General features: G+C 33.2%; 1 protein-coding gene and 1 long non-coding RNA gene across 5 annotated transcripts; both read right to left on the reverse strand.

Moving 5' to 3' along the window:
• Positions 1 to 2,340: 2,340 nt before the first annotated feature.
• Positions 2,341 to 3,431, reverse strand: LOC131170441 (uncharacterized). Its single transcript, XR_009141190.1, has 2 exons — positions 3,110 to 3,431; positions 2,341 to 2,534 (listed from the first exon to the last, which is right to left on the reverse strand). It is a non-coding gene; the product is annotated as an uncharacterized LOC131170441 (long non-coding RNA).
• A 16,569-nt stretch (positions 3,432 to 20,000) lies between these two features.
• LOC110668795 (protein ROOT HAIR DEFECTIVE 3 homolog 2) lies at positions 20,001 to 58,287 on the reverse strand. 4 transcript variants are annotated; one of them, XM_058130108.1, is made up of 22 exons: positions 57,897 to 58,287; positions 53,749 to 53,815; positions 53,525 to 53,627; positions 51,807 to 51,877; positions 49,676 to 49,739; positions 49,531 to 49,596; positions 49,368 to 49,415; positions 49,207 to 49,269; positions 49,030 to 49,086; positions 48,088 to 48,246; positions 47,937 to 48,005; positions 47,747 to 47,838; positions 47,353 to 47,431; positions 29,091 to 29,256; positions 25,130 to 25,254; positions 24,751 to 25,013; positions 24,576 to 24,672; positions 24,321 to 24,491; positions 21,722 to 21,826; positions 21,550 to 21,644; positions 21,319 to 21,415; positions 20,001 to 20,582 (listed from the first exon to the last, which is right to left on the reverse strand). In XM_058130108.1, exons 1-22 carry the CDS (start codon positions 58,042 to 58,044, stop codon positions 20,556 to 20,558), a joined length of 2,232 nt encoding a protein of 743 aa, XP_057986091.1. In that variant the 5' UTR covers positions 58,045 to 58,287; the 3' UTR covers positions 20,001 to 20,555. The 4 variants fall into 4 exon arrangements, with proteins under 4 accessions (XP_057986091.1, XP_057986089.1, XP_057986092.1 ...); XM_058130106.1 differs by having other exon boundaries at positions 20,001 to 20,552; positions 57,897 to 58,285; XM_058130107.1 differs by lacking the exon at positions 20,001 to 20,582 and adding an exon at positions 20,611 to 21,178.
• Between the last annotated feature and the right edge of the window lie 13,802 nt (positions 58,288 to 72,089).

Consider the following 72,089-nt stretch of genomic DNA (forward strand, 5'->3'; position numbering starts at 1 on the left):
TAAAATTTTACATTGCAAACAAGGGGTAACTCATCAACGGGTAAAGGATTTAGGTAAATGAAACTAACTTGGCTATTGTCACCTTGATATTAAAGCCAAAAGGGTGGGTTTAAATCTCACCATCCTAAAAAAATGGTGTTTGGGTGTTTATTTGCTCAACAAATACATAACTCTTTTTTAATAGTTATGCTTATTAATAGTGACTCAATAACAGTACAAGCTCTTATAACAAATCCAGTAATTGCCTTTACTAATCTGCAAGCTCTTATGAAAGCATATCTATCAATTACACATAGTTAAAAAAATAAAGAAAGAAAGAAAGAAAGAAAGAAAGAAGATGATTGAACCTTGTTTGTAACACAAAAAGTATGACAAACCAAGTGATAAGTTGTTTTCATATACCGAAACAATCTATCATCACATCCTTATTTCATTGGTTAAGATTCATATTAGAACTTGGAAATGCATATACTAGATCAAACTAAGAATATCTACATCATAAATATTATGCACCGTGAAAGTGTGTAAATTATAAAAAAATAAATTAAACACACAAAATACCAATATTTATGTGGCTTAGCCTCTCCACATAAGGCGTTCATAACATGTCATCTTTCATTATCAATAATAAATCAATTAATTATAAGCACAAAGCTGTCTACTCACCAACCTAATTATACTCAAGAAAATTCTCACTACATAACTGCACATATTAAATACATTAACTAGTCCTCTCATTCTCCTTTTGGCATAACCCACTATATTTACTTTTTTAACTACTAAACTATAAAGGTGTCTTTAACTACATGGACTACCATTCCTCTTTGACTATGCCAGTCTCCACCTTAGGCCAAAACTTTTCTCCTTGCATGGGACTATAATAGGCAAGTGTCACTCTTCTCAATGGACAAAAGCGTTTTCTTCACAATGGGTAAAGTGATTCCTCAGTAGTTGGCAAAGCCCCTCAATCCATAGGCTAAAAGCTAAATAACCTTTCCACCATTCTCTTATATATAGTGCTAATTCTCTCGATTCTAATCTAATTAGGAATCTCACTTAATTTAGGAATAATACTAAAATAGGAGTTCTACATAATATAGGAAATAATCCTCCACCTATTGAGGAATATTTTTATCACTCAATCTCAAATAAGGAAAAGATATCTCTCTAAATCCCACTAGGATTTTGAGTAATAATTCTAATAATGTCATCTTAACTCAAAATCCATCAACCATTGCGTACCTCAAATTCTTAGGTGTCTTCAATAAAAAAATCTTCATGCTTGAGCTAGAACCTTTCAAATCTTTAACTCTCCAATTTTCATCTAGGACAACTTGCTTCTTTCTTAAAAATGTTTACATCATTAACTTTTTTGATTTTGGATCAAGAGCTCCATCTCAATTTCAACTTTCCACAACCTTATGTTACGTGTGCAACTTCTACATGTCACAGCAGTTTAATGTTCAACCAAACTCATAGATCATTCTCAAGCTTTGATACCAATTGTTATGCACCGTAAAAGCGTTCAAATTACAAAGAAATTAAGTAAATATAAAAAACATGAATATCTTGTGGTTTACCCTCTCCACATTCCATACTTACATATTCCCAATAATCTCCCCCTCAAGTGTGAATCTCTTCTACATTAGGCTTACAGGGCCTCTCCTCCTTAAAAGGAAGCCTTTTTCTAACTCGAGTATTTGCAGTGTCCATAAAAGCCTATTACTTTACCAAACCCACCTAAGCATGCACCTTTTAAGAGCCACGCTAAAGCCTTCACATGTACCAAGAGTTTTCACTCTATTGGTTTGCTCTTCTCTAAAAGAGAACCTTTCTCCTATATTAGGCCTACTGGAAGTCTCCCAACTCTTCCATCCATGTGTTAAGAGTACCACGGGAATCACTAATCACTGTCTACGTACTCATCTTTGCTGAACTATCGACTCTCATACTTCTTATTAAAGATCCGAGGAGCCAAAAGCGCTTAGGGAGAATCCTTTTTTATGGGCTTTATAAAAGAAGACACTCATAGGCTTGACACCACATCCAACCCAAAACCTTAATGCAATGGGTTCATAGGTCCTTTCTGTCACGACCCAACCTATGGGCCGGACCGGCACTAGGACCTGGGCCAGCTTAAAGCCCCCGAGGCCCGTAGTAAGCCTAACTATTCCTCAAATCCATAACCAGACCCACAATTTAGGCCCAATATGCAAATAAAATAATTTAAATTAAACTGTTATAATTATATTTCGGGCCAACTTAGCCCAGAAATTATCAGAAACAAAAATTTGGGGAGCCCAGCTCAACCCTGTTACCTCATTCATAACCATTTAAAACTCATAAAATTTTTTTCTTTTCATTTATTAATACGCAAACTTGAATTCATACAGTCCCTGACAGACTTAATGCTACTACTAGCACATGCGGAGTCCTAAATTACAAATTTAGAGAATAATAATACAATTAAATAATCGACGTTAAACCTGCGAGAAAGAAAACAGGTCGCTCTGTAAAATAACTCCTCCTGTGGCCTGGAAAAATATTGAACAGGAGTGAGCGTTCGACTCAGAGAGTAAAATATCAATTTTAACCATAATCTCTATAACTATCTAAAACTAATGCACCCTGTAGAGTGAAATGCAACATCAACAACATTTTCACATCATAACATCAAAAAGGTAATTTGGAGCACTCACACACCCTGTAGTATCAATCATAACATATGGGAGTGATCCTATCTGACTCTCTTAAATCCAACTTTGGTGCCGGTAATTACTCAAGCTCGGACTTCCACTTAATAACCAAATCGAGGGTCCCAGCGAATTACTCAAGCCGTGACTACCCCTCGAAGGATCGGGTCCCAGCGAATTACTCAAGCCGTGACTACCCCGTCCTATCCATAGTCCACACCACATCACACGCACGCCAACGCACGCACACTGCTCCAAATTACCACAACAACATCCATGGCACATCAACAGTTATGAATGCAATATAAATTGTGCCTAGAGTTTAACTACATAAATATATGCATATAAGTGATGCATGGGCATGCTTGAACATATAATAATATCGAAATTACAATTAAAATTAATATTCTACTCACAGACTTGACGGTGGTCACTGAGGCGGCTGGGCAGAGGAAGAAGGCTGTCCCGGCTCACCTGACAATTTTTATTACAATCATTTAATAAATTTGACTCAATACAAACAAAGAAAAAGACCAATACGTCCTAAGTCGTGCCGAAAATCCGGCAGAGTCTCCCCTATACCTAGGACCTACCCAACCTGCAAAAGGGCTCAAAACACACTTCTATATCCACAATCCATATATCCACAACTCAATCATATCACACAGCCCCTCCTGGGCCCATCAAATCAATCATTCATCACAATATGTAAAATTTCAATTTAGTCCTTATAATTGATCATTTTTGCAAAAACTACTCAAATAAGCTCTAAAAATTATAAAACTCGCTTGCGGTCCTTAGAAATATTACTAAGCTATTGCAAAAAGAATCGTAATTTTCTAAGCTACCACGAATATTTTATGGATTTTCAATCCTATTTAAGCACTAGAAAATTACGAAAAAGAAAGGTTTGGGTTTACCTTTACCGATTCCGACTTCGGGAACGCGCTCAGGATGCCTGACAATGGTGGGGTAGCCAAAACCTCGATCCAATTCGGAGACTTTTCCGGTGGTAGTGCATGCGGCGGAAATTCACAGATCCGGACAACTGTCGAATTTCCGCGAATTGAGGATACCTACACGAAGCCCAATAATAATATATAAAAAATCAGGGGTGTTACATTCTTCCCCCCTTACAGAAAATTCGTCCTCGAATTTTACACAAGGCAGAATAAAGCACATGATTATACATTGAACAGATAAGGGTACTTGCTACGCATGTTCCGTTCTAACTCCCAGGTACACTCTTCCACTGACTGACTCCTCCACAAAACCTTAACCATAGGGATCTGTTTTGATCTCAGCTGTCTCACTTGGTAGTCTACTATGGCTACAGGCTGCTCCTCAAATGTCAAGTTCTCTTTTAGCTCTACCACATCCGGCTGCAGTACATGAGAAGGATCGGGAATGTATTTCCTGAGCATGGAGATGTGAAACACGGGATGAACGTGAGAGAGGTTGGGTGGTAGCTCCAACCGGTAGGCAACTGCTCCAACTCTATCAGTAACCTCAAAAGGTCCAATATACCGAGGTGCCAACTTGCCCTTCTTTCCAAATCTCATGACTCCCTTCATTGGAGAAACCTTCAGGAATACATAGTCGCCCACTGCAAACTCCACATCCCTCCGTGCGGGAGTGCATAACTTTTACGCCTCGAAAGCTATTTTGATCGTTCCACGATTAAAGGAACTATCTACGAAGTGTCTTGCACTAGGTTTACATCATGCACCTTCGCTTCCCCATTTCTGTCCAACACGGAGAGACCTACACTTTCTTCCATATAGTGCCTCATAGGCGCCATTCCTATCTTTGGAGTGATAACTGTTGTTGTAGGCAAACTCCACCAAAGCTAGCTGATCATCCCATTGACCTCCAAAATCCAAAACACTCATGCGAAGCATGTCTTCCAGTGTTTGGATTGTCCTTTCGGACTGTCCGTCTGTCTAAGGATGGAAAGCCGTACTAAAGTTCAACTGTGTGCCAAGTGCCTCCTGCAACTTTCTCCAAAACTGAGAAGTGAACTGGGGCCCTCTGTCAGATATTATGGAAGCTGGAACTCCATGCAATCTGACTATTTCTTGAATGTAGAGTCGGGCGTACGGTGCCACAGAATATGTAGTCTTCACATGCAAGAAGTGAGCTGATTTGGTCAAGCGGTCTACAATTACCCATATCAAATCATATCCTCGCATGGTACGAGGCAACCCAGTCACAAAATCCATAGTGATCATTTCCCACTTCCATTCTGGGATAGGGAACTCTTGCAGCTTCCCTGACGGTCTCTGGTGTTCAAACTTCACCTTCTGACAAGTCAAGCACTTGGACACAAAGTCTGCTATGTCTCTCTTCATGCCATTCCACCAATAGCTATCTTTCACATCATGGTACATCTTGGTGGAATCTGGGTGGACACTGTACAGTGTGTAGTGTGCCTCTCGCATGATTTCATTCCTGAGGTTGTCCACATCGGGCACACATATCCTAGAACCTTGCACTAGGGCGCCATCATTGGCAAATCCGAACTCACCACCTTCACCTTGCTGTACTCTTTCTATGATCTTCATCAATTGTTGGTCTCTGTGCTGGGAAACTCTAACTCTGTCCCGCAAATCTGGCCTCACTGAAAAATGAGCCAACAATACCCCCTCATCTGAAAGATCTAGGATTAAACCTTGATCCATCAACTCATGTACCTCCTGAATCAACAGTCTCTTCTCTGCTGAAATGTGCGCCAAACTGCCAGAAGATTTTCTGCTTAAAGCATCTGCTACTATATTGGCCTTCCCAGGGTGGTACTGGATGGGGCAATCATAGTCTTCCAGAAGCTCCATCCATCTCCTCTGTCTCAAGTTTAAATCCCTCTGTTGGAAGATGTACTTTAAACTCTTATAGTCGGTGTATATCTCGCACACTTCACCATACAGGTAGTGTCTCCAGATTTTTAGTGCAAAGACTACAGCCGCCATTTCCAAATCATGGGTGGGATAGTTCTGCTCATGCCTCTTCAGCTGCCTTGAAGCATAAGCCACTACTTTTCCATTCCGCATCAAAACACACCCTAGGCCAACTCTGAAGGCGTCACAGTACACGGTGTATCCTTCACCGCTCATAGGTAGTGTTAACACAGGGGCAGTGGTTAGACACTCCTTATCCTCATCATTATAACTGACTCTATCGAGCTCTCTTCCTGTCCTTTGGATCTTATCAACTTCCCTTTTCCTATTTTTTGGTATTGTTGGTATCTTTTCAACCTGTTGTACTTACTAACTATATCTTTCAGAGTCTCTATCGCGTTATCATATGTCTGTGCTACTCAGATTTGGTCCTTTGACCACTCTAGCTAGTACTTCCACTAGCATTTAGATTATATTGCATCTGCAATCAATTGCCCAAACTTTCATTCTGCACTTTCTTTATCCATTGGCCTTCTGTGATTTATCTTCGCTAATTTATTACTCTAAACACTATTATAATTAGATTATACTATTGTTTTGAATAATTTGAAATTAGAAAGGAACTCAGCAAATTACAGTCATACTTTTATTGTATGATCTCTATTCTTATCCTTTAACTTACATAATACCCTTACTACCTCGAGAACTGATTCTGCAGTAATTTTATTTATTATTATTATTATTATTATTATTATTATTATTATTATTATTATTATTATTATTATTATTATTATTATTATTATTATTATTATTTTCCATGTTTACTCAATTCCAAAACTTAAGATTTCGGGCACCCAAACCCGTCATCCAATTCAAAGGATTTACATCCATCGTGATCTGATTATATATGATTCCTATAATGGAACTTGTATCCTCTCCAGGATACCCGAGCCAACTACTCTCTACCACACTCTACGGTCCATCCGGGACACTATTCCATAAGTCATCATTATCATTAATAACCTTGATCCATTACGAAAAGATAGGACTATATCCTAACTTGCTGCAACAAAGGTACTACATCTACCACCTTGCCAGAACCATGTCAAGTTAATGACTCTTTTATCATATCATAGCTCTATAAATCATCAATTCATAGTTTCGACCTTCTCTAGGTAGTAGAGTTGTACTTTATTCCATACTGATACACACAAGGTATACTATTCTCACTCTATAAGTGTCACCTTTACTTTGCAACTAGTCCGAAACCTCTGGTCTGATGGCAACTCTTGATGAAACTCTAGCTCATGCTGGGGTAACTGAGTCACTGACTCTAGTTATCACCCAACTGTGACCTTTCAATATTCTAACTCTAAACTCTTAGCCAGGAGTTCCCAACTCCTCTGCAAATATAGAACTCTGTTCTGGTATTACTGTACCAAAACAGAGACTGCCTGCAACATCCTCATCATAAGCACTACAGGGAAGTACGCAGCTCTACACAATAATCCCATGTCGGTACTGTAATCTGCAGCTTACAGAACAGATATCGAGAACATTGTATAGTTACTACGATACGTCCTGACAGACTAGGTCTCCCAATTTCTTATCTCTCTTGAATCTTCTATTATCAAAAACTTATTCTGACTGGGTCATCTACTGATGATTGCCAGCAGTGGTATCCTCATCCTTATCTAGGGCAACTGTACTTTCAGGACTTACTTTTATGTACTCGTGCCTTGCACGAAATGGGCACACTATTTAAAGCCATACAGACAGAAACATAGCATTTCTTGGAGTACGTATCCTCATGATAGACCTCACATGTCTACTAACTCTATTTCACATTTCTATGTACTCCACGAAAATCAAGACGCTAAATGAGGAACTTTTATATTTCCCGAAGTATAACGCAGAATCTAGAAACAAATAATTATAGAAAAAGACGAAACAGAATCCTATACTCCGCATGTAACATCCTAACAAGACTCCTTTTACACTCCCAAGTATATTCTTTCCCATGAATCTAGAGCCTAAGCTCTGATACCAACTTTGTCACGACCCAACCTATGGGCCGGACCGGCACTAGGACCTGGGCCAGCTTAAAGCCCCCGAGGCCCGTAGTAAGCCTAACTATTCCTCAAATCCATAACCAGACCCACAATTTAGGCCCAATATGCACATAAAATAATTTAAATTAAACTGTTATAATTATATTTCGGGCCAACTTAGCCCAGAAATTATCAGAAACAAAAATTTGGGGAGCCCAGCTCAACCCTGTTACCTCATTCATAACCATTTAAAACTCATAAAATTTTTTCTTTTCATTTATTAATACGCAAACTTGAATTCATACAGTCCCTGACAGACTTAATGCTACTACTAGCACATGCGGAGTCCTAAATTACAAATTTAGAGAATAATAATACAATTAAATAATCGACGTTAAACCTGCGAGAAAGAAAACAGGTCGCTCTGTAAAATAACTCCTCCTGTGGCCTGGAAAAATATTGAACAGGAGTGAGCGTTCGACTCAGAGAGTAAAATATCAATTTTAACCATAATCTCTATAACTATCTAAAACTAATGCACCCTGTAGAGTGAAATGCAACATCAACAACATTTTCACATCATAACATCAAAAAGGTAATTTGGAGCACTCACACACCCTGTAGTATCAATCATAACATATGGGGTGATCCCTATCTGACTCTCTTAAATCCAACTGGTGCGGTGAATTACTCAAGCTCGGACTTCCACTTAATAACCAAATCGAGGGTCCCAGCGAATTACTCAAGCCGTGACTACCCCTCGAAGGATCGGGTCCCAGCGAATTACTCAAGCCGTGACTACCCCGTCCTATCCATAGTCCACACCACATCACACGCACGCCAACGCACGCACACTGCTCCAAATTACCACAACAACATCCATGGCACATCAACAGTTATGAATGCAACATAAATCGTGCCTAGAGTTTAACTACATAAATATATGCATATAAGTGATGCATGGGCATGCTTGAACATATAATAATATCGAAATTACAATTAAAATTAATATTCTACTCACAGACTTGACGGTGGTCACCGAAGTGGCGGAGGAAGAAAGGTCATCTGCTCACTGACAATTTTATTACAATCATTTAATAAATTTGACTCAATACAAACAAAGAAAAAGACCAATACGTCCTAAGTCGTACCGAAAATCCGGCAGAGTCTCCCATATACCTAGGACCTACCCAACCTGCAAAAGGGCTCAAAACACACTTCTATATCCACAATCCATATATCCACAACTCAATCACATCACACAGCCCCTCCTGGGCCCATCAAATCAATCATTCATCACAATATGTAAAATTTCAATTTAGTCCTTATAATTGATCATTTTTGCAAAAACTGCTCAAATAAGCTCTAAAAATTATAAAACTCGCTCATGTCCTTAGAAATATTACTAAGCTATTGCAAAAAGAATCGTAATTTTCTAAGCTACCACGAATATTTTATGGATTTTCAATCCTATTTAAGCACTAGAAAATTACGAAAAAGAAAGGTTCGGGTTTACCTTTGCCGATTCCGACTTCGGGAACGCGCTCAGGATGCCTGACAATGGTGTGGTAGCCAAAACCTCGATCCAATTCGGAGACTTTTCCAGTAGGCTGATGCATGCGGCCGGAAATTCACAGATCCGGACAACTGTCGAATTTCCGCGAATTGAGGATACCTACACGAAGCCCAATAATAATATATAAAAAAATCAGGGGTGTTACACTTTCCACTTATATGTCTCTCAATCATCTCTTCTTTTTTCTAATGTGGGAATTCCACACTTGCATATTCCTAATAATAGATAATTTATGCATGCATTTTATGAGCAAAAATCCCTTTGTTCTTCGGAGAGCCTTAGCATATATATATATATATATGAGGAGCAAAAGGTTAGAAAAGACCACAACCTCATATGTGACACCTATAAGATCGTGGAAAAGCCAAGGCTAAAGACTTATCAAAAGATTATCTAGAATATGAAGCCCCAAAGGTAATGACTAACTAAAATTAACTAGTTAATTGGTGCTAAAATTGGCCTCTCTATGAACATGTTCAACCTTTACTTCCTAGTCTCTTAAAGTAGGTTATGACTTGTAAAACTGTTCAAGGACCTAGAACTATCTTTCACCAAGGACACAACACTCCAATTGTCACATTGAAGAGCAACTTTATGAAAACCTTTGCTCAAAGCTAAAATCATATTATCATACACAACCCACAACTTCATGAAAAAAGTTGAATGCCTTCCAATATTCACACTTAACACTCCACACCACCTGCCTACACTATCACACAGCAACCTCCCATATATGTTGCATCAGTGGAGGATTTATATGTTCCATTTATGTTTAAGGCCATCTAAACCATAATAGGAGACCAAGCCACTTGCACACTTTGATGAACTCATAGAAATAAATAATTCGAGTTCATAAAATGCACAACTTGAGAATACACAGTAGCTTAGGAAATAATAAACTTCACCATAGCATAAAATGGGGTAACTTCCTTTGAAATAAGAATATGTTCCTTCTATTCTAGATTGCCTAATAAGCCACACTAAACAGCATACTTCTCTAGCTAGCACCACATGAATGTAAGGTCTACATTTGTTGATTACCAAAAATCCAAAACTATAGAGCTATAATGGTGGAATGATAACCACATCTCGATAGGAGCTAGTGCCTACTCGACATAATGTAACAACCCCCGATCTGGCAGTATAATGGCTGAATTGGGAGTGTTACTTGTAATTTCACAATCTGTGATAAGGACTATATCTTAATTTCATATGAACTTTCCACACTTGTTACATAAAAATTGTCCCTTAATGTGATTTAAGCAAAATACAAACTTTATATAACATGTCATTTACTTAGATACATCTTTATCATCAAATATTTATTTATACAACTTATATTACTTATACAACTTATACAAAAGAATCATTTGTAAGTAAAGAAAGCCAACCCTAATTAAACTCTTGACAAAATACTGCTCCTCTGATGCAGACTTTAGTGATCTACTCTTTGTGAACTCTCGACTTCAGTACCTGCACGTGGTAAAAAGCTACATGCTAAGCACATAGCTTAGTGGTGCATGTCTAGCTTAAGATGAATAATTAATGGTCATCTGTAACTACACATACTGTAGGTATTTAACAACTAATTAAAATAATTTTAAGTAAATAAAAATTCATAATAATTTTATAGAGATAAAGAAAACATTTCATTGTTAAAAATAAAACATTTCATTGTTAACTCTTTAATTGAATTTCACTAATCTTGCTCATGAAATGTGCACATGGCAACAAGTTATCTATTAACAAAAGTAAAATCTAATTTATAAACAAAAGAGCAACTCATTTGACTTGAAAGCTTGTCATTTCATTATTTCTGTTTAATGGCCTAATTCCTCCCTGGTATAACTTTCCTTATTCTGGATACTGGGATTTTAATGCAACACCTTCTTTCAAATATCGTCTTACATTTTCTCTTTTCTACTACAACATCTTCTTACGGATGTTGTCTTACGTGTTCTTTTTACCATAGTAACACCTTCTTTCAGGTGTCGTCTTACGTGCCTTTTTTAGAATCAATACATGTATTGCGACACCGTCTTTCAAATGCCGTCTTTACATGCTCATAGATATAGATTCATTTTAGTTTGCAGATCTGCTAGCTTATCTCCCTATTTGGCGTACCAAACTATCCGATTCTATTTTCAATCTAGGTAGAATCCTGGGCCTCAATAGTCTTATAACATGATATTAGGTAATTTAAACATTCTTACACCCATAAAGGATTAACACTCATCATGTTCACTTCATTTGTCATTATCATATACTTGTTTACATATTCATAATAAGGAAGGATTGACATTCATCATTTTAACACCAATTGGGATCATCATATAATCAATTTCATATTCAAAATAAGGACAACCATTTTCACATAGCATTTAGAATCAATCTTGTTAATTCCCCATAAGGCAGATTCCCAAACTCATTTTGCAATCATAATTAGACTTAGAGAAAGAGATTTTCAAGACTAGTTCCCTTCATAAAACATGTCAATTTATGTCTTAACTTTCATTAGAAATTAATTTGATCCAATTTAGACGTGTTGAAATTCATTTATACCCCTTTATGTGCAAACTATTCAAGAAGGCATATTACCATTTCAGGGGAACACCTATTTGATACCTTGTTTTTTTATCAACTACTTGGATACTCTAAAGACAGAATTAGCTCTTATGGTCTTCATCTAATTTATAGGTTAGGGTCTTAACTTTCATTTGCATAGGAACCAACCCATTCCAAGATCTAGATCGCAAGTTATGCTCTAATTTCTAAATACTATCTAGTTTTTACATAACCAGTTCTGGTTACAAACAGAATTCATAGTTCCTATTCATAAGCTAATTTGACCATTCTAAAGACAGATTCCATTAAAGTAGTCTTCATAAAATATCTTTCTACATGTTTGAAGTTGTCAACATTTCAAGAATCACTTAATTTGGAAGTCTACATCATGAGTTATAGCTAAATTACCACTACTGTTCCCGAATGCATTTTCCTGGAAATTTCAGGTTTCCAGATTTCCAATTCAAGTTTGCACTCAACATTCAAGCAGTTTACACCCACAATTTGTATAGGGTCTCCAAAGTAAAATTTTAGGCCTATGTCTTAAGTTTCCAAATCATCTTGTAACACCTCAATTGGAGATATACGAAGGGAGATATGCCTTGTTTATTACATGAAGTTCACAGGGCTGAATTGCTGAATTCCAGGAAAATCCAGATTTGCAATACCGATTTGCACTAAAGTTTCAACCACTTTACCCTTAAAATTAAGTCCAAGTATAGAAATTGTAGGTCTATGTCTTAAAAAAAATTTTGGTTTAAATTACATCTCAATTAGAGCTCTATAACTCAACTTATAGCCAAATTAGTATAGACTGCTCACCGGATTCACTAATCCTGGCAGTCACCATACAATGATTCATAAAGTAACAATTTGTATAATAAGCTTAAACAAGCACTTACCACAACTTAGTTCTAGCAAATTACTCCCTATTACAACCACTTTTCATTAAAAACTCCAAGACTAATTCAGTGTATGGATCTTGGTCAGCCACACCAACAATTCTGTCTCACCCTTGGTTTGCCTTTAGCTCGCTCAATCTTCACTTTCCTTCATCATTTCCACCAAAATTCCAATCAATCCTCAACTCAAATTTAATAGGTACAAGACTTAAGAAGAGATTAGTATTCTTACCTTGAATTTGAAGTTCACTCTAGTTGTTTTCCTCTTTGAAATTTCATATTCCTCCCTCTTGAATTCAACTCACCAATCTTGAATTCTTTCTTCACTTTCACTTTGATTTTATGGCTTGTTCTTCATTTCCTTCAATTTTATCATAAAATAGCATCTTAGATTCATGAATTAGGGTTTATATTGGAGCTTGGATGAAAAAAAATGGAGAAGAAGAGTGAAAGAGAGGTTTGGCTGAAGTAGGAAGAAGAAGACACAAAATTTGTGTCAATCCAAGTGCTCTAGATATTTATCCTCTTTTAACATGTGTCACTTTGCCATTTGTCCACACTTCCATCTATTTAATTAGTGATTAATTAACATAATTAATCACACTTAATGATCTTAATTAAACTCAATTAGATGCTAAGGTAGAAAATTTCAATTTTTCCCCCCAAACTTCATTAACTTTGCAACGAAGTCCATAGGTGTCTTTTATAAACATTTACTTTAACCCCTCATTTAATCTAATTTACATACCATATTTAATATTTAAATTTCTTACTGAAATATACTAAATACGGTCTGTAAATTTGGGGCATTACACATAATGCACAAAAAAGCAATCCCTCATAACTTAAATGGTCATCATAACATTCCCATGTAGCACTTGCGCATAATAGAGACCCCTATGTGACATCTAACATGCTCTGAGTTGGTGAGAAGTTTACTATTAGCCAAAGAAAAAGACAGATATGTTGGTATCAATCCTAGTGCCAAACAACTTTCCATAGAAACACAAGAGCTAACTAGGTATTATTAGTTAGAAAATCATATGTAGATTTGTTCGAAAAAATACATGTAGTAGTCCCATGCTAATATCTCATCCTTCCCCTGAGAAGTAGATGGAAGGGGGAATAACTACTATAGTCCACAAAATATTTTGTGGTAAGAACATCTCAAAATCCCTCCTAGTGCAACTTCCATTCACTTGAACAAAATGCATTACACATAAGTCTAGTAAATGAGAAGGCACCTAACTTATGGCAATGATCACAAGAGAACTAATACTATGAAGCTAAGGATACAACGAATATTTAACCAAATGACCATCACCAACATCCCATGAAATATCTTAATAAACTTTATCTCACATATCTTAAATTCCTTGCTATATCACTGAACCAAAGTCTATTATAGAATTGATCTCGCATAACCAGCTCCCTAAATTTATACTTGGATTGAAATACTTAAACCTAAAGAGCCTACTAATTAGAAACTAATCCCATCCAAGTTTCATGGAAAAAGCTTTGTTAAGATAATGCAACTCCCTAAAACCTAATACTCCACTACTTTTAGGTTATTGAACCTTAGTCCATGAAATAAGGGAGGGTTTCTTTTTTTACTCCAATTAGCCCAAATAAAACTTCTACAGGCTCACACCACTCCCACATAGATACTCTTAAGGATATTAGTAGTTTGCATAACATAGATAAGCATAGAAGTGAGGACAAAGTGAGCTAAAATAGCCCTTCCTACCAAAGATAGATGATTCACATTCTAGCCAACCAAGTGCTTTTGCTCATTCTCCAAGATATAATAATAAGTATTATTTTGAATTCTAGAATGAAGTAAGGGAACACCAAGATAGTTGCCCAAATATGAAGTAAATAGAAAACCTAAATTGTTACTTAAAAACCTTTGATCCCGAGAGCTAACATTCTTAAAGGAAAAGACATTTGTTTTGGTGGCACTAACTTATTGGCATGAGCATTTGTAGAAATCTACCAAAACATTTTTAATCACATCAACCCAGATATAGAAGAAGCTTTTACAAAAAGCGCTAGTTCATTTGTGAAAAAAAAGAGTAGGTTTCATAATGCTCAAATGGATGGGCTTCCGACGCCCATGAAACACTATAGATGAAATTACATTCCCTAACCTCTCCATACACAAGACAAATAAATAAGGAAATAATGATCACTTTGACGAAGATTCCTAAAAGGAAGACAAGGATCACTCATCCCACCATTCCATAAAATTTGCATGGAACTAGAGGTCATACACTCCATAATAATTTGAATAAAGGAAGATGGAAACCTAAGTCCATAAGAGAATCAAATTAAAAATTCCACCACACTCTTTCATTCCAAGTCAACCTTAGTAGCCATGTAACCCTTACCAATCTTTGTACTCATGGATAGCATCACTTCCTAAGCAATCATTATATTATTAGTAATATGCATCTACTTGACTCAAAACTAGTTTAAGTAAGGCTAACAATTGAGGGTAGAATAGATTTTAGACGATTAACCAAAACTTTTATAATAATCTTATAAATCATCATGCATAACCTTATTGGTAGAAACTATGAGATGTAATTTGGATTATCAACCTCAGGAATTAGGTTTAGAAGAGTGCAATTCATGGCACTATCCATTTTAAACACTCTCCTAACTTCAACACAAACAACACTAGATGCCTAAGACCATTGCCTTTGGTAAAACCCAACCTGCAAACTATCTACCTATTGAGCCTTCCATGGCTTCATGTCAAACAAAGCCCTTTAAATTTCCTTGATTGAAGGCAAATAGTTTAATATATTTAACAAGTCCCATAGGGAAGAAGGTACCATTCAACCTAAAGGATACCCTAGAGAATCAATAGAATCCTTTCTATATAATGAACTAAAGAACTCCATTACCATTCCTTGTAGAGCATCCAAGTCATTAATCCACTCCCCTAAATGCCCTCTTGACCATCTCAATACAATTTCACTTTCTTCTCTCTTCATTGTTTTGAATGAAAATAACAAGCATTTCTATCACCCTATAAGATCCAATAACTCCTAGTTTTTTGAAATCAAATAAGCTCCTTCTAAAGAACAATGGCCTCCAAATCCCATTATAACTTACTCTCAAGACCTTTTAATCGACAATCAGGATTCCATTTAGGAAGCACTTTTTACAATAAAACATAGTGCCAAAAACTTGCTTATTATATTCCTACAGCCAATTTACCAAAGTACCTACAATACTCATAAATAAAGCAACCAACATGCAAATATTGGATTCACGAACAATCTAGGCTACTAAGAAACGAAAAGGATGATGGTATACCTTTAAAATATGAGAATAACGCAAACAAATTAAAAGTGGCCTATGATCTGAATGGATCTTAGGTAAATGCAGCATTCACGCTTTTAGAAATTTAAGCCACCATGATGTATTCCCTAAAGCTCAATCCAACCTCTCCTATAGACATCCTTCAGACCATGTAACCTTGGGGCTTTTAAAGCCAAGATCACGTAAGGAGGAATTCAAGAGACGTGACTTAAATAAACGATGAATTCCTAGTCGATTAAGAGAGCCATCCCTCCTTTCTAAAGACTCAAGCAAAGCATTGAAATCTCTTGCATCAATCCATGGACCCATGATCAACTTGTAAAGATGCCTTAGCTCATTCACAAAAGGGCTCTCTTAGAAGCAATCAAATGTCCATAAAGAGCCGTAAAGTCGATCAGGTAGGAAGTAGAAGCCATTATCATCATGTGAACAAATTGGCTATGATTTTCTATAGCCTCCACTGAACAATAACAATTCCATAGAAGCTTCCATATTGTCAGAATAAGGAAGACCAGTAGTAGTAATAGTCTTATTTACATGGACTCCACTAAACCTATGCTCTAAAAGAATTAGAATTGTAGGCTTGTAAGTTTGGACAAATAACTTCATGGTACAGATAAATTCTTACTTGCAGCACCCTGACAATTCCATACTAACAATAACATAAAGAACACAAACTCTAACAGAAGCAACAACTCAATCTTTTAATATGGATCAATATCATTCGACTCTTTAGCGTCAAACATATCCCCATCATTAAAATACTCAATATTCATTAGCATAAATGCCAATATATATCTAGCTCTATGATTTTCTCCTAAAAGGGTTGCACAAAGAGCTAAGGTATGATAATCCAGCTTCAACAAGGCCATATCATCTTTGTGGCATTGAGAACCTTAACGTATTAAGACAAATATTCAAGAAAAGAGGAACTAAAACATGTAATGGAACATTTACAATCAATAACCCAACAAAAAAAAAAAAGTAGAAAATCTTCTTCTTAAATAATTTCATTTGACCAAATGGCCTCTTGGATTCATAATTCATATTTGAGAAAAGATAACACACAATTCTTGCCCAAAATCCAATTTCAAGCTGCTTGCACCCAATTACTCAAATTGAATTTGTATAAACATAACAAATAAAACATATATAAGCCATGGCAATTAATATCAAGATGTGCAATATTGGATCAAGGAACAAAAAAGAGCATGCTACCTTTATTTTGTCAACTCCTACAAAAAGTTTTATCTTATTCAATAACAATTTCAAAGGAGGAGACTTTAGTAGGCAACAAAGATTATAGTTGGAAATGAGGGGGTATGTCAAGGTTGTCAAGGTTTTATAAATTACCAAAAGAATAACATAACACTGATTCAATATTCACTGTTTACAACTTTATGATTATGAAATCACCCTAAATAGTCCAAATATGGACTTATAAGTTATTGGTGTTTTATGCTATAATACCCATTATCCCTAAAAGAGTTGTAAATCCAATCCCATTTCTCACTTACCCAGATCCCAAAAGCACTTTTTCCCATTCTTTGAATTCAATCTATTAAAACTTATTTTTGACATCAAAATACTGAAATCACATGATTACTCAAGGATTTGCTCAATTTCAAGGTTTGCTCCAATAGCTTTTTGCAAAGTAAGGTATTCATTTTATCTTTTTAGTTTATGTTAGTAATTATTTGTTTTGAAAATTTTCTTATTTCATTTTTGGCATCTACATTTTCCTCCCTATTTATATACATATCATTTTGATTTTAAGATTCAAGGTTGTTGGGTGAGGTACATTTTGCTCTTTTGAAATTGATAATCAAAGATATTGAAGATGTTGCTAAGACACCCTCTTTTGGATAGGGCACAAATCAATATTGTGCTGTTAATCCTAAAGGTTTCAATTAATTGTAACTGGTTAACGTGGCGGTTGTGATATTGAGCCATATTGTATTCTATTAGCAAAATTAGTTAAATCAATAGTAAAACAACAATTTACTAAAATATGCATCATAATCTTGTAGATCAAAACAACCTATGGGTCGAGATCTATTTTTAACTAATGAGCTTTAAGTCAATAACTAAAATTGTATTCATTGAGATTGCGAGGTTTTAAGTTTATTTTTAGTTGAAGCCAAATGAATTTGAAAAAAAAAAGGGCATATCTTCAACTCTTTTAAGTGCACAAGAGAATACTTAAAGTAGCATTTGCATTCACATTGAGAAAATTAGACCAAATGCAAGCATGTTTCCATTAGTATGATCATCATTGAGTTGAATCATGTCCTAATGCTACTGGTGAAAACAATGCTGAAACAAATTCATCTTGCAACCATCTTTGTACACAAAAATAGAAGAACACTTGTTGGGCCTTCATTAAAGTCCTTTCTTTAAAACACATGTTTCAACAAAAATGTTTCTCATGTGGAAAAAGGCGAGCAACCGAGACCTACTTTTAGAATTGTCTCACACAGACCAAATTTGCTATAAAAGCAAAGTTGAAAGCTCTGAAGTCATATAATCCTAATCCCCATATTTCTTTGATGAACATAGCTTTCTCTTTGCTCAGCCAATGTATTCCATCAAAGTTAACAATTAATTATGGCCTACAAATCTACACAAAATCTTAATAAAAATTGAAAAGAGCTCATTGCACAATTATTGTTATTAATATTATTATTAGAGAAGGAAGGAAAAGTAAAACCAACGCTTAAATAAGTCACTCGAAAGACTAAATGATTTTCTTGAAATCTTGTTTTAGCTTGAGCGCAATTCAACTTAGAGTTGTCAAAGCAAGCCTGAAGCGATGGAAATTCGGGTAATTATTATGGTCCATCCCTAAACTTCGCTCCGTGTTTCACTTTCGTCCCTTAGCTTTAATTTATTACTAAAAAATTTCTGAATTTTAATTTTATTTCACAAAAATCCTCTATCCTGCTATAGTAAGTTTCCAGATTAAAAAAAACAATGAAATTATCTTTTTACCTCCATTCCTCTTACACTCACAATATATCGGCTAATTCAATCACTGTTTAAATATTTCACAAAAATACCAATGCTATCATAATAATCTACTTTCTGAAAAGGATGATAATTTATCTTTCGTTGGAAAATGTTGAAACTTCATTTATAGACATTACAAATTAGCTTAGAGGGATTTTTTTTTAATTTGAAAATTTATTATTACATATTAAAGAGATTTTTTTGTGAAATAAAATTGAAATTTAGAAATTTTTTTAGTAACAAATTAAAATCAAGAGATATAAGTGAAACATAAAACAAAATTCAGAAACAAACTATAAAAATTACCTATGAAAATTCAAGACTACATCCTACAAGGTGATATACTATTACTACAACTGCAAGCCCTTTTCAACACTCAAGTCAAAAAGTCAAAATATAAGAAAATGAGATAATTATCCGATTAATACTATAATAAGTGACCATTATTATTAGATAACTTACAATATATTAACATAAATTAATTATATATTCTAAGATTTATATTATATATAAATAGATTTTAATTATTTTTAGTATAAAATCTTTATTAAAAATTTCAATAGATAAAAATAATAAAAATAAAATTTAAAATAATTAATAAAAAATTTAAAACATTTTACTATTTTTATATATTAAAATTAAAAGAGAATATATAAAATAAAAAGTATAACTAAGAGTTTGTCAAGTAGCTAACACGTGACACGTTTTCTTTCATAATAATATTATGTGACATTTAAATTATAAATTATTTAATACTTATCCTATTAATATTATAATAAATTATTATTATTATAAAATAATTTATAATATATTAACATATATTAATTAATGAGATCTTTATTAAAAAACTTTAAAAGTAGTAAAAATAAAATTTAAAATAATTAATAAGAAAATTTAAAACATTTCATTATTATTGCATATTAAAATTAAAAAAATATATATATATATATATATATATATATATATATATATATATATATATAAATTAAAATTATTAATAGCCCCATACTTCTAACACAAAGAATTCCTTAATTACACATAAATGCAAGCCGAGACTGAAACTTATTTATCACATAAGCCTGTAGAAGAGTACAGACTTCTCAGTCTAAGCCTGTCGAAGAGTACAGACTTCTCAGTCTTCCCCTCACCCCGCATTAACTTTCTATCTGCAGACAAAAAAGAAAAGCACTGCCCAAGCAATTTCCTAGCTTGAATACATATTTTATACAATTCCGTTCCTATGAAGAAAATTTTCCCTACGGAATTTTTTCACTTCTCCTGTGTGTCAAGTTTGGACTTGAGATTTCAACACCATCATCCGATGATGAAACATTGGAGGATACAGAAGACTCGGGTATCGCACTTGATATTGGATTTCGCTGAGTTTCATTCTTGAAACTGTGAGAAACCAGTGAATGTGTTCTTGGAGCTTCAGAAGCTGGATGCCCTTGAGCCTCTTCAGCAAGTCGCCTTAGAAGATTCATAAGGGTAGGAAGGAACCTTGAAGAAATGGAAAGTATCCCAGCCAACTGTTAAAACAAAGAAATAAGACACTGTATCTGCGAATAGAAAAAGAGAAATTGATCATCAAAGACCTTAAATAAGAGTACAACTTCAACAGCATTTTCACTATCATATGAAACTCTGGTATCCATTTCTGTCCTCGCAACCAGAGTTAAATTACAAACTCACTTTCAGATTACAAGCCGTTTGCCTCATAATAATCATACAAAAGTGTCAGCAGTATGCTAAATGGCCTGAAACATTTAACTGACAACTAATTTGCAATACTGGAATTTGGTTGGGATCAACGCTTTTTAAACCGGACCAACCACTGACCAGGTCAATACTTCAATTAGTTCAACTGGTTCAATTTTTTTTTAAAGAATTATTAGTTGCTTTTAAAGTAAAAATTGAAAACAAAATCAAACTTGACAGAATGTCGTTCCAGTTCCTGGTTTAACCAGTTCAATTGTTTGGTCCAGTCCTGCTTTTAGAACACTTGCTGGAACATGGGTCAGCATTCAAATTGAGAAAAGGTGGTGTTATACATTTAAACATACAAGGAGCAACAAATTAAGGAAAAACTTGTGCTTGCTCCTATGAGATGTGTGCAATGATCCACATAGTATAAGAGCACATTTGACAGGACTTGCTGCAACAAAATACAATGCAATGAAATGTATATTCAATCGAGTAATAAATGACAATTTTATTCCATTGTAGTCTGCTAAAACAGTTGAATTTAGTATTTGAGAAAACAATAATATGCATTCGAAAGCCAAACTTTCTTACAGTGCCATTACGGAACTCTCCTGCGATGTCCATTTGTACCCATAAGGCCTTTGAAAGTAAAAAAACAATGAACAGAATCATGAGGTAAAGAGGATTCCTGATTCAATAAAAGACATGTAATCAATTGGATATCCCGACTGGATGAAAAACAAGGACATGAAATAAAATACAGATTTTCTTTTAATTGCAATGAGGACTTAGGAGTTGAGACTTTCAGTCAGCAGTAGTTACTTTAATAGAAGCATGAATTCATTAAAGCCTAGGACAATCATCGCTACAATTGCCCATGCAGGGGGTAACCAGTTGTTGCTTCGTTTATTAGCCTCCTGTCAAAAATACAAGAATCATTTGTCAGAGATGAGGATAATGTAGATATGATGATATAAAGATTAAAATAATATACCTGAACTGAAATTGCTTGAGCAACTGCATACTCAGTTTCTGTTTTAAACTGCCTCCATAATGACTTGCACTGAACTGGAGTAATTAGTGTATCTTTTGGAGAAACCTGCATTATTTTGGATTTTGATGAGAAATCAGTTTTTGTTGTTGTTGTTATTATTATTAGGCTTAAATATAAAAATAATCCAAACCTTGTCGCGAAATTGTATTTTGATCGAATAGATTCAATTTTCTTAATTTAGGGCAAATAGTTTAAATTAGTTGCAATTTTATCGAACAAGTGAAATTGGTTTGGGGAAGTGTGCCAATGCTGACATGGCAGGCCACCAGGCATAATTTAATGTTAAATGGTGGACCTTACATAACTTATAATTTATAACAACTAAATTTTAATCCCAAATTAGTTAGGGACGTAAATTAAAAAAAAAAAAAAAAAAAAAAAAAGGAGGAGAAAGGGAACTCATTTGATTTACTTAACATTGATAATCTTGGTTAACCAAATTTAAAGAAGCCTATCTTAATTAGCTTTTTGTTTAATTTATATGTCAAGTGGAACCCACCATTTAACATTAAATTATAACATGTGGCCTGCCACATCAACATTGACAACCCTCCAAAATCAACTTTATCCTTGGATAAAATTGAAACTAATTTGAAAATTTTGATCTAAATCATCAAAATTAAAACAATTGGATTGGATGAAGATGCAATTTTAGAAAAAGGTTTGGATTTTTTTTGGCTATTATTATTAAAGAAAAAAAATTATTCTAAAGTAAGCGGATATATATATATATGGGCAGCTAGCTTGTCCACTATTAGGGTAAGTTAGTAAGATGTCCTTTTTTTTTTCATTTCCATTAGTTTCCCATTTTTTTTGCTGGGCTTAAAAAGAAAATTAGGGAAAAACAAGTAATTTAAACAACTAACAATCAACGAGGTTATTCAATGCCCAAACATTCTCTCTTATTAATAATATGATCATAAATACATATTCTCTTTACTATCGATCGATTTATTAATAATTTTTTTAAATCAAAAATTTTCTTTGCGATCAATTTATTAATAATTTTTTAAAATCAAAAATTTTCTTTCCTAAGTTTTATTGAATTTAACAATTTTTAAATGTAATAAACTTAAAATTTGCATCTCCTAATTTGAACCAGTTTCAATCTAAAATTTTGGGACTGGTAACGGCTGTCACTAGCCATTACTTAAAGGATAACAGACATTACTATAAAGCAGAGAACCTGCTTTTTCTTTTGTTCTGCAGAGATAGCTTCACATCCATATTTTGTCTAGTTTCTTAGTCTGCACTTCTCTAAAGACTCTTTATCTCAAATTTTGCATCTCTACAAATCCTAAAGTTTTTCATCTTCATTTCTTGAGCTAAGAATCATCAAATAAACTATACAAAGTGAAGGTTTATTTGAAGGAGATCAATTAATCTACACTTCTGATGGTGATATATCCCAATCAAAGGGCAAAGGTATTGAATACGGAGAGTGTTCTATTGATTCATATAAATATGGATATGGTTATGGTTATAGTGCAAATACGATGGACGGAGACTCAACTGAAGCTACTTATACTAGTGATTAACAATATGCACAACATGAATGGGCACATTCAGATCCATATCCATATAATCACCCTCCTATATTTTTCAGATTTCTCTTCATCAAAGTTATCATTTTCCCAACCCATTCAGGATCCTACTACAACAAGCCACACTCCACATGCCAATTTTAGTTATCCATTTGATATGGATTCTTTCTTTAGCTTAATCCATCACAGTATCAATATCAAGTTAATGATTAAAGCTCTCAAAATCAAAATCAAGAGCCCTCCAGACACTCTTTTTGGTGGTAATAAGAATAGTTCTTTACTATATACTTAGTTACTTTAGTTTTAAATTCATTAATGCAAATGATGTCTAAGAATGAAGGATTCAATATCCATATTTGATGTATCTATGCTTATTATTTAGTTGTATATTTTTGTTTTAATTATATTTTTAAATATTTATTCATTTCATGAACTTTGCAATTTTTTGCAAAAAACTTGCATAATGATAGGCTGTTATTACGTTACGAGGATTACAAACCTGTTTTCGTAACCTGCAAATGTGACTGCAGTTTAAATCCATAAGCTGTACATAAATCTAATTGGCTTATTCATTTTATTTCAATTTTAGAATTTATTTTATATTTTATTTTTAAAATGTTAATAATTACTATTTTAATTTAAAAATCAAATCCATTATACTCAAATGACTATTGATCCACCTAATTTTAAGAACAATGACTCATGCCTAATGGTCAGCATTTAAAAATATTAAATTCTATAAAATTTGGGAATGGAAATATTTAAATTAAAAAATAATAATAATTTGATTAATATGAGAGAATAAGTATATACAATCATATTATTAATATGGAGAATGTATGCACATTTAATAATCCCATTGATTGTTAGTTTTCTAAATTACTTATTTATCAACAAAAATAGAGGGCCATTAGTGGACAAGTCAGCAACTCCCTACGTTTGTTAGTGTGTGTGTGTACATATATACATATAACTTAACATTCAATAACCATTACCTGTTGCCATGTGCTTGATGCAAGGGGATCTGAAGTAGCTCCAACACTTCTATCTTGAGAAGATGAAACAGCAACAGACCCATCCATTAGAGAGGAAAAAAGTACATTCTCAATTTTGTCTGGCTTCTCATCCAAGCGTATGGCTGCCATGACCGACAGAAGTTTCAAAGACTGCAACAAGATAATTTCAAGACATTCAGATATTGCAAAAGTATCAAAAGCAATTGCCCTTCCTTAAAAATCCTAGTGGTTTACCGCAGAGCGTGCATCCTTTGTAATTGTTCTTATGTCTTCTTTTCCAGTCCAAACCCTTGGCATTGAATCATTGTCGTGATTGAAAACTGCTGAGAACCTGAAATATGCTCCAGGAAATTAACTAAGAAAGTACTATAGAAAGAAAAAAAACAAATCAAACAATTATTTTCTCTACCTATCCTTCATGCGAATCAGAACTTTCCCTGCTTCTTCTCTTGCTTTTCTCTCTACTACATTTCTTGCATAATCCCTCATATTTTGTACCATTGTGTCAATTGTAGACCTATCCAACTCAAAACTAGCAAAATCAGCTAACAATCCTGATACAGCAACCTCTGTCTCACGTTTAAGAAGTCCTCTTATTGAAACCCATGTGTCTCTCCCACCAGCTTCAAATAGAGATTCTACAGGTTCAGTAAGTGCGTCAGCGAGTTGTTTCTGCAAATCAGTAATGAATTAATATCTGGTTATTTGTTTGTGTGCAGTGAAGAACAGTAAAACAGTACTCTCAGCGGACAGAAACCATGGATCACAACACCAACCTAGCAATTTACCTCATATTTTTTTATCATTTCTGACAACTTCAAATTGCATACAGATGAGGCATGTGTCTCAATATCACGGCGAAGCTTCTCCCTCACTTTTGAAGCATCCCATTTAGCCAGTCTTATGGAAGCATCTGAGAGCAAGACATAGAAGGTCACTTGCCACGTTGAGGCAAAATGAATAAGCAGACAACATATCTTTGCTGTTTTTGCAAAAGAAAAGAAAAAGTACATCACATAAGGATCAGCTATAGTTACAAAAGCGTGAATAAGCTGCAATAGCAGTCCATATGGCCTGTTACATTTTTATTATTTTTTAATCTCCTTCTAATAAAAAATGGGTGACCCAGTGCACAAACATCACACGCTTGTTTTCTAATTCAATGCAGAGCTAAAAGAGTAATCTATTACTCTATAAAAAGAGTACATGGCCCTTGCACTATTCACAACTTGAAATTTTTGAATTTCCTATGATACCCTTAAATAATTTTGTAATTTCCTATTATGTTTTGTCTTTATTCATTTAATTTATACTTCATTGAAATCTTACAATACCAATATGATTCATTTTATCACAGATTACCATTTTTAACAACTTTTGTCACAAGGTTAATCAAACATTTGTATACTATTGGGTTTTTGTTATGCTAATAATTCCTTTATTAATTAACTTAAAAATAATTACACTTTTACACAAATTGTTATCTATCCATATCTACATCTATACTATATAAAAAGAGTACATGGCCCATGCACTATTGCACTATTCACGAGTGCAATTTTCTAAAATGTCAATGATATTTCATTATTCCTCACTTATTTTGTTCTTATTAATTTCCTCTCATTTAACTAAAGCCTTGTCTCTTTTTTAATAGTTTGACTTACAATTGTATTGTAATTAAAAGAAACAGACATTTTTATGATTGAAAGTATATTAGGAAGTTTGTTCAGTCTAAGTTATTCAATACAATTAATTATCATTTTCTAATATCTTTCTTTTTTCTGGAAAGTGGAAACCAATATCTACTTCATTTTAAATAAACTAAAATAATACTTCTCTCACTTTTTTATACTGAATGCCTAAAAGTATTGTTTCTATTTGACTCAGTCTACTATTACATATATATATATATATATATATATATATATATATATATATATATATATATATATATATATATATATATATATATATATAACATAATTTGTCATTTCTCAATTTATGAAAATGTTTAATTGAAAATACTACCATGCATTATATTTTTCCATTTTAAATATTTCATTGCTAATTAGTTAATCACTAAAATAATATATTATTAATGTTGCTTTACAAAATTATAAGAAAAGTTTATACAAACTATGTTTTTTCTTTAGACTTCGTCTTTTTAAATTAAATTTTAATAAATCATTAAAGATAAATTTACTTTCAATTTATTATCATTTGAATATAATCTTCACATGTAAGAGATAAGGCGTTAGTTTTTAAAGTATTTACAAGAACTACAAGAAGAAATAGGGGTTTATTTCACTCATAATCCCTCAACTTAGGTGAGTATCATCTTTCAACTTCAATTTATATCATAAAAATCTCTAAACTTCTCTGTGACCTGCTATTACAGGTCTCTAAGTTAACCTATGGCTAAATTTCACTTATTATCCCTCAATTTCAATAAATATACCACACACTCCTCAAATTTAATTTATCTCACATAAATCTTTAAAATTTAATTTAATATAAAATAATTTTAATATAAAATATATTAAGTAATAATTATTGGATATATTATTTGCTAATTTAACAAATAAAACAAAAACGATATACAATATCAACCTATATAATAAAATTTAAATGATTCATACTTAATTAGGGTTTAAATATTCTCAAAATAAAGTAAAATAATTATATATTTTTTTTTTACATTAAAATAAACCAAAGGAATTAAGATAAATAATAAGATATAAATCTTTTAGATATTAACCTAAAATCAAATTAAAAAATAATATATGTAAAAGTATTATTTTTATATGATAAATTAAATAATTAATTTATTGTAAATTTTTATAAAATATTAAACTATTTCAAAAAGTATGACTTTATTTTAAATAAAATCAAAAATAAATGAAGTTTTTAAAATTTTAAAATAACTATAAAGTTTAGAGACGACTATGATAAATCTATTTAAGTTGAGGAATGATGAGTGAAACTTAGCCATAAGGTAATATGGAAACTTCTAACAGCTGGTCATAGAATTTTAATAATACTCAAATTGAAGTTCATAGATTTTTATGATACAAATTAAAGTTGATAGATATTACTGATAGAACCAACTAAGTTGAGGGACTATAAGTGAAACTAACCGAAGAAATGGACAATAAACATAAATTACCCATGATATTTTAGTATAAAAGTACATAAAATGCCCATATTAAATCCATTTTAATTTTGAATGCATATTTACTTAAAACCAGCAATGTATTAAAATAATTTTTTAAGAAATTAGATTATGAAAACTCTAAACTGTATATGAAAATTTTAAATTAATGAATTTAACACCATTAAATAATGCACCTAAAACAATAGATAATTCTAAGTTATGTCATATTCGTCTTCAATTATATTTTTCTTAGTATTCAATTTGTAAATAATGATTTTTTATGAGAGGATTAAATAAATTAATGTGGTCTAAACTCTCACACTTGAAACCTTTAAATGTATTGCTAAAAATATTAGACATTTTATAATGATATCTATTATTAAATTGTACACCATAAAAGAACAGTATCAGGATACGTAAATTAATCACAAAATAAATAAAATTACATCACTTAAAGTTTTATAAAAATGTACTTGGATTTCTTCTCTACTTTTAACTGAGAATTTTTATTAAAGACAATAAATAAGTACATTTGTAATGAAAATAAGCAAATGTCTTTTAACAAATGTACATATGATAAAATTTACAGTAATATGGAATTTATAATTAGTCAATTACATTTTACAAAACAAAAACTTCAATTGATTTTAAAGTGAGACCTCATGTCCAACTAGTATTACAAAATGAAGATAGGAAATCCTATTGATAGAAAAAGAACCAAAACTTAAAATATAAATAAAGAAATAAATAAGGCCTGAACTTAAACAAAATGGCTTTCAGCTAAAGGTACTGTATACCATCTTGAGGAAGCTAAAAAGTAACATATTATCTTATCAACAAATCTAGCAAATCTGCTGTCAAATGAGGTGCCTTTGGAAATTCACATAAAACTCCAACAAAGCCCCACAAGAATCCTAGATGCCAGCTTTATTTTTCATTTTTTTTTCCCTCATTGCAAAACCCTCGAGGGCCTGTTCTTTTATTGAGATTTTAAACTCACAAGAATGTACAATCTCAATACTTGTAAATCTTAAAACCTTTTATGTCTTACAATTTTAAAGTGCAATTTTAGTTGATTATTTAGGATATAAAGACCTATTTTATATTTGAATTTGTACTGTTCCTTTTTCATTTAGTTCTACAAGGTAACTACTGTATGATAAAGAAAATACTTATTTGCTTGTCTCTGATTATTAACAATAACAATATAAAAATATCCCAAAATAAAAAAGCCCCATATTATCATACTATCTACAACTTTAAGGAGACTAAACACAATGAAATGGAGACAAAGAAGTTGAAAAATCCTACTATAATCATACTAACAGCTTTACCAATGGTATTAAACTCAGCAAATCAATGCAGAATGCTAATCAGCTTTAATGCAACAAAGTTTGAGCAAAGATTTGTCAGTGGAGGTGCAATTCATATCCAATTTAATGCACTCGATAAATGTAAGCCAAGAATCAACAAATAACTATCTGGAAAGGTTTAGTGCAGAATAAGAGCATGCATAAACACACACATCTAACACTTACCAGTATCAATCAACATTTATGAGAAGTACATGTGACCTGCCATATGCATTATGTTACCTGCACATCCTTTGTCAAATTCAAGCATGCAAGACTGACCACAAGTACGAACAGAAGCAGCAAATCCTTCTCCACAGTTCAGTGACTGTTCCAACCTAGACTTAAAATTTTCAAGTGTTTTAGAACGTAGATGTCCCAGTATGGTGAGATAAGCAGGGTGTACCAACTGCATAACACAGAAGAAATGTCATCTTCAGAAATTGTGGCACAACTTTAGAGGGATGAATATTCTAAGAATCATGCATCCAGTCACAGAAAAAAGAGTTTTCTTCAACCACCTAATAGGACCAGGGTTGCAAAGAAATATATTCTAGTCAACTAACATTAATCCAAATTGATGAATCCATTTCCTCCATTCTACTATGTTTAAGAACACATCTTCATATAAAGTTCTAGAGCTGCTTAATATTTTCCCCATATCATCCCAGATTTCTCCCTCAATTTCTTACTCTTATCACTACAAACCTTATATATTGGTGCATTTTCTGGTCTACAAAACACATGTCCAAACCATCTTAATTTTCCTTAACGTTTCCCAAATAGTTGCTATTTCCACATTCTTAGGAATGAATTCATTCTTGATCCTGTCTATTCTTATTTTTTTGCACATCCGTCTTAACATCTCTACAACACCAATCTTGTGAATATATTTCACACAATATCTGTTGCCATACTTCATAAGCTGGTTGAGTAAAATATTGTAAAACTTTCCTTCAACTTAGCTGATATCTTGAAATCACATAAGACTCTAGTTGCACTTCTTCACTCATCTGATTTTAATCCCATAGTTAACATCCTCCTCACTTCCTCGTCCAGTTGTATCTGAGAGCCTAGGGATCCAAAAGAGAGTGCCTTTTGAACACCAAATTAGTTGGGGTCAATAATCTTATATGAATCAAGAAGAAATGGATGAAACGAGAAGAAATAGAGGGTAGATTTGGCTGAAAGAAGGCTAGATTATTCCCTCAAGCTGATGCGTTTATATACTGTAAAAATTAGAACAGATATGGAAATACAATCAACTCAGTCATTCCTATAATCACTGCACAATTCTAGCTCTAAATGCACTTGAGTTGAAGGTTGAGCACATTGAAGTTATAGGATATAGCAGGACTGAGGATGTGTGGAAAGTAGCTGTAGCGAGAGAGTGTTTTGTAGCTCTAGATTTTTATGAAGATGTTCCCACCAAGAGGAATGGAGGGAATGGATTTGTTGGGTTATTTAAACCATCTCATCCTCCATTTTCTCAACTTTTACTTAATAAATGCATTCATACCTTGTCCATCCATGTATTTCCACACATCCATCTTAACATCCTTATTTCTGCCTGCTAATCTTAGGAACATCATGCTTTTCCATTGCCCAACACTCCTTGCCATACATCATATGTTAGAATCCCTTAATTAGTGTAAATTAGCTGTAAATTAGAATATAATTAGGAATCATTGTATTTATTAGTTTCTTATTTAGTCCTAGCCTTTGTGTATAAATTAGAATTCTTGTAAATCATTTTTGTATGAAAAAATATAAAAGAAATTCTCTAAATTCTCTATCCTCTGCATGGTATTAGAGCTGTATCAAAATTTTTTAGCGTAAACAGTGTAGTTCTAGGTAGTTTTTTGTAGGTCAAGCTTCTACGTCATTCTAAGAAGGGAGGCGGCTGTCACCACCAACCTGAGGAGGAAGGACACCAATCGATCGGCCTACACCCGAAGTCCCGCCGCCATCCGGTGAAACACGTGAGCTCACGCACCTCCAGAACGCACCGGCACGTGCACCCTTTTTCAGGTGATTTCCCCGGCCGACGACCTTCCCTTTCTGGCGCGCCTCTGACCAACATGTTTCCACACCTAGTTTGCACTTTTTTTTTTTTTTTGGTACCTTCCGTTACCCAGTTTCTTGCTCTCTACCTCAGTACCTATTCCTTTAATTGAAAAATGACTAATGGAAATAAGGAAGCCTCTGAAATAAAGGTTGGATTTATCGGTGATAATCTCCCTCTACAAATTAGTTCTGTAAAGTTGGATGGAACTAATTATTTAGCAAGGTCTAGATCCTGTCTACTGTTCATTCAGGCTAGAGGACTGCAGGGGTATATTACTGGAGATAAGAAAAAGCCAGAAAGTGCTAGTTCTACCTATAATCAGTGGGAGTCGGAGAACTCTCTTGTTATGTCATGACTTATCAATTCTATGCAACCTCATATAGCTCGTGGGTATTTACTGTTGGACAGTGCAGCTACCATTTGGAGTGCTGTTTCTCAGATTTATTCTCAAATTGGAAATGATGCACAAGTTTACGAGCTTCAAAACAAGGTTCACGGAATGAAACAAGGTGATTTGACTGTTGCTCAGTATTATGCGGCATTAAGCAGTCTATGACAAGAGTTGAATTTTTATCAGGACTTTTAGACTTCATGTCCGGCTGATGCAGTTAAGTTCCAGAAATTGATTGAGAAGGAGCGCATATATGATTTTCTTACTGGGCTAAATGTGGAATATGATAAAATTTGAGTTCAAGTACTTGGTAAGGATCATTTGTCCACCTTAAGGCAGACATATTCTTATGTTCAGCAGGAGGAGAGCAGAAGGAGTGTCATGATCAATTCTACAGCTGTTGATAAGGCTAGGCTGACTGCTACCTCCTTACGAGAACAGTCAAATGGTCCATCAGATAAGGATCACTTGCATTGTGACTACTGTGGGAAATCCCGACACACCAAAGAACAATGTTGGAAGCTGCATAATCGCCCAACTAAAGGGCGTGGAGGAAAAAGGATGGACTCTGCTAGATCACAAGCAAATATATCTGAGGCTGTGAGTGTTTCTAAAGATACTGCTATCACTGGAATATTTTCCAATGAAAAGGTACAAACTCTAAGGCGATTCCTGTCACAGCTTGAATCACAATCCACTACAGTTGCCTCTTCTAACTTCGTCAACTCGGGTAATGTTTTTCTTGCCAATCATAATAATTCATTTTGGCTTATAAATTCTGGAGCAAACAAACATATGACAGGCTCTTCGAATAAATTCATATCCAATTCTTCATGTTCAGGCAAAGAAAAAGTACTCACTGCGGATGAATCCTTATCTAATGTTTTTGGAACAGGTTCTATTAAATGCAATCCTACTATAAGTCTTAGTTCCGTCTTACATGTGCCTAGCTTTCCTATTAATCTTCTGTCTGTCAGTTCTATCACAAAAGCTCTCAACTGCAAAATTGAGTTTTTTACCACTCACTGTGTATTTCAGGAATTGATAACAGGGAGAACGATTGGCAGTGGTAGACTGCAAGATGGGCTATATTTATTTAATGATTGTGTTGATCAGGCCATGTTGGGGCAGTCTATGGGTGGTGAGGAAGAAATTATCTAGTGGCATAGGAGAATTGAACATCCTTCATATACTGTTTTAGAGAAACTTTAAACAATGCAAAACTGAATTGTTAGTATGTAATGCTTGTGAGTTTGCCAAACATACTAGACAATCTTATCCGGCAATAAATAATAAGCCTTCAGTTCCTTTTATGACTATCCATTCTGATGTGTGGGGGCCTACTCAAACTGTGTATTTATCGGGTTATAGATGGTTTGTGACCTTTATTGATTGTTGCAGTAGGTTAACTTGAGTATATCTGATGAAAGAGAAAAATGAAGTATTTTCATGTTTTCAGCAGTTTCACAAAATGATTAGCACCCAGTTTGATGCTCATGTTAAAATACTGAGAACTGATAATGGCAAAGAGTATATGAATCGAGTTTCTCAGGAATATTTGAAGTCACATAGGATTTTGCATTAGACTAGTTGTGTTAACATTAACACTCAAAATGGAGTGTCTGAGAAAAAAAATAGACACTTACTTGAGGTTGCTAGGTCTCTTATGTTCACAATGAATATTCCCAAACCTTACTGGGGGAATGTTATTCTTTCTGCTGCATATCTTATTAATAGGATGCCACACCAGACTTTAGAGTTTAAGAGTCCTTTAGAGCTTTTTCAAGGGAAAAATTCATATACTGTTCCTCCAAAGGTCTTTGATTGTGTTTGCTTTGTTCATCAGCCTAATAGGGTAAAGTTAAAACCTCGAGCCCTCAAGTGTGTCTTTGTTATTTTAGTACTCAGAAGGGGTACAAGTGTTACCACCCTTCTACACGGAAATATTTTGTGAGCATGGATGTTACCTTTAGGGAATCTGAATCTTATTTCCATTCACCTCTTTAGGGGGAGCATAGGAAAGAAGAAGAGGTGTCTTTCCCTTCTTTTTTGTCTTCTCCCAACTTTCAACTTCAAAGGGAAAATCTGGATTTAAAGCCTATACCTAATAATGATACTCAGAGGAAGTCACCTAAATCTCAAGGGAGACTAAATAGATCAAATTTGAGAATCTATACTCGACGGAACAAGAAAGATATAGCCATCAAGCAGGAGACTGCTGATCAATCGGAATCTCTAGATTCAATTCCTGAACATCCTAAAGTATGTCATGAGTCTCCTTTGATTCCTTAAGAGTCTAATTTTAATTCTCAGTCTCCTTTTCCTTCTTCTGATAATTGTAGAAAGAGAAAATTCTCCTTAATTTCAATTAATCTGTACATGGGTATATATATACAATTGATTCCTATAATTGTGTTCTACTAATTAAGAAGAAATCCTAAATAAGAAATCCTAAATAGGAATACAGAATACAGAATATACAAAGAATAATATAGTGATTGACTTTCCATAACACTCCCCCTCAAGTTGGAGCATAGATGTTAATCATACCCAACTTGTTACAAATGTAATCAATCCTAGCTCCATTCAGAACTTTTGTGAAAATATCTCCTAATTGCTCTCCAGTTTTGATGTGTCCTATTGAGATAATCTGTTGTTGAATCTTTTCATGAACAAAGTAACAATCAATCTCAATATGTTTGGTCCGCTCATGAAACACCGGATTAGAAGCAATATGGAGAACAGCTTGATTATCACAACACAATTTCGGAGACAGGGAGGTCTTAAAACCTGGCTCATCTAATAATTGAAGTATCCACATTATCTCACATACTGATTGTGCCATGGCTCTGTATTTCGATTCAGCACTAGATCGAGAAATTACACTCTGCTTCTTGCTTCTCCAAGACACCAAATTTTCTATAAGAAAAGCGCAATATCCAATAGTTGATCTCTTGTCAACCTAAGATCCAGCCCAGTCGGCATCTGAAAAACATTCAACATTCAAATGCCCATAATTACCATATAACAAACCTCTTCCTCGAGCACCCTTCAGATAACACAAGATTTGTCCCAAGGCTTCTCAATGAGCAACAGTTGGGGAAGACATAAACTGACTTACTACACTAACGACATAAGCAATGTAAGGACGAGTGACTGTAAGGTAGTTTAATTTTCCTACCAATCTCCTGTATCTCTCTGGATCTTCAAACAACTCACTATCCCCTGCTAACAGTTGTAAATTTGGAGTCATAGGTGCACTGCAAGGCTTAGCACCTAATTTTCCTGTCTGCGACAATAGATCGAGGACATATTTTCTTTAAGACAAGAAAATACCCTTCTTACTTCTCATAACTTCAATACCCAAGAAATACTTTAACAATCCCAAGTCTTTGGTCTGAAACTGACTTTGGAGGGAGGTTTTAAGAGATGAAATACCTGCAGAGTCACTCCCAGTGATGACAATGTTATCCACATAGACTACCAGGAGAATTAGACCAGCCTCAGATTGCCTATAAAATACTGAGTAATCACACTTACTCTTTTGCATACCAAATTTCTGCACTGCTTCACTGAATCTCCCAAACCAGGCCCTAGGACTTTGTTTCGAGCCATAAAAAGACTTCCGAAGCCTACAAACTTTACCCAACTCCCCCTGAGCAACAAACCCAGGTGGTTGCTCCATATATACCTCCTCCTAAAGATCACCATGAAGGAAAGCATTCTTGATATTCAATTGGTGCAAGAGCCAATCATATGTAGGTGCTAAAGAGATAAACAAGCGAACTGAAGTAAGTTTAGCTACAGGAGAAAAAGTGTCAGAGTAATCAACCCCATATGTCTAAGCATATCCTTTTGCGACAAGGCGTGCTTTTAACCTAGCCACAAAACCATCAGTATTTACCTTTACGGTAAATACCCATTTGCAACCAATAACTTTCTTACCAGTGGGAAAAGGCAATAGTTCCCATGTACCATTAGCATCTAAAACCTCCATTTCCTCTTTCATAGAGGCACACCAGCCAGGATGAAACAATGCCTCACCAACAGTATTAGGGATAGGAACAGAGTCTAAAGAAGTAACAAAACACCGAGAACAAAAAGGCAATTGATTATAAAAAATAAAAGAAGAGATAGGGTAAGTGCATGAACGCTTACCTTTACGAAGAGCAATGGGTAAGTCTAGGTCACATTCATGATCAGTATGAGGTACATGATCTCCCAACGAAGTAGCTGGTGGAGGATCTGAGTCAGGAATCTCCAATCTCCTGCAATAAACATGAACAACGGGAGGTCGAGTAGGTTTAGAGATAGAAGAAACAGGCTGTGGGAGAGGACTAGACATTGGTTGGACAGTATATATTAAGAGATTATCCTCCTCCCCTTGACTCTCATACACAGATGATTGAGGAAAGAATGGAGTGGACTCAAAAAATGTGACATCTACAGAAACAAGATAACGATTAAAAGTAGGAGAGAAACAGCGATACCCTTTTTGGAGCCGAGAGTACCCAAGGAAGACACATTTGAGAGATTTTGGATCCAATTTAGTAACCTGTAGACGAACATCATGCACAAAATAGGTACAACAAAAAATACAGGGTTCAACAAGGAACAAAGATTTCGTAGGAAACAAAACAGTATAAGGAATATCCCCATTAAGGACAGAAGACGGCATACGATTGATCAAAAGACATGCCGTAGAAACTACATCAGCCCAAAAGTGTTTAGGAACTTTCAAATAAAAAAGAAGAGTACGAGTTACCTCAAGAAGATACCGATTTTTTCTTTCGGCCACGCCATTTTGGGATGGGGTATCAACACAAGAAGGCTGATGAAGAATGTCATTTTGTTTCATATAAGACTAAAATTGTGCTAAAAAATATTCTTTGGCATTGTCACTTCTTAATATGCGCACAAAAATATTAAATTTAGTTTTGATTTCATTACAAAAGGCACAAAAGATAGAAAATAACTCAGAACGATTTTTTATTAAATATAACCAGGTAACACGAGAGTAATCATCAACAAAAGTAACAAAATAACGAAATTCAATTTTAGAAGTAACAGAACAAGGACCCCAAACATAATAATGAACTAACTCAAAAGGGGATGAAGCCCGTTTACTGACTCTAGACACAGAAGGCAAATGATGATGTTTTGCAAACTGACACGACTCACATTCTAGTACTAATAAAGACTGAAACGGAGGACACAGTTTCTTCATGGTAGACAAAGGAGGGCCCAATCTACAATGAGTTTCAAAAGGTGTTAAGGTACTAGAGCAAACAAGCGACCGCGATACATGATTTTCCAGAATGTAGAGACCACCTTACTCCCGTCCTCTACCAATAATCTGCTTTGTCGTAAGATCCTAAAACAAACACTGGTCAGGAAAAAAGGAAACAGAACAATTTAAGATACGAATAAATTTACTAATAGAAAGTAGATTAAAAGAGAATTTTGGTAGACACAAAACAGATGAGAAAGAAATTGACAAAGTCGGGTTCCCAATTCTAGAACCCATGACACAAGAAGTAGAACCATCAGCTAAAGTAACAGTAGAGTAAGTGAGATTAAATCGAAAAGTAGATAGAAGACTAGAATTACATGTCATGTGATCTGTCGCACCAGAATCAATAACCCATTTGAATGAGGAAGACACAAGGCATGTAGTGGATTTACCTGACTCAGCGATCGCAATGATAGGGAAATTGGTAGGCTTTAGAAATGCCTGATACTGAAAAAACTGTGCAAAATCCTCTGTACATACCAAAACAGTTTTCTCAGAGGAAGATACTGTAGTAGAATTCTCTACTGTCATATTTGCCATCTATGATTGCTGATTTTTCCTCTGAAGTTGCTGACAATTATATTTTGTATGGCCAGGCTCATGGCAATAATAATAAATGACTTCTCTCGAGTCCTGATTAGAACTAGCCTCCCCATTACGCTGATTACCTTTGTTGCCCGTAATTCCTCCTCTACTTCCTCCTCTACTTCATCTTCTATTACCCTATTGTCCATTTGGATTACAGCTAATAAGAGCACTACTGGCAGGCTGTGAAGATTGAGTATTCTCTGTACGAAGGACCCGTGTGAACGTTTTATGCAAAGAGGAAATCTCAGAACTGGAGAGAATCGGAGATTTAGCAGTCTCACACTCTGAAGGAAGGCCTGCAAGAAAACTCATAACTATTAGTTGCTCCCGTCGGGCCTGCTGAACTTTCACATCAGAACTAAAAGGCAACAATACATTAAGTTCCTCATATACCCATTTAAAATCCATAAAATTAGCCGTGAAAGACTTATTCTCTTTCTCAACACGATAGAATGCCTTATAAACATCATAAATACAGGAGATATATTCCCTTTACCAGAATACAGAAAGTCTAAGTAATCCATCAATTCCTTAATAAATTCACAGTGATTAATTAAACTAATTACCTCACTGTGAATCGAATTTCGAAGCTGTAAAAACAACCGAGTATCCTCCCTTAGCCAAGTTTGCCGTGTATCATCAGTATGTGGGTCTTTAATAAGGTGATCATTCTTATCAATGCTACGCAAATCGATCCTAACAGTCTTACTCCACTCTAGGTACTTCGAACCATTAAGTTTGTGTTCCGTGATCTTAGTCATCACCGAAATCACATCAAAAATAACATTCTTATTGTCTGCCATTTGTTGAGACAAAGAAAACTAACTGAAACGCTAATCCAAAGTGCTTACAGCATCAAAATAAGCCGAAATCACAAATCAAGCAAATACTGGAATAGGATCTGAGAGCCAAACCTCAAAAGTACTTTAATAGTATATTGGATTAGGTAACAGCACACAGTGGTGGAATAAGGTGGTTGAGGCGACTCCGACGATGCTGATCGGAGTCGAAAAGGCCCGCGGATGAGCCTTCATGCGTCGGCGAGTGAAGAAACGACAAGAACCTGGGTTGGGCGCGTGAGCCTCACGCGCTTAGATTCCTATGACTGGTTCAGAAAGGATGACCAATCGGCGGCCAAGGTCTCTCCTAAACTGAGTGGTGAGAACAAATAGTCACCTAGATAGATGACCTGCTCTTATACCATGTAGAAAGAGATGATTCTCCTTAATTTCAATTAATCTGTACATGAGTATATATATACAATTGATTCCTATAATTGTATTCTACTAATTAGGAAGAAATTCTAAATAGGAATACAGAATACAAAATATACAGAGAAATAATATAGTGATTGACTTTCCATAACAGCCATGTATCATCAGTAGGTGGGTCTTTAATAAGATAATCATCCTTATCAATGCTATGCAAATAGACCCTAACAGTATTACTCCACTCCAGGTAATTCGAACCATTAAGTTTGTGTTCCGTGATCTTGGTCATCACCGAAATCACATCAGAAATAACATTCTTATTGTCTGTCATTTGTTAAGACAAAAAAAACTAACCGAAACGCTAATCCAAAGTGCTTACAGCCGCAAAATAACCCAAAATCACAAATAAAGCAAATACCGAAATAGGATATGAGAGCCAAACCTCAGAAGTCCTTTAATGGTGTACTGGATCAGGCAACAGCACACAACGGTGGAATGAGGGGGTTGAGGCGACGCCGGCGATGCTGATCGGAGTCAAGTGAAGAAACGGTGAGAACCTGAATTAGGCGCGTGAGCCTCACGCGCTTAGATTTCGGTGACCAGATCAGAGGGGACGACCGGTAGGCGGCCAAGATCTCTCCTGAGCTGGGTGGTGAGAACAAATAGTCACTCTAGATAGATGACCTGCTCTGATACCATGTAGAAAGAGATAATTCTCCTTAATTTCAATTAATCTGAACATGGTTATATATATATACAATTGATTCCTATAATTGTGTTCTACTAATTAGGAAGAAATCCTAAATAGGAATACAGAATATACAGAAAAATAATATAGTGATTGACTTTCCATAACAATAATGATCTTAATATTTCTATTGCTCTCAGAAAAGGTGTTAAAACCTGTACTAAACATCCCATCTCTAACCTCATTTCCTATGATTCTTTGTCTCCATCCTATAGAGCCTTTCTATTATTTGTTTCCTCTGTTTCTATCCCACAGGATTGGAAGACAGCATGTCTTGATCCAAAATGGAATGCAGACATGGTGGAGGAGATGAAAATTCTGGCAAAGAATGAGACATGGGAACTTGTTACTCTTCCACTAGGAAAAAAACCAGTTGAATGCAAATGGGTGTTCACTGTGAAACATAGAGCAGATGGTTCAATTGAAAGGTATAAGGCTAGGCTGGTAGCGAAAGGCTTCACACAGACGTATGGGGTAGATTACCAAGAAACCTTTGCTCCTGTTGCTAAAATGAATACCATCAGAATTTTACTATCATGTGCGGTAAATCTTGAGTGGGGTTTACAACAGTTTGATGTCAAAAATGCCTTTCTACATGGTGATTTGAAAGAAAAAGTGTATATGAAAATTCCTCTAAGATTTGAGGATGAGAAGACCAGAGGAAAAATTTGTAGATTGAAGAAAACACTGTATGGCTTAAAAAAGTCACCTAGGGCATGGTTTAACAGGTTCAGTAAGGCTATGGTTTCCTTTGGATATTGCAAAAGCAATGCTGATCACACCTTGTTTATAAAACACTATAAGGGTAAGATCACTCTGCTTATTGTCTATGTGGAAGATATTATGATAACTGGTGATGATAGGGAAGAAATGGCTCATCTAAAGGAGCGACCAACACAGGAGTTTGAAATCAAAGATTTGGGAAGGCTAAAGTACTTTCTTGGAATAGAGGTTGCCAGATCAAATAAAAGAATCTTTATTTCTCAAAGGAAGTACATACTGGATCTGTTAGAGGAAACAGGAATGCTAGGTTGTAAACTAGCAGAGTCTCCCATTGAGGCAAATCACAAATTGCAAGCTGGAGTTGGGGAATCAGTGGATATAGGGAGAAATCAGAGATTGGTTGGCAGACTGATTTATCTTTCACATACCAGACCAGATATAGCATATACAGTGGGTCTAGTGAGTCAGTATATGCATGATCCTCGTGAACCTCATTTGGAGGCTGTTTTTCTCATCTTGCGATACTTAAAATCTACACCTGGGAAAGGACTTCTTTTCTCAAAGCATAGCCATCTTCAGATTAAGGTCTTTACAGATGCAGATTGGGCTGGATCTCTTGATGATAGGAGATCGACATCTGGTTACTGTACTTTTGTTGATGGTAATCTAGTCACTTGGAGAAGCAAGAAGCAAAATGTGACAGCTAGATATAGTGCAGAAGTTGAGTTTAGAGTAATGGCTCAAGGTATTTGTAAACTATTGTGGTTACGAAAGTTGGAGGAATTCAAATTGCTGAAAGCTAGTGGTTTGTCCTTGTTCTGTAATAACAAAGCTGCCATCAGTATAGTTCATAATCTAATTCAGCATGATCGGACCAAGCATATAGAGATTGACAGACACTTCATAAAAGAAAAATTTATCAATGGATCCTTAAGTATCTCTTACGTAGGGTCGAAAGACCAGTTAGCTGATGTATTCACTAAGGGATTAAGTTGTAAGGGGCTTTATATCCTAGTTTGCAAGTTAGGCATATGCAACATACATGAACCAACTTGAGGGAGAGTGTTAGAATCCCTTAATTAGTGTAAATCCTTTAATTAGTGTAAATTAACTGTAAATTAAAATATAATTAGAAATAATTGTATTTATTAGCTTCCTATTTAGTCCTAGCCTTTATGTATAAATTAGAATTCTTTTAAATCATTTTTGTATAAAGAAATATAAAAGAAATTCTCTAAATTCTCTATCTTCTACATCATAGCTAACTAAATCACAGTCCTATAAAACTTCCCTTCAACTAAGCTAGAATTTTGCAATTACATGGAATGCATTCACACTTCATATGGCCAACTTGAATCCAATAGTTGACAAACTCCTCGCTTCTGCCACCCCTTGTATGGTAAAACCTAGCAGTGGCGGATTTAGCATGGAGCAAGGGGGCACTTGCCCCTAGTGCCCCTTGGAAACCCTTTATATAATTATTTTATTTATAATGTTGCCCCGCTAAATTTATTAATTTTGCCTTCCATAGTTCACTTAATCTTTTAAGTTGCAATGCCCCCCTACTGCCCCTTGGAAATCCTTTATATAACTAGTTTATTTCTAATGTTGCCCCCTCTAAATTGATTAATTTAGACCCTATAGTTCACTTAATATTTTAAGTTGCTTTTTTATTGTACCTATACCAAATACAAATCATTATTTTAATTTTAGTTAGAATGCTACTAAAAACTGGCAAAGAAATAGAATTACCAATAATATAGATTAATTTATTCATTGTAATATATCATTTTGCTAGGTTCAATCAGCGTTGTTAAAGGCGCTCCGATGTGTCGGGCAAAGCGAGGTGAGGCGATGACCAAATTAGGAAAGTTGACCAAATTCCCATTGTAAAAAGACCAATGGAACAGTACAATCAAATGACCCAAAACTGAATTTTTGAAGGAGATTAGAAATTCAATTGGCAATCAATGCCAACATAATTGTGACCCAAAGTATGTGAGTGCAATTAGAGTTAAAAAACCTATTTAATATGCAAAAGTCAACATTTTGATCAATTAGTCAAATGAATAGTAATCATCAACATACCACAAACAAAGAGCTCAAAACTTAGGGGAAAATTATAAGAGAAATTTTGGTATACATATAATTAGTGTTGAATTAATTATGGGAAATGGTTTAGATGAGTCTTGAGACGTTTCTAATTTTGTGTTTCAGTAGAAGAAGAGGCCAGAAAAGATAAGGAAAAAGTGAGTAAAGGCCTAGAGGCGACTCATACGAGATTTATGCACAATAAATTTTGATTTATTGTTTTCTACTTGAAAACTTGTTCAGTTGTGCATTGTAAACTATTTGTATTAATTATAGGTTTCAAGAAATGCTGTGTTGCCTAATTGTGAATTGAAATTTGAAATTAAAATTTGCTTAATACTTGAATAAAATGTTTGAATAACTTGATTTTGAATTGGTTTTGGATTCACACTTAGCATGACAGCATCATTGTATTCCTCCTCCATTTATGACGTTGAGATAGACTATTTTCCTCCCTCTCTGGCTTGCCAGTTGAGGTTGAGATTGGATAAGTACTCAAGTAGCTAGTTAGCCACTTCCCTCATTGATTTCGATTAGTGAGGTTGAGATTGCTTTGTCATGGTGTACAATACGGTATTGATCGGAAATTTTGTGTCATGACCTAAGTTGTGTATTGATTGGCAACACTGTGATTTATAAATTATTTTAATGAAATGGTATTGTAAAAGTTGACACTAATTTCATGAAATGTGATTATGAAAGGATTTAAAGATGTGTTTCTCAATGTATACTTTTATGTTCAGCTACTTTAAATTTTTATTGTGCACCACTGAGTAAAAGGTACTCATCGATAGCTTTTATTTGCTGTCGCAGATAGAGGAAATGATAAAGCAGCAGGGTGAGCTGCTCTAGTGGTAGGAGGACATTTTGAGGATTTTCGTACGGGTATATTGTTTATACACTGTAATCATTTTTTATGTAAATATTTTTGTTCATATGTATCTTTTGTATTAGTTGAGCAGTTGTACAGCAAATTTTGTAATAATATTATTTCTAGTTTTCTTTCCTTTGAACTGAGATTTTTGTATGTAAATTAAATTAAATGAAATAAATTTGATATTTATTCCAAATGTGTTGAATTAAGAATTAATGAGTATTAAATACGTATTAAGTTGTATTAATTGAAATGAATTTGTGTTAAATTGAGGATTTTTGGAGTTGAGGTTGTGAAATGAATATTGGAAGTGCTTTTTTTTCAAGTTTTGAAGAATTGTTTTCTCTTATTACAACCGACACTCTGCCGAAATTTTTATAAAATTTGTGAAAAATCATAAATACCAAAATATTTGTTTATGACATAAACTCCAACTAAAGGCTTTTAAATAATGCTTTAACATTACTTTATAATTTTAAAATGAATTGAATTTGTTTAAAATTCCTTGTAGTGCATTTAATGAGTTATCGGTAGATGAAGTTCAGTAATTCATTAGGTATACTACAGGATCATATTACGCCTTATCGGTAAGGTGTGATACCTCGCCTAGCCTAAATTCCAAGAGGCAACCGCCCAAAGATAGGTGAGACGCGAAAGGCGACGTGGCAATGAGCCAACGCTTTTTTGCAGGAATTGTCAATTTTTTTCTTTTTTAATTATTTTTAACAAAAATTAAACCCTACCTCATTTTTTCAAGCAAGCAACACAATAGCTCATTTCTTTCATAGCAGCACCTCTCTCTCTCTCACACAGTAGCTCTCTCAAACAGGTATTTCTTCCTCTCTCTCTCTCTCTCTCTCTCTCTCTCTCTCTCCTCTTCTTCTGCTTTCCTCTCTTTCTTCTCCTCTTCTTTTATTCTATTCTGCTCTCAACACAACAAAGCACCTTTCGTCCCTCCCGCCCCCCTATTTTTTAACTTTTTTTCTTCTTTTCTCTCCTCGTGTCTTCTTCTATTCTGTTGTACTTCTGTCACTCACCCCATTTTTAATCGAGCACAGCAGTTCTATTTTTTATTTTGATAGTGTTTGTTAGATATGTTTCTTGTTAATTTTTTGTTATATGTGCATTGTAATATGCATTTTGTCAAATCAGTATTATGAATTTGTGATATGATTTTTGTTTAGACTAATATCATGACAATTTTATTTTAATTCCAAACTGTTTAGGTTACTTATTGAGCCCTCATTATGAAGATAATTGAGTTAATATGGTCCACCTTGCAATTACTTTATATGTTTCTGATTAGTGTCCTAGTTCCTCAATAATATCTTGATGTATGAGAACAACTGAATTAATATGGTCAGCCTTCCAAACTGTGAGGATTTTATATTAAACAAATTCATTGCAGAACGAGTTTCATTCATACATTTAGTTGGTGTGTGTGTGTGTGTGTATGTTTTATGCAATTTAGGATATAATGCCTCTTCTCCCAAAAAGGCTCTTACCTCGGCTCTCGCCAAAGACCATAGGGTACTCAGTTACCTTAGTATCGTCTTTCACCTTGATAACATTGTCTCATTAGTAACAATTCCTGTCCTTAAAAAATATTTAAAAAAAGGCTCTCTCTATGCATATTATAAAACCTTTAAATTTATTATATATTAGTTTTCTTTTTCTCAACTATATTTCTAACAAAAGAACTCTCTAAAGAAAAATGCATTACCATTAAATTTACTCTCATGTGAAAATTGAAATAGTTAACTACAAAGACATTGAACGGCTCATTAGGTAACATACGTATGCATGATGGAATAAAAAAAAATTGAAAATTTGTTAAGAAAAATGAAAATTCAACAATTTATAAAAATATATATATATATAAATTCTAGTAAGTTTTATTACTTTTGTTCTTAATATTTTTCATATTTATTTGTGTTTGAGTACATGTGTATAATGTCTCTACATATATATGCTTATGTGTAGATATTACATAACATATTGCCCCTATCTGACCAAATTTTTTGAATCTCCCCTGGAGACTAGTTACCTAAAGTGTGTGCTTTCTGGGACCTTATGTTTTCTATTCCAACCCCATTTCCATCACTTTTCCTTGCCTTGATAAAATTCTAATCCACATTCACTATTTTAGTTCTTTAAATTCTTGTTCAAACTCTTTTAAACTCCTCTATAACTTCAACGTGTGATTATGAATAATTGCTTTATTCATTAAAATCTACAAACATCATACATCAAGGAATATCTTCTTGGTTGTGCTATTTTTTAACTCATCCCTGACCAACGCAAAAAGAAAGGGCTCAAGACCAATCCTTGGTGTAAACCAACTGTTGTAAGAAAATCTTTTGTGTCATCCCTAAACTTTGAATCCTAGTGCTTTCCGAATATATGTATCTTTCAACACCTTTATGTATTCTAATGTAGTCCTTCCCATTTCAAAACCCACTACAAGTATCTCTCAAAACTCTACCATATGCCTTAAATAAATTGTTAAATATCATATGGAAATCTTTCCTTTTCTCTCAAAATTCCTCTATCAACCTTATATGGGAAAAATTCTCCATGCTACATCTTTCCTAGCATTAGACCAAACTGGTTTCTAGCGATACTTGTGTTACTTTCCATTTTGCATTCCATCACACTTTTAATGCTTCACTGCATAACTCATGAGCTTGATAACTCCATAGTTTAAGCAAATTTGGATAACTCTCTTGTTCTTAAATATAGGAACAACTGAACAAGGGTGCTTCTCATTCACTCCGCAATTTTCTTAAATATTAGAATTTTATTAAACAACCTAGTCAATAACACCGCTCCTTGCTCCATTAAATACTTCCAAAGTTCAATAGGAATTCAATCCGATTCCACATGTTTTATCAAACTTCATCCTCTTTAGAGTTTCCTTGACCTTTTATGCTCTTATCCTCCAAATATAATAAATATTCCTTTCTTCCACCAACATCATGGTTTCAATCGCAATCGTCGTCGCATCCACAGTCATAGTCGCGGGTAATGAAAAGAGGCCTGTGACGGCTGTAACATAACGGTAGCGACCTAGTGCTAAACAAATTTTTTTGAAAAATTTACAAAAAGGAAAAAAATCAAAGTTCATAAAATGATCAGATTTTGGTAGATACAAGTAAAACTAAAATACACTACTATATAATAAGCACAAATACATTAAATAAAGACATTAAATCCATCATTTTTAGACATCAATGAAAAGAGAAGAAAAAAATAGTAGTTTTTGCATGTGATTTGGGCAGATGCATAATTAAAGTAATTGCCATTACCGTTACTTAACAGTAAATAACAGTCAGTTACCGTTGCATAACGGTGGCAAATTGGGAATGGCTATTATACATACAACTCAGGATTCGGCAATAAATAATGAGGTAACACATAATAGAACCTTCAAAAACCTGTAAATAATGGCCATTCTTATTAAGATTGTCAAGGGTTCTTTACTCTCTCTCTGTGTGTGTGTGTGTGTGTGTGTGTGTGTGTGTGTGTGACTACCATTAAAGAGTCATCAAAGTAACTTTTCCACCTCTCTTTAATTATACGTAAAGAAATATAATTAAAATGTAAATAAGAGCAAGAGAATGCACACACACTTAGGCCCCTGTGATAGCAGAGAGATATCAAAAGGGGAACTTTTCAATTACACACAATGATTCTTCAAACTGAATGGCTAGAATACAAAGTGAAGAAAAAGCTTGTGCAATTCAACCACTCACTTACAAACACATATCTCTCATAATGCCAACATCAGTCTTTTCTATTACGAAGCAATTTTCCCTTACTAGAATGGGAGAGAAGAAAAATTTTGGAGGGAGAAAGAGAGAAGGGTATGCCTTTTATGTGATAGATAAAGTAACAATCAATCAGTGATTAGCTTTAGGCTTTTAGCCATCTGACAATAAATAGTTGTATATAACTATGTTTATATTAACACCAAAAACAATTCATGCTTCTGCAACTATAGCACTCCATGAAAACACTTTTTCATTTTTTATGCCAAGATGCAGTTCATGGACTGTGTTCACTTCAGTAGTAAAGACTACCATTTTGTGCATTGGCAACTTTTAATGACACTAAAAACTCATTTTGGGGAAATGGCAATATAACTATCAGAATGAAGCTAATATGATGTTAAGAAGCCTGGAGAAGAAATGTCTACAAAACAGCTTCAAGATATCCAAGCTCCCCTTCCATGTTTAAATCAAAAAGAAATGAACAGGGGGAATGAATCATCTATCAGAAGCAATTTCTTGAAGTTAATTTTTTTTTTCTTTTTTTCTTTTTTCTCTTCAAATTTCTTGAAAACAATAATAGACAATGCCTAGAGGTAAAACTGAAAACATTTAAGACAGAAATAAAGCAGCACAATTACTGAAATCTAGACAATTCTAAAACTTATATATACTCGAAAAGATTCTAAAGCATGCAAGTTGGCCAGTGAGAATTAGAAACTAATAATATAAAAACTGTAAGCCTTACATCCAATGCTTTTGTTTCCAACTGTTGCCGTTTAGTATTTCTTACACCTTCATCAAAATAGATTGCTTCCATGTCGTACCTGTCCAGAAAGAACTTTAATGTTCATAAGAGATTCCAAATCAAGTTAAACAAAGACTGTAATTGAAGACATGAGGTGCAAATTGTTAAGAATAATTATTGCAAGGCATTGACTTCAGTTATGAGGTAAATATCAGAGATGCAAGCAGTCAAAATAATCTGCAAGATACAAAACTGAAGAAATTTCAGATAAGACAACATCTAAAGATAAACAGATTTTGATCTCCTGACTCTTAGTTGAGCATCAATCACCACTATTACATCCAGAGTATGGTAGAACATCACTTAGAATTGACATCAATAGATGGACACTTACTCTGAAAGATAGGTTTCCAAAATGGAGCTGAGTTTTTTCCCAAACCCTGACACTGGACCAACTTGAACAGCTTCTACCAATGCCAACCAACCCTATAGAAAATCCACTTTAGTACCACCGCATGATATATTTCTAAATACTTGAAGAAACTCCCAAAAAAAGGAATAAGAAAATAGATGCATTGAAATACCTCATCAGAGCTCAAGTTCCTAAGCTTCCCAGCAGCGATTTCTTCACACCGAACAGTGGCAACCATTACCTGGCAAACAAAATGAAGAAACACATTCACAAATAAAAACCAAGGAATTTACATTCTCACTGGAAAAGAGCGTTTAATTAACCTTGTGAGCAGGAAGATCCAGATCCTTATTCTCTTTTATGATTTTCCATATCTGCTGTGCACTAAAAGAAAATCCTGAAGCAGGGACAACTCCTCGCCTATCACCAGCAAGTCCTCCTGGAGAAATAGAATGGAAGAATTGCTGCCTCAGTTGAGCAACCTGTACAAGACGTAATCTTAGGCAATAAGCCCAGAATACCAACCGAAAACTTTGAATTATATGTGTAATGAAATCAAGGACTGATGAATTTGGCTTGGTGCCACAATGCCACTGATCCTTCTTCTTATTCTTTTTTCGCTTTTAAATTACTCTGAATTTTTACCGTACAGCCATACGACCGGCTATGTTATATGGTAGTGAGTGTTGGGCACTGAAAGAGTCGTATGCATCTAAGATAAGAGTTGCAGAAATTAGAATGTTAAGGTGGATGAGTGGCCATACTAGACTAGATAAAGTCCGTAATGAGAGTATTAAAGAAAAGGTAGGAGTGGTGCCAATTGAAGATAAGCTGAGAGAAGAGAGATTGAGGTGGTTTGGTCATGTGAAGCGTAGACATACGGAAGCTCCAGTTAGACAAGTAGAGCACATTAGGTTAGAGGATAGAAAGAAAAAAAAGGGTAGACCTAAATTGACTTGGAGGAGAGTAGTACAACATGACCTAGAAGCATTACACATTTCTGAGGATTTAACCCAAAATCGTTCAGAGTGGAGAAAGCGAATCCATATAGCCGACCCCAAATTTTTGGGATAAAGGCTTAGTTGATTTGAGTTGAATTGAGTTTAAATTACTCTGAATTTTGAACATGATTTAGTAAGGAGAATATGTAGAGATTACAAGTTACTGAACAGGAATTATTGCTAACAAATGCGATAGCACACTCCAGCATTTGAAAACCAGTGTGAGGGACAAATAAAAGTTTGAATTTTAGTTATAAGAATTACCTGCTCTTTAAACTGTTCCTCCTTTTCTTCATAGCTAGACAAAGCAATGATCTTAACCTTCATGACAATGATCAAAAGTGAAAATTGAAATTTAAGTTTTTGTGGTGAGAAGGATATGGCTTGAACTTAAAAACACAGATACAGCAGTAAGAGAGCAATGGAAGGATATCTTCATACATTAAAAAAGTCGCTGAGAGGAGTGCTATTATGAGCCCGAGGTTTAGCAACAGCATCCCATATCTGCAGCAATTGTGAACTTTGAAGAAGTTGATTGACACCAAATAACTGACCAGGGAAAAAAGGCATAGCCAATATAGAAGAAAATATGCAATTATTACCTTCTGAATATCTTCCCTTAGAATAGGCTCCAGATGTTCAAGTGGTGTCTACGAGGATAGTAAAAAGGCATAGATTAAGTATGAATCAAAAAATTACATTTCAATTACAGAGCACAAGGTACTTGGAATCAACTTAGAGAAACTTATGAGCAAAAGTCCAGACCTTTGTTTTATCACGTATAACAAACATTAATGTTGTTTTGCGAGGGCTGAACAAATGCATCATGACCTATGTAGCATATAGAAAATGGATTGTCAGGTAAGTGAACACAGTAGCATGTTAGCCACAGGAAAAATGGCTAGAGTACCTGAAAAACTGTTTTTAGAAGGGGTTTGTTGGCAGCCTGTTCCCTACCAATGTCATGGCACCACCTGTAAATAGTTTCAATACTAGTTAAAATGTCAAGTGAATACTAGTAATAGAAATTGTGTGTGTTTGTGTCCAGGTCCATCTGCACATGCCTCATCAACCTTTAGCTTCATCTCTCTAATTCAACATTTACTAAAACAGAATCACAATTTATATAGTGTCTGAATTTTCCTCAGGGCATAATCCGACATGAATAGAAAAATCTGCAAGTTCAATTAATAAAAAATATTAACAAGCGTTGATGGCTGTACATGAGCTTAGTTTTAGGAGTTAATTAGATTATTTAGGTCTGACTTTGTTAAGGCTATTTTTGTACATCATAAAATCTTATAAATATATATTCACAGGTGTAGCAAAAGAGTGAAAAAAACCACAGCCCTTTTTTAATATTTTTCAGCTCTCTAAAATCATCATAGTATCAGAGCATTTAATTACATTATTTAGGTCCGACTTTGTTAAGGCTATTTTTGTAAATCATAAAATCTTATAAATATAGATTCACAGGTGTAGGAAAAGAGTGAAAAAAAATTACAGCCCTTTTGTTATTTTTCAGTTCTCCAAAATCATCATAGTATCGGAATGTGATCCCCTAGGATTTTGAGCCACCTCTCACAGCAGTGTCACCATAGGTTTTTAATAGGATCCGAATCTGTAATTCTGGACACATCTAAGGGAAAGAAGTTGATTGCCACTGATGAACATGGTGGCAGCAGGATGGCTGGACCCTTTAGCAATAATCCTTATCTCCAAATTAGTCCTGTTAAGTTGGATGGGACTAACTACCTTGCTTGGTTGCGATCTTGCTTGCTGTTTATCAGAGAATTCTCTTACCATGTCTTGGCTGATTTATTCATCGCAACAACAAATTGCTCATGGTTATCTCCTTCTCAATACAGCTCAAAACATTTAGAAAGCTGCTGGACAAACTTATTCCCAACTGGGCAATGATGCTCATGCATATCAGTTGAGGAAGAAAGTTCATGAAACGAAGCAAGAGGAGATGACAATAGCACAGTATTTTTTTTTAAACTCAGCAGATTATGGCAGGAGCTTGATTACTACTACCTGGACTTTCAGGCATCCTGTACAGCTGATGCAACCAAATTCCAAAAACTGATTGGAAAAGAACAAGTGTTTGATTTTTTGGCTGGGTTAATTTTGAATACGATAAAACACAGTTCAGGTTTTTGGGAATGGGCGAGATCCATTCCCTTCCTTAAGGTAGACTCACAGTTATGTACAGCAGGAAGGGAGTCACGTAGTGCTATGATGCATACTACTCCTACAGACAGGTTTGGTACAGCAGCAAACTCATCCTGTTGAACTATAAGGGGAGCACCAACATGGGCTGTGAATCAAGGTTCATTTGAAAAAGACAACTTGAAAAAGTGAGCACCATTGAAAACCAAGACACAACAAAGACACCTGTTGGAAACTCCACAGTTGACCAACAAGGGGGAGAGGCAGTAAAAGAGCAGGTGCTCTAGATAGACAGCCTATGTGTCAATGGATTTAAATCGTGATCATGGGCAATTGAAATAGGCTTGTAGTGGCCGTAATGTAAAGGTAACGGCCTACTGTACTCAAATTCTTTTGAAAAATTTACAAAGTTCAGGAATTGAATAGATAACTAAAGATATAATTGAAACTAAGATACACAACTAAATAATAAGCATTATAGTCACAAGCTAAGGCACAAAATGGCAAATGGTACAAAGAACAAACCAAATTTCCAAAGGTGGACAAAAGTTTATTTTGCACTAGCCGTAAGTTATGCACATGCAAACATGTAAAGCAAACTTTTCAACAATCTTATTTACTTTGTTTCAATAAAGAATATGATCAGATCCAGGCTAACAATTTTCAACCACACAACTCTAGAGCTAGGCAATGTCTAATGAATTGTTGACAACTTTTGTCTTCTCACTACCCTGAGATGGCACGAGGCCACTCTTAGCTACATGCAGCAGTAGGCATCCATTAAGTTAACCAGGAAAAAACAGCATCCAAGTTATAATGCTAAATTAACAAAACTCACATGTTTATAATGCTAAATTAACAAAACTCACATGTTTATAAGTACAACGTCCGCAATTGCCAAAGCAAAGAGGGCACTTTGTTTCTCGAATGCAGTGTCATCCTGAAAACAGCAATCATCCCAGATCATCATTGTCAGAATTTCCCTTGAATCTGAGATACATAGACTGACAATTCTCATTTAAAACTCCTCATCTCTCTCTCTCTCTCTCTCTCTCAAACAGACAGCCACAAAACCACCCACTTATGAAACCATACAATTATCACACATAACTTCACACATGAAAAGTACAAGTGATGTAGAAATTTCATTTAAGGATAAGTTCAACATAAACACATAGAGAATATTTAAGGCCTATCACCTCCCCCTCCCCACCAAAATGAGATTAAAAAAAAAAAAGAGAGAGAGAGAGAGAGAGAGAGAAGAAGAAGAAGAAGAAGAAGAAGAAGAAGAAGAAGAAAATACAAACACATTTAGAAAACCACAGAGCATTACATTAACCATGCAACAATATTTGGCCTCAACTGAGAAGTGAAAATCAGCCTTTTGTCCCACAAATGTCGAAAAGAAAAACAAAATAAAAAACTAACAGGATGCCAACTTGAGCATTTCCACGCCCTAGTTTTGCAGGCAAGCATTGAACTTTTTTGGGTTTACTTCACCAAAGCTACTAAACATGGGAAATGCAAGCTGTCTCACAAATGTAACAATGAATCAGATGTCACTATAAACCTTAAAAACTCCCTAGCCCCATATTAAAGGCAAGGAAATAAAAACTGAGTGTATTTGTATCAGCCACTGATTTCGCAAATTTTTTTAAATCAAGCAACGATTGAACCAAATATCATTATTATCTTGTATATCTAGCCAACTGTAATAAAATAAAAATAAAATAAAATAAAAGAGTTATTATAAAAAATAATTTTAAAAAATTATATTTTTATGTAAATGGATTATAATATTAAATTACTAAAAAAAATGATATAAAAGTAACAAATATATTAACTCTTAAATGAATTTTCTGTTTAGATATAGAATGAAAGTTGTAATCTAAACAAATATTAAAGTGAAAGCCTCCATTAGTCTATGTATTGGGTTTAAAAAGTAAAAAAGAGCAGTTATAAATTAAGCCTTCAGAAGTTAAGTGAAAAGAAAAAAAAAATGTGTTCCCTCTCTCTCATCCCCATCTTCTTGTCATCCTCTTCATCCTCGATTCGCATTTTGATGGTTTAAAATGAAAAAAAAAGGGGGGCCAAAGATCTGAAAATTCAAACATTGTCACTTGCCACTGTCCAAGTAGAGAGGTAAGATATGATTTTGTCTTACTTAAACGAGAAAGAGTAGGGAGAATAGAGTGAAAGAAAATAACAAACTAACTTATAATACTCATTTCTATAAATTAGTTAAAATTTTAAAAGATTTATTAAAATAGTAAAATACATAAAAAGAATAAATTAATAATAATAATAATAATAGTCTAGTCTTACATTATTTTATTCTTGTATGGGTTTAATTGGTAAAAAAATAAAAGTTCCATAACCAATTAACAACAACTACGGCTTAATCCCAAACTAATTGGGGTCAGCTATATGGATCCTTTTTTGCCATTCAACTCTATTAGACACCAAATATATCTGGCATAAGTGCAGAGGCCTCCAAATGCATTTGGCCAATGAAAAAAAACTAAAACCAAACGAACCACAATCAACAACAAAAAGCTAAAATAGATATTAGTTAACAGATCAATACCTCACCCCTTTCCCTCCCATCAGTTCCTTCCAAATCCACTGCAATTGTGAAAGGCTCAATGCCAATACATCTTGCAATCCAAATTCCCTTGGTTGTTTGACTCCTAAAACAAAATTAGTTGTCTTCCATATCACGGTGAAAAAAAATGCCATAAAAAACAACTGAATACAAAAAAAAGCTTCTTCTTTCAAAACTAGAAACCTGAAATACTAAGAGTAACCAACCTTCCCCTGTATGCATCCATCTCTCTGAAATTGGTATGAAAAAGATGATTCAATAGGGTGCTCTTACCTGTTCATTAAACAGGGAACATTAAAAATGATATAAGAAATGAAAAATAAAGATAATTTTACTCAATGTACGCAACTTCATCATATATACCTATATGCACCAACATAGGGACTATGCTTATGTATGTTCAAAGAGCAAAGGGACTATCCAACTACACCACATATGCATACATGCACTTACATGGGAACTAACTATCCTAATATATGTTCAAAGAGCAAAAGTAACATCAAAGAAACCAAAGCATAGAGGCTTGAAAACTTTCACACTATAAATTGGACCAAAAAAATGCTTAAGATTAAAGTAAATAAAGGGCACTTCTACTACAATAAATGAGAGCAGGATTAAGAGAGAGAGAGAGAGAGAGACAGTTTTAAAGGTTGATACAATCACGGCATGAACATAATTTATGTAAACGTAAAACTCTAATATTTCATGTCACATTTGTAAATATGTCATATAATTCTACCCAAAAAATGTGATACCATCATGACTAGCCCTCTAACATCTACCATTGCTACCACACTCACTACCCTTACTATTGTCAGTGTCACTGCCATAGCCACAACCACTTCACCGACATGAACATTACCACCAATAAAAGAACAAGCGATGATTAAAAATAAAAAATGTAAATTATATTTCCATCCCTCATGTTTAATTGTTCATCTATTATTACAATTCAAGATCGTTTTTTTAACAATCACAATGCCATTTGTATGATATATGAATAAAATTTAATGTAATAACCTCTAAAACAGGAAACAATATAAAAACAAGATGTCTTTAAAAAATGTTGAAAACCAACAGAGCCCATTTACTTATGGTAAATAATTTTACTTTTATATTTTCATTGAAAATATTGCTTTCAATTTCAAAGGAAAACCCTAAAATTATGTTCATTTGTTAAAACAGAAAATCATTTTCTAACTTTGAAAATCAAAACATATGTTCATATTAGTTTTTTTTTCCACAGGAAAGAGTTTAAAATTTATAGACATGCTAAAAATACTTTTTCTTTTGTATATTTTCAAATACAATATAATATAGTTTAAAATTAAGTTATCTCTTCACTATTTAGCTCTTATTTTTAATAAACAAATAAATGCACATCAATTTGTTTTAAAAAAAAAAAAAAAGTATATCTGACTATGACATATTGTCTAACAGGTATCTCTAAGTAAAAGAAATGAAAATAAAAGGGACCATAAAAAGTAAAAAAGGAATAAATAAAAAAATAGTTAACATTCATTTCAACATACATAGGATGCTGGGTTTCAAACCCCAGCTAAAAGAGACAACTTAGGAATAGGAAGCAAAAAAAAAAATGGTGAGGATGGAAGTCAAACCTCTACCAACAATGCCGAAAAAGTGCAAAATACAGGCTATCCCATGTTTTCCATTTGGAAAATGAACCTTTTGTGATGAAATAAAACCAGAGAGCCCTTAAACAGGTTTGCTAAGGTTAGTTGTAATATTAGCAATATGGAAAACTGGTATCCAAATCTCTATTTAGACAATTATCCAAATTTACATTTATTGTTTGAAAATTTTCGCATAAAACCATTATAGTTTCCTACGGGTGAAGTAGTAAACACAACCCAAATCTCTCTTATTTCAACAAGAGTGTGTCATAAAATCTTCTTTAGAGCTATCCTCTGCCTCTCCATTGGAGAGAGATTTTGTGTGGCCTTATTCCAGTGGAAAAGCTTATGTAGAATCAAAATCCTTTCCAAGATACTAGTTATAATGTATTAGGGATGCCTGTCAACCATGTTCTTATTTATAAATTTGGCAATTCCCTTCCATTTCTTTTCAGTTGACATTCTAAGTATGAACTGCAGGATTATTAAGATTAATGGAATTTAGATGACAGTTGGTTACATAAATGATGATGGGAATCTTGTTCTTGTTTTATAATTCCATAGCTGCCTAGACAAAATATCTAGTACTTTTACAAGGTTTATTTTATCAGAAAGTTTTTTGAACTGTAATTATGAACAACCTCCAAAGATACAAATGCAACTTATCCAAAAAAACAAAGTTTTATGAGCTCACTTGCTACTTACATCCTAAATTTCAAAATACTACAACTGGAACCATATGCAATTTAGGAAATTCAATTTTAATTGGTGCCACAATTTTCTACCGATAATTTCTCTTCAACTTTTATTTCTGTTTTATAAAGTTCCAATAAGCTTGCATGAAATTGTTATTTATGTTTTGGGGAAAAATTTAGATATAAAGTTAAAATCATTTTAACAGTAATTCAAATATTATTTATTGCTCTCTATACAAATATAACTTTTAAACTTGCTCTACTAAATGCAGAAATGACCTTTATGTATCAGTTTCTAGGCCTACCATTAGGTTACAGGGCTTTTATTGATAGATGTTTGAAAATCACAGACAAAATCGTTAAAACCATTACCATCTAAGCCCACGTTTTTCTCAGCCAATTAAAAAGAAGATATGAAGAATAATAGTAGTTTTTGCAATCATTACCATACCACCTCAACTGACTACACCATCACCTGATCACCAAAATTTAAATCCCTAACTAAATGAGAATCAATTGATTAAAAAAAAATGAGAATTCATCAACTGATCACCAAATTTTCAATCCCTAACTAGATGATATTTTTTTTCAATACTTCAATTGCAAGATATTATAAAGAATTTAGTAAGAATTTAAGAAAAGAAAATTCTGCCATAGTTCAAATAGACATCTTAAACTATTTGGGATTTATGATATAATGTTTTCAACTAAACGTTTAAAACCTGAATTGCAGCTGACACCTTACTACACTTTTTTTATATAATTATCCCAAATAATAATAATAATTACCCCTAAATATTTGTAACTATAAGTACTACTCCTATCCTGTTTTAACAATCTAGTACCAAAATCAACCTAAAATCAGTGATAACAAGTTGTGGAGAATGGACAAAAAAGAGCACATTTTCTAGCTTTCCAACAAAATTGCTAAATAGCAATAGAAAAGAAAAGTAAAAAGGACCAAAGATTTTACTTAGATTACCAAAATACCACTGCTCCGATGGAAATTGCAGAAACTACAATTTTACCCTCCTCACAAAATCATTGATTCTAAAATAAACAAAGAGCCCAAAATAAAAATTTATATAATAATAAAATGAAAAGGGTCCAAAATACAAATCTATGTAGACGCCACATAGAACATTGCTTACAAACACACAAAATTTTCCATAATTGCCAAAATGGAATGTTGGCTGGAAATAGCTATTAAAATCCATAGCCCTTGACTGTGTCATTTGATTTCCTGGACATGCCTTATGTCAGAGTTTAAAAAATAAATATATAGATAAATTGAAGGAATCAGCTATTTCAATCATGACAAGAAATACCTGATAATATACAGTTATACTAAAGCAGTTATGAGATATAGTTCAAATATTCTCAAAGTGACAAAAGCTTTGACCAATAATATCACAACTTCAAAACAGGTGAAGGGCATTTTCCGCTAATTTGGTCGCTTCAATAAAAACTACTGCCATCTCATCAGAGAATTTGCATAAAACAGAGTAACAGCACAACTCTTCCTTACAAGAGAGCTTTATCAATCAGAATAAAGACAATATTGCAATTTCAGGCAATCAATTTACTTTCTTCCTCAGCAAATCTAAATATAGTTAGCCAATATTTCATGCATCACAAAAACAATTTTCAACAGAAAATACTTTCCAAAAAATTCCACTTTGAAGTGAGATCCCAAACACAACCAAACGGCTCTTTACAACAACTCTCTCAAAGCTCAACAAGTTCCTTTCGACTGAAGTTTGACAAAATGCAAAGAAACATCAAAAAGAGGGAGAAAAGAAATCGGATGAGTTCATAAGCCCAACTAATCTTTCAGAGTAAAAATTTCTAAGTTTCAACAAACTGATTTCTACTTAACCTTGTTATAAACAAATAGAATTCAATTAAATCAAAAACAACTCACGTCCCTGTAAACCAAGCACTATAACCAATCAAACCAAACTCCAGAAATAATCACTAAACGAATCAAAAGCAGGGAAAAGAGATCAACAGTAATACACTAACCACTACTTTGAGGACCCATGATTGCAACAACGGCATAGGAGAGACCACAATCGGCGAGCTTAGTTGTCCTAACGAAATTGTCAAGACCCACCACATTGAAAACACCGTTGCCATCAATCAGTTGGGTAGCGCAGCATTCTTCCGCCATCCTGACCCAAAACCTACCAGAGATGACCACCCACTATTCAAGTTACTATCTTTTGATGGTCTTTTTGATTCTTAGGCACTAGAAATGAACCAGAACAAGTAGGAGAAAAGCAGAGAAAGTAGGAGAAGAGAAGGGAGAATGAGCGATTGAGTAGAGATGAAGCAACGAGAATTAGCATAGACTTTTGTCTGCCTCAAAATAGATACAAAAGGGTAGTAGAAGAATCTAGTTTTGCGTGATTTCTTCTTTACATATATTGCTTTGTTTGAATTTATTCGGGATTCACATAATAATTTTTTATTTTTATTTTTATTTTTATTTTTTATTTTTTATTTTTTCATTTTATTATGTTTATATGCAGAGAAAATGAAAAAAAAAATCTTAATTTTGCATTTTTTTAGTTTATACACGGTTAGAGCTTTTTTATTAATTTTCAACTAGCTAGTTATAATTATTTTGATTGTAAATAGGCCTGATACAAAGTGTTTTTCTTTAGAAATTGGAAACATTCTTTGTTTTTTATATGATCAAAAACTTATCCAACAAAATTCTTATGATGAAAGTGATAGAGAAAAGGTTTCATGATAAATATCTTTTAAGGGGAGAGAGGGATATAATTTTATAAAAATATTATGATTCTATGAATTCTATTAAACATTATATATTTTTCAATGGTTTGAACTATGTTGTGAAAATAATCAATTAGATTTTTCTTTTAAAAATATTTTAGTAAATAATAGAGTTATTAAAAATTAGATTACTCATGATAAAAAAATAATTAATTCTATTCATCCTCCTTTAGAAAGTATTAAATTTAAAATAAATAATGAAAATATTTATGCTACTCCTTTTAAATAAGTTAATCCTTATAATGAATCATCTATTATACCTACCATTAAACATACTAATAAAATTATTTTATAAAATAACTATTATAATCAGGTTCTTTCTACTATAGCTAATTAGGCAGATAGAATAAAAAAATTTTTATAAAATAATTCTTTATATAATAAATCATTTAGTGGTAGAATTTCTTCTCAACCTATTTTTAAGCCTTATGAAATCTCAAAGGAACAAGTGATTAAGTTAAATACTATAGAAGACGATATATTGAAAAAAAATAAAAAAAAAGATTAAAATAGTTAAATATTTATCAATCTTCTATGTTAGCTACAAATAAAAATAATTTTGATATGAAAGACTTAAGTGATCAATATAAAGAAGACTTAGAAATTAACAAAATTTATTATGGTAGAAATAATAATCTTAGGATTTTAAATTAGTATCCTAGACCTACATCATCTAATGTTCAATATGAAAAACGTAATCAGGTCACACAAGCTAAGTATGATGGTGAATCAATTTATGACTAGAATTTAGATGGTTTAAGTGAATATCACATTTTAAATACTTTTCAAGAAATAACTACGGCCAGTACTGCTCATAAGGCCAAAAGTAATTTTGATGTTCAAATTGCACATATTTTAGTATCAGGATTTGTAGGAATTCTTAAAGGATGATAGAATAATTATATTAGTCTGGAAGATAAATTTAAAATTTAAATGCTAGAAAAATAGTAATTAAAATAGAAAATAATCAAATTATTCAAACTGAAGAAGAAGATGTTGTGGCTACCTTAATATTTGCTATTACTAGAGCATTTATAGAGAACCAAACAATTATCAACAAAGGTCTTTTAAAGTTTTTAAGTAATTTAACCTGCACAAAATTTATAAGATTTTAGACAATATAAAAATGTGTTTCTTACTAAAGTCTTTAGAAGAATAGATTGTAATCATACTTATCCGAAAGAAAGATTTATAGTTAGATTACCAAAGCTATTTGTAGAAAAGGTTTGACAAAGAATTATGGATAATTATAACTCAAAAATACCTTATGATACTTTAACATATTGTGAAATAAATAATTTCGTCAATAATGAAGGTTTAGCTTTATGTACAAATTTAAAATTAAAAATTAAAATGAAAAATGAATTAAAAGAATCCATAAAAGAATTAGGAGAATTTTGTTCTCAGTATGGTTATGAGAAAATTATTGCCCCTTCTACTAACTATAAAAGGAAAAGAAAAAAGTATAAAAGAAAATCTTTAAAATATTATAAGAAACTTACAGGAAAAATGAGTATGTTAAGCAAAGTTCTTCTAAGAAAAGATCTTCTAAAAAGAATAAAAAAAACCTTTTGTTTGTTTTAAATATGAAGAACTAGGTCATTATAAAAAAATTAGTGTAAAATGAAAGAAAAAATTAATAGTTTAGATGTATCAAATAAGTTAAAAGAACAAATAATGAATTTATTACTTTTTAATTTTGATTCAAAAAGAAATAAAGAAATTAATGGTTTTGAATATAATGATTTGAATGTTTTAGGTGATTCTTCTAGTTTTGCTATTTCTTAAGAATTAGATACTTATAAAGGTCCCGGTATTTGCACTGATCCTTATTGTAAATAAGGCAAGCAATGCGATTTCTAGTGAACAAAAGTTTTTATTAGACATTATAGATAAAATAGATGATCCAAAAATTAAAAAAGAATATTTTTTAAATTAAAAAAATTTATAATTAAAAAAAAAGTAGTTAATAATTTAGAACCTTATTAATTAACATATATTTTTCAAAGATTTGAAATGAAGAAAAATATTACTCCTAATATAAATGATTTGCAAGAATCAATTAAATACATTAAACAAGAGATAAGAGAATTAAAAGAAGAAAGCTTTAAATTTAAAACAAAATTAGTAGAATTAGAATTAATGAATTTCATGCCAAACGAAATAATTAAGACTAATGAAGAAAATGAAGAAAATAATAAATATCACTATAGTGTAGGTGAATTTATTAATATTCTATCAAGAATTAATTATCATAAATGAATTATTTATATTACCATTTCCATTGTTTATTTTAGTTTTTCTATAATTGCATTAGTAGATTTTGGTGTAGATTAGAATTGTATTGAAGAAGGTTTAATTCCTATGGTTTTTTATGTAAAAAAACAAAAAAAAAAAAAGATTACATGGTATTAATCGTAATAATTTACAAATTAAATATAAATTAAGTGAAGCTAAAATTTATAATCAAGCTATTTGCTTTAATTTACCTATTATATTATTAAGAATATTACTCAAGGTTTTATTTTAGGAACTTGAACATGCTACATCCCTTTAATGTTGATAAAAATAGTATTAATACATCTATTTTAGGAAAAGAAATTAATTTTAAATTTATTTTACCTGTTCAAGAAAAGGATTTAAACATATTAAAAGACATTTCAATATCCTTAGTAAATATAATTCATAAAAAAAAAACATATTAAGTATTTAAATGATGAAATAAAATCTTTAAAAGAAGAATTAAATAAAGATTTTATTATTCAAAATATTAAAAATATAGAATCTTTATTTTAAAAAGATATTTGTGCACCAGTTCCTAATTCTTTTTGAAATAGAAAAAAAAATATAGTATATTTATCTTGTGAAAAAGATTTTAATAAAGGATAATCCTAACTAGAAGCCTTACAATTCACATGAATGAAAAATTAGAAAGTTATTGCAGAAAAAAAAAATTAAAGATTCATTAGAAAAAAATTAATTAGAGAATCTAAGAGTTCTCGGAGTTGTTCAGCTTTTTATATTCAAAATACAGTATAAATAGAAAGAGGTGCTCCTATATTAGTAATTAATTATAAGCCTTTAAATAAAGTTTTATAATGGTTTAAATATCCTATACCTAATAAGAGAGATTTGTTAAAAAGATTATATATTGCCAAAATCTTTAGTAAAGTTGATGTGAAAAGTGGACTCTGGCAAATTCAAATAATTAGAGTAGATAGATACAAAACTAGTTTTAATATTCCTTTTAATCATTATAAATGGAATGTTGTGCCTTTAATTTCAAAAATGCTTCAAGTGAATTTCAGAATGTTATGAATGATGTTTTAAAGGATTATGAACATTTTACAATTGTTTATATAGATGATGTGTTAATTTTTACAAAATCATTAGATGAACATCTTATGCATTTGCAAAAATTTTATAATATTATTAAACAAAATGGATTAGTTGTAACACCCCTAAGTTCGGTAGTGCGTTCTGCTGCTCCAGTGACCAGTGTTGTCCGGACAGCTAGGATGCCTAGAACCACACTTCAATGAGAGTGAGGAGACATAAAATAATGAAATAAAAGAAAAGAAAGTACAAGAAAAACAAAGGAAAAATGATTGCAAAGAAATTTGATCAAGTTAAAATACCAGGGAAACCTAACGATGGGTGACCTTGGGAAATCACGGCGTGGACCGTTGGGGAACCACGGAAAACATTTTGGGACATAAATAGACCCTTGTTGAAGAATAAATATCATTAGAAATATCAAAGAAAAATTAAATAATTAGTACAAAGAAAAGTGAGAAATCGAAAAAGCAGACAAAACCAGAATAGAAAAATCAGAATGCCACCAGGGGCATTATGGTCATTTGACATCCCGAAGTGTCTTTTGACCTAAATTTCCATTAAAAATAAATAATATTACACTTAGAAAATGAAATGAAAAATTAAATTGGTGGTACCTAAAGTAAATAGTGAGAATTAAGGGTTTAATGTGGGATTAAGTGAAAGTAACTTATAATATGAATTAATTAGAGTAAGTGGACCACTAAGAGAATAAAATAAACACATTATGGGGCTGATGTAAGTCCACTATGTCCAGCAGCCACTTCATCTTCTTCATTTACCATCCAAGCCGTGAATGAAGGGAGAGAAAACTCCATGGACATTTTCATGCAAGCTTGATCCCTCCTTCCATTTCAACTCCAAACACTTGAGTTCCTTCATTAAACTTTGTCTACACATCACAAGGAAGATATTGACACCCAATTTGAGAAGTTTGGTGAAGGTTTAGCAAGTTACAAATAAAGGTAAGTTTGCATTTTTGAGAAATCCTTTGTTAAAGTTTTTGTGCATGTTATGGGTATTAGTTTGGTGAAGGAAAATTTTAAGTTTGAAAGGTTATTGTTATTTTCATTTTGGACAGCCATGGGTCACGTTTATGATGAGGTATTTGTGCATATAATTGATGGGAAAGAATGTTAATAATGGTGATTTAGTAACTTAGTGAGTTATTGCATGTTTATATGGTGAATTATGCACTTTGATGGGAATTGGCATATGGTACGGCAATGTGATGTTGATGAATGTTTTGTGGCAGCTTGTGGACACTTGAGAAATGGTGTATATTGAAGGAAGAGTGGGCAGAATATTGACCTAGAAGGATTGATGATATGTATGTGAATGAATGTTGTAAAGTGTATGTAAAGTTTGTAATGTTTAGGTGTGGTTGTAATGGTATTTAGAAATTGTAATTGTAAATGATATTTGGTGTGTTGAGGGTGATTGGAATCTGCCCAAAATAATGCTAATGTAATGTAGAAAATGTTTTTGGTAATGTGCCAAAACAGTTTGGTAGGGTATGGAAGTAAACCTTGCAAGGTGAGTATGTGTTTGAAGTTGGGGTGTGAAATGCATATTGAGGGCAGTGAATATTTTAGCCTATAACCTTGAATGTGTAACCTCAATTGGTATGAGACCAATTTGGGGTGAAACTAGGCACAAAATGTGCCAACTTTCATTGAGAAACCATGCCAAAATTCTGCTTGCAAGGTGACCTAAAAATTTGACCAATTCGGATTAGGTGCAATTAGGACCTGAAAAATGACCAATTGGGCAGCAGTGAGTATTTAGGCCATAACTCACTCAAACCAGGTCCAATTGACCTGAAATTTTAACCATGAATAGTTAAGACCCATACCTACAAGTCTTATGAAGACACCAAAACCCAGAAATGACCATAAGCAAGTCAAACAACTTGCACAAGTTCGGGTCCAAAAACTGGCCGAACCAGAATTGACCAATTTGACCTAAAATTGACCTAAAATGGTACCACTTGACCAGCAATAGTGTAATGACCATAACTTGGTCTACTTAACTCGGATTGACCTGAAATTTTGCACCGCGTGCAATAAGACCTAGATCTACAAGTTTGTAGTTTCGACCGAGACCCGAAAACCGAGGGACCTAGATCGTCCGGTTAGGTCAAACCAGTATCCCGAAATCCAGCAAGTTGCATTAAAATGCACTAAACAAGGAAATGACTTTGGTAAACGTACCAAACCTAAAACCCTATCGAGTGTGACATATTAATGACACTAAAACCTAATTTACCTAAAACGCATCGAGGGTCGGTATATTAGGTGATTAAGTAAATAATTGAGTTTGCATTATTTACCAAACACCATCGATAGAGACAGTTTAATTTAGCTGAAACACTTCAAATTGTGTTTCTCGATTAACAAGGACTCAAAGAAAAGGGAAAGAAATCGAGTCAAGACCAGAGACAAATATCGAGGTTTGTGCACAACAACTGTTTCTTTTGAATTATTTTCAATGGAAATAAATATTGACTATTTGCATATCATTGTTTTAAATTGTGGAAATGTGTTTGGTGGATACTTATTGATTGAAAAGCACTGTAAATGGTTTTTGTGGAAATTGAAGTGAATTACGAATTGTGTTGCCATTTTGTGAATGAAATTATAACTTTGAAAATTTATTGGATTCTTATGGATCATTTGAATAAAATGTTTGGAATTGTTTTGACTCACAATTGGCATGACACTGATAATATGTTCCTCCTCCATTAATGGGGTGAGTGTGATTATTCCTCCCTCTTTGACTTATTAGTGCAGGGTGAGTATGATTATGTTCCTCCCTCTTTGACTTCCCACCGAGGTGAGTATGGATGAGTTCTCATTATATAGCTAGCTTCCTCCTCATTGATTTTGATTATTGGGGTGAGCATGTCTTGTCGTGGTGTACAACACGGCATATATGGAAAAAAATTGTGTCATGGCCTAAATTGTGTTATAGATTGGCAACACTGTATTCTTCAGTTATTTGATCGAATTGTGTTATTATGTATTGTGAGATTGTGAAATTGATTTAAACTCTTATTGACATATACTGTCTATTGAATTCAACCATGATCTGACTTATTGAAAATTATTGTGATATTAACAAATGGAGTTTAAATTCTTGTTGACATTTATTGTCTTGAATTTAACTATGGTTTTAAGTATCCACTATTGATATGATTTATGAATTGTGATTTAAAATTTGTATTTGGTAAATGTTGTGCACCACTGAGACATTGTCTCTGATAGCTTTATTCTTTGTCGCAGTAGAGAGATAGACAGGCAGATTTGCATATACATCCAAATGAGAGATTTTGGGTATAGTGAGTATACCATATGTAGCATTTTGTACTGTAATGTATATTCACTGTATGTATATTTTGTTCTTGGTTTTGAGCAGTTGTAAATTTAAGTTGTACAATAAAGTTGTAAAATAATTATGAGTTATTTGGCTTGTAAAAATTGTGTTATATTTTTGTATCTTAGTCTTTGAAAATCACTGTGGATTTGACTTGAGAAATGTGTTGTGTTGATAAAAATGTTGGAGTTGAGATTTGAAAATATATTGAAGTGCTTTTTACAGGTTTTCTGAAGAACTGTTTTGTCCAAAATACAAATGGCACCTTGCCAAAATTTTCTGAATACTCCAAATAAATCAAATGAGTTAGTTGTTTCACTTCAGTTCACCAAAGTCTTTCACACCTGTAAATAGTGCTCACCACTGTAAAAGAAGAAAAGTTTTTAAAATCCCTTGTAGTGTATTTAATGGATTATCAGTAGACGGAGTTGGTAATTCATTAGGTATACTACGGGATCATGTTATGCCTTACAGAGGGGTAGGGTGTGACATTAGTAGTCTCTGCTCTTAAAATGAAATTATTTCAAACAAAATTAGATTTTTGGGATATAAAATTGTTGAAAATAAAATTTCACCAATTTCCAGAGTTTTAGAATTTACATCCAAAATTCCCGATGAGTTAAAAGACATAAATCAATTACAAAGATTTTTGGGATGTCTTAATTATGTTTCTGATTTCTTTAAAGAGATTAGGATTCTGTGTAAATTTCTTTATGATAGAAAAAATCCACCTTGGACTAAACAACACATAGAAATTGTCCGTCTCGTTAAGCAAAAGGTTCATTATCTTCCTTGTTTAGCAATACCTCATCCTTATGCCTCCTTATTTGTTGAAAGCAATGCCTGTAATTTAGGCTATGGTGGTATTCTTAAAGAATATCTTCATGATAAGAGAAAAAAGTCATTAGTAATATTTCATTCAAGTTTTAGAATGCAACTCAAAAGAATTATTCTACTATTAAAAAGGAAGTTATATCAATAGTTTTATGTATTACAAAATTTTAAGATGATTTAATTGGTAAAAGCTTTTATTAAGAATTGATTGTTTTTTAGCAAAAGATGTAATGCAGAAAGATGTTAAAAATCTTATTTTTAAATAGATTTTTGCCAGATGGCAAGACATTAAAGGTTCTTTGAATTCTTTACCTGAATTTTTTACTCATGAATTTTTACAGGGAAAATCTCAAAGTAAGCAAATGAGCACTCTTATTAAAAAGAAAGTTACAGTTAAATATTATGTTGATCAATTTATTCCCAACTCCTTCTAGAATAATTAGACCCTCTTCATCATCTCCTTTTGAAGTCTTAATCCCATTTATAATAATTAAACCTAAAAAGTCTAGTTCTAAACTCATTGGATCTTCCTCCTCTTCTTTTGCCCAAACAAAATTTGCTCTAATTATAACGAAGCTCTTTTAAAAGTCCAACTTTTGGCCAAACTATTATTTTACCAAACCCATTACAGAACATGTTGCCATCCTTGAACCAGAAACGTTTAATAGAAATATTACCAATCCAAATTACTCAGAAATTTCCCAAGCTCTATTTCCACTCAATCATTACTTTATTCAAGAACACCCTTACAAAAATCAAAGATTTTATGATTTAATCGTTATTGATTCTGGCTCAATAGAGTTAGAACATATTTTTGATGAGAAAGAAACTCATAAGATTTCTTATAGTAAAGTTAAAATTAACAAAGTTTTAACTATTTCATATTGGAAACAAAGTTTATACACGTGAAGAGCCTTTTCTATTAATTTTTAGCCAACCAATTATAATTATTTTAATTAGAAGCAGGCCTAGCATAATACATTTTTCCTTAGAAATTGGATGTATTCTTGGTTCTTTACATGGTCAAAGACTTGTCCAACAAAGGTGGAACTATTTTGGCCTTGTTTAAGAAATTCTACCATTATAGATTCAACAGGGATTTGAAATTTACAAGAAGGAAATGAAGAGTCTTAAAATGGATCTTTTACTCTCATTTTCTTTTACCTTTAGAATTCTATGGATTCTTTCATGGGCCTTTGATGTTAAGGAAATTTCAAGTTCTTATAATTTTGTGTTACAGAGAACTTTCATAGTTAAATGGTGGCCTTATTCAACATTAATCAAGGTTGCCAAGACACTATTATGAAATGGTTACAATATCATGAAGTCAAAGCTCAACTAGCTTCTATTCCAGATCAAGCAAATTTTTTAACTTCAAAAAGTAAGATTTAATCACTTTTAGCAAGAGCTAAAAGTCCTAAAGATTTGAAACAATTATTAAAGCAAGCTTATTTAGAAGTCTATGATCTTCAAAAAGGGATGATGATCCAGATAATGATGAAATTAACTTAAACAAAGAATTCTTAACAAAGCAAGATAGGTAGAAGAACCTAGTGGATTTACACAGGAAAATAAAGATGATTGCTGCAATTTCTTTAAAAGTTTATCTTAAAGCATCTATCATGTTGCTTTACAGCTTTAGGATCATTATTGGTTTCCTTATCTTCATCTAGCTCATAAGACTTTTGTTATCTTGCATCAGCATCTACATTATAGTCAAAAGTGTCTTTATTAAAATTTGTCTTTTAATTTTTCTTTTCTAAAGTAGGTAAAAGCTGTTAATCATATGCTTTAATTAGACAATTGTCTCTGTCTTTTCTAATCATAAAGTCTATGATTAGCTCATAAGAATTTTATCGCTTGTTAAGTTCAAGCGTCATTAGTCTATAAATAAGTTTTAGTTTTGTGTGGAAAGCATAAGCTATTTTGAGAATTCCCTCTGTAAGCAAAAAGCTTTCTCGCCTTTGTAAGTTAACTATTTGTATTAGACTTTTATTTCAATAAAATTATCAAAAGTTTTATTTAAGGTGTATGCTCTTCACTTGCTGTTTTATATACAGATCTTGTGAATCAAAAGCCTAAATTTATTTTCAAGTAAATTATTTTGATTTTATATCTATTTTCTATTTTTGACTTTGGTTGCAAAGATCCTCCACCTTCATTTGGTATTACAGCCTAGAAGTCTGAAATAGTGATAAGATATGAGAGAAATTATAAGTGATTTGAATAGTGTCTATCTGGGGTGATTTACTGTGTTGGTCAGTCTTTTGAAAGCATTGGTCAACCTAGTATAAGGAGGTCCTGCTGGTGATCCCTTAGTATTCTCTCAAGTAACACACATTGGGTCATAAAGTAAGAATAAAATAAATAAGTAAATACAATAAAAACAACTTGCTAAATAGCACCATAACTTGCAGAGAAAAAATGTTGGTTGGACTCTATAAGAAATATGCTTATCCTATAACATAGGAAAAATATTGAACAGAAATAAGTGTTTGACTCAAAGAGTTTAAATATTGATTATAGTTATAATTTCTATAACTATCTATTTCTAATGCATTCTTATAAATGAAAATGTATCAAATAAACAAATCACCAAATTCTAGCATGAAAGGATAAACTAGAACTACACACGCATTTATAATACATATTGGGAGCTGACCCTCTCTAAAATTCAACATGTTTTCTTATTCCATTTTTGCGAGAATTAGAAAATATATCATTGTACCTATCCTGCAGTGGCAAGAATCAGCGAAATATAATGCCGTACCTGTGACACCCCTTAATCGTCTATAGTGTTGACCAGCAAGATATGCCACACAGTGTTCCGGAGCACCATGTCTTATTTCATTACAATTTACACTTTCTTAATTTATTTATTTATTCATTTATTAGTCACAAAGTGAAATTTATGCCATTTAATTTATTTATTGAAATTATGAATTAATTTAAGGTTCTGAAAATTTTTCAGAAAATCCGACAGAGTGCCGGCTAAAAATGGAGAAAACAGTTCTTCGGAACCTGTGAAAAACACTTCTAATAATTTTCAATCATTCTCAAACTCAATTTGTATCACATCAATTTACAACAATTTCTTAACAATTCCTCCATTTGTCATCCATTCATTTCACATCATTATCATGCTCAAATCATAAATAAATTATCATATGTTATTTATAAACACAAAGTTACAAATACTTACATTAATACAAAATTATATTACATAGGTTTCAAATATACATGATAAAATAAGAGTTTAATTACAAAACTTACAAAAATCACAAAATACGTACAAAATGGGACCTAGTGTCCTACCAATGCATTGTAGCCTGTGAGGTGACACGGATACTATGCAGAACTATGAATGGCCTTACCCAATCTGTGGTCTACTAGACTCTCTATCCAAATCTTCAGTACCTACGCATTGCAAAAGCGACGCGCTAAGCATAAAGCTTAGTGGTACCAATAATACAAGAAAATATAATATGCAGATAAACATAATAATTTCCTAGTTATTGTGTTCATAAGAAATGAATAATTACTAACTTATTGTTTAATTGAAGGCTAACTGCATTTTATGATGTTAACTTCTTCATGCATTTTGTTAATTGTTTTCTTGATGATTTTGAGCTTCTTTATTTTATTGTAATCATTCTTGATCTTTATCTTGATATTTCATTTCCTTATTTCCTTTAATAATCAATTCAATTACAATTATACTTTTCCATGCCCAAGTAACCTATACAAATTGACCGGACTGGATAAACGGGTAAACTAGCACTGGGTATTAGGTACCTCAGGCCGTCACACCATCGGTCACAATGTGTCTCCTGGTGTGCAAACGGAATGGCTAATAAGCCATAAAAGCAATAAGGCATAAAGCCAAGTATAACATCATAATCAGTATAACCATAGGCTATCATCACAGAATGGCATGGAGCCATATATCATAGGCAGTACTGCTATCAGAACCCTATTGGCATGCCAACCTATCCAAACCAATCACATTAGGCCTACTAGGGCATATTATAAAGTCATTTCTTGAATATTTATACTTTATATGTAAGGTTACTATTCATTTCATTAGTCAACTAAAATATTCACTTTTTCATAGATAATAGGTATATTGGTTCAAATATCACCAACATACCACATTTTGCATTCCAAAGTTGTTGGCATTGGTTGTCAATTCCATTTCAAAGCTTAGTGTTAGTTATTCACAATTTTCAGATTTCAAGCACTAAGTTTACTATTTCATTGGTCATTTGTACAGTAGGAATTTGGTAAAATTGTCTTCATGAAAGTTGTTCCTTATTGTGTTTAGTTACATTTCTTTTTTTGAATCACTCAATTTGGAGTTTTTTAGCTCAAGTTATGGCCTAAACACCATAACTGGCCGGATTGCAATTTTCCAGATTTTTTTTGGCAGAACCAATTCTACAAGTTTTGTACACTGAATACAGGTCAGTTTTTGAACATGTTATGATCAAAATTTGGGTTTGGTTTCTTCATAAAAGTTGTAGGTTTATGTCTCAGCTATCTACTGGTAAAATTTCAGGTCTATTGGACCTTTCTACACTGAGTTATGATTAAATGAATAAACACTATTTATTTAGTCATTTTGCCCAGGCAAAATGCAAGTCACCCAGATTAGGGAAATTTTTAAGTCAACTTGATTTGGTTTTCTGTGCAGGATTTCTTCACCAAAGTTGTGCCAATATGTGTTTAGTTTCATGTTCAATTGGCCTTGCACCAATTGAACCTATACAACTCTATTTATAGCTACCCAAACCTGCTGGACTCACAACCAGTCCTGCAGGTCACCAAGGGCAGCATGCCTAAGTTCAACTCCAACATCCTTACTCACTTCAATTCCTCCTCACACACATTCAAATGGTCACTAATTGACCATTACAATGTTAACATACCATTACATGAGCAAACCCTAATGTTGTTCAAGTGTCCACATTTTCAAGGTTCATTCATGCATCACACTTGTATTTCACTTACTCTTACATGTTCAAGCACTCATCTCATGCTATGGGTAGCTCATAAACATTTTACTTCAAGTAAATTCATCAAACCCTAATCACCCCTAAGCTGCCAAAATTGTAGGGGTGAATATACATAAGTTTTATTTTGTTTTTCTTACAATTTCCATTTATCTCATGTTAATAAACATGAATTAAACAAGAATGGAAGGAGATTGGTCACTAACCTTGTTGGAGCTACTCCCAAGCTTGCCAAAACCTTTCTTTTTCGTCTTCAAATTGCTGTCCAAGGCTTGCTCTAGTGGTAGGGACAATTTTTCATGAAGAGAAGTTAGGGTTTAGAGGTGATTTGGTGGGTTGTCTCAAGCTTGCCTTAAGCTTTCATGGAGGAATGGGTTAGGGAGAGGGAAGATGAAAAAGTCACAGCTGGAAATGGGAAAGGGAAGAAACAAATTGGTTGCTTCAATTTTTTAGCCCATTTTATGCTTTTTAAGTGGTTTATGGACATATGTCACAATGTGATTGGGTGGGAGTGCTTTAGTGACATTATGTGATGTCATAATTGATATTTTCTTTTATTTTCTTTTCTTTTCTTCTCTACTTATTTTTAATTTAATTTTTAGCAATATTTATTCACATTTTATGTCATAATAATTATTTACTTAACTGAACAAGTCGGCCAAAAATCATCTCTGGAAACGAAATGACCAAAATGCCCTCCGTTTGGCTTATTGAGCCAAAATCGTCTGTACCGATTGAAAAATTTTTCTAAGCATTTTCTTGGCATTCTAATGCCATAGAAACCTCAATGACTCTTCTCTGGAGTCCCAAAAATTATTTTATGAATTTTCTCCTGAGTCTAGGGCTCCTAGTTGCGAGG

The sequence above is a fragment of the Hevea brasiliensis genome, chromosome 11 (genome assembly GCF_030052815.1).
Source record: "Hevea brasiliensis isolate MT/VB/25A 57/8 chromosome 11, ASM3005281v1, whole genome shotgun sequence".
Classification (NCBI taxonomy): Eukaryota; Viridiplantae; Streptophyta; class Magnoliopsida; order Malpighiales; family Euphorbiaceae; genus Hevea; species Hevea brasiliensis.

What these genes read in the sequence shown, in the direction of transcription:
- LOC110668795 (XM_058130106.1), bottom strand. Translation starts at nt 58,044, where the DNA reads ATGGCGGAAGAATGCTGCGCTACCCAACTGATTGATGGCAACGGTGTT. An exon ending in ATGGATGCATACAGGGGAAG is followed by an intron (nt 53,628 to 53,748) that starts GTTGGTTACTCT and finishes ATTTTGTTTTAG; the next exon opens with GAGTCAAACAACCAAGGGAA. An exon ending in ATTTGACAAAGGATGTGCAG is followed by an intron (nt 25,255 to 29,090) that starts GTAACATAATGC and finishes TCTTGCTCTCAG; the next exon opens with ATGCTTCCATAAGACTGGCT.